Genomic DNA, 72089 nt, shown 5'->3' with positions numbered 1-72089 from the left:
AATGGTTGATCACACGAGTGTGGTTTTGATTTCCAGGAATACTGTTCGAGATATACTTGCATAAACGTATATCCTCCGTTTACAAACATTTAAATGTTTCTAGTGTAATTGACCTAACGTTTTATTTCATGTTGAAATCTATGCATTCAAACATTCTCAATTAAATATGTAGTCTCCTTAAATACAATGTGATATGTTTTTTCGTTTTTTTTTCTACTTTATGTAACACTTCTGTATATGATGATACATCAGTTTGTGTTTCATATATTGCGTTTTTATATTGTATAAAATTTGTTCACCATGAGAAATGTATATACGTGTATTATTCATGGTACATTACAAGATTGAGTCATCTCATTATTTAACCACAAAAATGATGTAAATAACTGTATTTCACATTGATATAGACGGGTTTTCTGTATAGAATGTTAAGAACTTTCACTGATTAGAATAATTCCATACATTTGTTTTCGTTTGTGAATATAAAAACTGCTTTATGTTAAACAGTACATTGGAATTGTAATGATCAATAACGGGAAGATTTCTGAAACCTGTAGTCGGATTATGTTCTTGTTGTTTTACCAAAGTTATTTCCACGATTCGCTATATAGATACATTAGTTTGATAGGATTTTTCAAAGTGATAACACACGTATATATACATATATGTTCTCTTAATCCTGTCGGGAGGTTAGCCTTCCTCTAGAACAGCTGGTCCTAATTTGACCTTGACTACGGAAGCTTTAGTATATTTGCCTTTCTGTTTGATATTTTATGATCAGTTTAATACGAAAACCCTCTAATAACTATCGATAAGGTGTTTATGTACTAATATACATCAAAATAACAATGTCATCATACATTATTGAACGTATAAACGATCTATTTAGAAATGAACTCATGTATTGTGCATGCATTGGGGCTCTGATAAAGATTACTAAAAGTATGCTTAGATGAATAAAATATTACCTTGCTATGAAAATCAATTTGATAAACTTAAAGGTAACACAAATTATAAGCATGTTGATGGTCCAATAAGTACAAAGTATCAATATTTAGAAATACATTTCAGAATCAAGTGAGCTGACTTAGATACTATTATCATCATACTGAAAATTGTAACAAAATTTGTGTAAACATATTTCCTTCTTTTTGACAAATTGTTACTGTCCAGTAAAACACGGAAACGCTTATGTTTTTCTCCTTCTACCTTTGTAATAGTGTTATCTACCAAAACTTATAAATGGAAAAATAGAATTTCTTAAGATCAATGTACAAATGTTCAGCGTGTTCGATTTGTTGATACTGTGACAAGTTTTTTTCTCGTCGATATTTTAAGACCTGAACTCGAACAAACAAGTAATCCCTCCTAGCACGTGTCTGTCTACATAAAAACAAAGTATATATATATTAAAAAGAAAGACCAAATATATGTATGATGCAATTAAATAATTTCAGCTCTATTGTACATAACTCACAATTTATTGAAAGATGCTTATATCTTGTATGACCTTTGTACAATTCTTTCTCCTAATAAGGAATTCTATTTTTATACTGGAACACTGTAGAAAGAAGTATCTCAACCATTTCTGTTGTCATTCTGTAATATTGCTCAGCTGACTTTGATCATTACAAAATGTTAATACATTATTTGATATGTAAAATATTTACAATATTAATGCAACAGGAACCTTTCTTATAAGATCTCTCTACAGACCTAATTTATAGATGACACATACATCACTGCTGTCCTTTGAAGTTTCTCGGAGATGGATTTTATGAATTTGATTGGCGAATTCTAACCGGGATATTTCTTTAAAATATGTAAAATAAGAAAATCTAGTTAAATACGATACAATTTAATAATTCACAATATCCATTACCCTTATGGCTAGTGGAATATTTATGTATAATTATAAATACATATATTATGCGCTTTTGATAATGTATGCAATAGTTTGATGAAAAATAACACCATATAGATATCAAACATATGGAATACATGTAGTTTAAACCAAGGATATTGCAAGTCACTCTTCAATCCTTTTAAATATGGTTTCGATTATGAGCACATAACACCACAAAGCCAATTATTCGGTTTGGATTAAAGTAAAGTATAGTACACGGCCTGTCATAAATCAGATAGAACCAGCCACATTTTCATATAATTTCCATCACCTTAATATTTATGATCAACTTATTTTTGTTCATTATTGTGAGAGCATTTCTTCTTAGCGTTTAATGTGTGTCACACTTTTGTAGTATTAGTATTGAAGCAGCTAGGTATATATTTAATTCGTTTTAGATGTTATGATCCCCCAAAATAGATATTTTTATGCTGCTCTTGTCGTTTATATCAATATTTTACGCAATAAGACACCCAAAGTGCTTTCACACGATGCAATGTCTGCTCCCCACCACATGTTTATGTTGTTCGTGATGTACGTTCTATCTTTCTGTGTCTCGTGTCGTCACATTTCCATTCAAATGAATATAATAAATCTTTAAATATCATAGTCGTTCATATTATTTTTATACATGTCTTTTTCATCTAAATTTTTAATACCATAATTTGCTTAAGTGACTGCTTTATGCATGTTAATTGGTTAGTTTAAAACATCAAAGACACACATACAGCGACTTATCAGATTCCACAGATTCTCCGTATTGTCGCTGATTTTCTTTATTAGATAGCCCGATTTGCTTGTTGAGAAGAAAGAAAGATGGATGTATTTTCATCAATTTTTCGTGATGAACAAAGCCTTATGACAGTTTTACGATTTGTGAAAACAATTCTGTTATATTCGCTTGAGATTAAATCAAGAATAATTTACATACATACAAAGTACTACAAGAATGTGATTATGATATCATTAATAAAAAAGAATGATAGTTCTGAACTGAGGAATTTGTTGTGAATATATGCATGGATTTTATATCTCTAAACGATCAAATCCGAAAAGTCGCTTTCTAACGAGTTTATAGGTTTAATAAACAATAGGAAATTAAATTTATTCTGCTTCAAACGCAGACAAGAGCGCGTGTGATAGCGCATTTGATAAATCTTTATGAATGTCTGCCTCCGGATACAAATTCAATTTCTGTTTAAAAGACCTAAAGCTTCAATATGTGAATAGGACAATATTCAATTTCCAATGCTCTTAAAATCGTTTTATTAGCATTCAAATATTTTCTTTATTGAAATAAATTGTTGATATGTTTCATAAAATGTTATATCATCCGGATGAATTCAAACTCATCAGGTTTGCTAATTGAAATAAAAAGACTTTTGAAATATTTGGATGTGAAAAGACAGCTACACGCGGTCTGGTATCATGTGGTTACTAGCGATAGATGTCGTTTGAATAATTTCCCATGGAATCTATTTTAATTTTTTTTTTGAATATCGATAACACTAAGATACCTTTTTGATACGTAAGAATGCAGCGTGCACAACTTAAATAAATCAATCATCAGCGATGTTACAAATATTCAATTAGCTACATCGTAAAATTCCTCATTTACATAACAAAACCTACAACAGAGAAGCACTTAAAGAAGTGTGTGAGTCAATAAAAACACGTTTTTCAATGAATATGAACACCCGATTTCCTGTCTTTATTTTCCAAAAATCACAACATAAATTACTGTCCTTACTCATCCCAACTTAACTTCTCAAAAACCATTTCTGAAGCTTCTCCGTCACTGTTCAATAAATCTATTCCTTATACGGTTATACTGGGATGGCTCATCCCAATTATCTTCCTCTTTACAAATTATGAAGCTTCGCTATCGTTGTTCCTTCTTCTCTTCTACCTAACAATAATGGTGTTTTCCAGTCTCTAGCTTTTCCTTTCGACTCTTTTTCTTCATCTCACCCAGACTCTTATTTTCCCTTCCATCAGTACATTTCGTTGTCACAACTTACCTCATTCTTCTTTGTGATATAATATATCCACGTGAAATATATATGTCCAGTTTCAGGGAAACGATTCTTAATATGAACAAAATGAATTTAAAAAGTACCTTACAATGTTTTTCATTATCCTAAATAAGGGGAATACTGACGGTTGTATTCCACATTATTGTACCGATAATATTTACCTTCCTCGTTTCACATCATACACAAATCGCATTTATCGCGTAATATTCAAAATGAAAGACATTACAATTTCATAGTTATAACAATTAAAATGGCTGAAGTTTTTATGTTAAAAATGGTAAATCCTATGATTACAGGTTTAATTATATTTGATATAAAACATACCAATAAAACAGAAACAACAATAATAACGTATCAGAATACACTATTGAGTTATAATTTATTATCAGAATACACTATTGAGTTATAATTTATTCAGAGGAAACGTAGTCGGTTACACCTTAACGATTTGATTTGTCTGATGGAATGTTTTGAGTCAATTAATCGAGGTAGGTGGTTTTTGGTCATCATAATTAATTGACACCTTGTAAACGAGTTTCATATCGTTGATCTTATATCATTAAAAAATAAAATTTATTCCTCCAAACTTATGTAATCTAATTTTCCTATTATTGAATTTGGCCACGGAGGTGTGTTTGTTTCATAATAAATGAATGAAACAGTCAAACAATAAATGAAACATATCAATCCACGATACCATTAAGAAATCGTTTGATCAGTCAGTTGAAAAATAGGACATCAATGAATGAATTAAGCATGTTAATGTCTTTAATGATATTACACTTCTAGAATGGTATCATGCATAATATAAAATCAAAAATGAGAAAAAACGAGAATAAACAAATGCAGTGAAACAAAAGAATACCTAAGTGTACATAAAACTGTTATGTTAATTCAAAATAAATGAAACTACGTTTAACTATATGAACAAAGGAAACATTTCACCAACGACCTTGTACAATGAAAAAAAAAAAAACAACAAAAAAACAGCTGGTGTTCTGGAAATGTGTCCGCAGTATACATCAAGGCCCATGTCGAGTAATGTCATGCTCCCAAACAAAAATTTGGGATACTAATAACACCACATAACATAACAATATTTTTATTGAGATTGCTAGGATTCCCCATTCACAATAAAATGTGAAATTTCCCCGTTGAAGTGATGATAGCGATATCAAGCGTTTCGTTAGTCTTAATTAACCTGTTTCTAGTGACGCCCTTTATTTTAGGTTTGTCGGTCAGCTTTCCACGTCTATTACGTTAACGGTGATACTCAATGTATAGTTTGTGGATGGGCGAGGTTAGCATAAAAAATGCAACCAGAATTGAATGCAAACATCCATCAGGCTCGCCGGACATGTTAGAGACAAGACGATCATTTTGTCATGTTGCAAGAAATTATCGAGGTAAGCTGCCTATGTACAAATGTACAAGAGCAAAGCAAAATAATCAAGAGAGTGTTCAGTTTGATAAAAGATATACACTGCACTATCCAAGTACTTTTAAAGCGTCATCATATTTAAATATATTGAAGTAGAATTAAAGGATCTACTAAGGTTTTGTTACCTATTCCAATAATCTCTTCAATATATTCAGTTTCGTAGAAACAAAAAATAAAGATATGTCATTGACATTGACTTTATATGGCCTTAGCTTTTGTGAGGTCGCTAACACCAAACCCACGTCCCTACCGAAAGGATATTTTCAACGTTACATTCATAGCACTTCTCGCTTTTCATGAAAAATAAAGATCCGTAAAGAGAAAGAATCTTTTGCTTTCATTGTAACCATGGCCACATTACAATATGTTTTCGTCGATGGTTTTTCATACCATGTAGCTAACAATGCTTTTGGACATTTTGAAAGTTTGAACTATTTTCAAGACCAGTTTTTTTCTACTAGTACATGGTGTCCTTTTTGGTACCTACCACTTTCCACCTAAGATCCCGTAACTATCAAATCCGGGCACTTGTCTCTGATTACTTCACTGGCGTCTATAGGCATGTTTGAATCTATAGAGGTGCAACGTTACAAAGTGTTCATCAAGCACCGCAACTAGTCATGTCCAGCGCTTGTATGTTCCATCTCATGTTGTCATAGTCCAATTCCCTTTTGTTTTTCATTTCTTAAACAAAAATAATCATTGAACTTGAACTTCGAACCATTTTTATTTTAACTGATAAAAGTTTCATTTATTAAAAAGAATATACCAAATAACTATAATGCATACTATGTTTAGCCTGATATCCCCACTATACGCTAAACGTTATAAACAGCTGTATGGTGCAGTGAAACCTCTCAATGTATATGTTTGTCTTGTACAATCCTTTAGGATTTTTGTATAGCTTTAATTTTCAAGATTTTTCAATAGCTTCAAAATTAAATCAATAGAATAATCAGAATATGAGGATCAGTTTCGAAATATCCTTCAAAATACATCCTTTTATTCATTGTTTGCTTGGTATTTTAGCAAAAACCGTGAGATTTGAACAACCAAAACACGATTTTGTAGTTCCCTGCCAACAGGTATTAATAAGTAATCTCAGCTTTAAGATGTTTAAGGATATTACGTTTTTGTCTTATGTCTGGTTCTATCTCGAATGGCGACATGTATCGAGCACTACCTACGTGTCAATATTCACTGGTTGATATAAACACGTAGGGTATCACGTGATCCAGGTATATATCAGCGTTACGTAGATTCATGGAGAAGTCGGTAGTCTAGAGTGTAATTCTACTTGTGCATATATTGTATCACTAAATGGAGAGTCTTATTGTGCAAAGCATCATAAGTGTAAGCAGACATTAGTAAAATTGTCAAAGTCTGAACTTCCAGGAACGGTGTTTTTTTTTTGTAAATTCCATTGTATTTTTCTTAATGTATGTTATCAGAACACGTGAGTTTCATCAATACCATCTAGGTATTGACTATGGCTTTCTGTTTAGCATCCATATATGGTAACTGTTGTTAACTTCATGTACTGACAGTGGTATGTATTGGAATGGGCTCTGGTATACAGAACTATTAAGGTGATTAAACGAGAACAAACAATTACAAATCATTATTGTTTCCTCTATTTCTGTTCCTCCATTGTCATTTCCTATTTCATTTATCAAAAGTATAAACACCTCTCAAGTTTTCACTGCTAACTACTTTAAACGTGTTTGCTTAATAAGTTGTCAATTAAAAAGTTACAATGTTTTGTCAGCACATTATTGTATTTAATTAGAAGGACACGTTCGTATCTATATCTTTTGAATGCATGGTCCCTTTACCGGTATAACATACAGTTAAAAAGAACATGTCATTTTCCCCAAATACAACTATGTCATTTTTATAATCATATAATAATTTTCCCGCTTACAACAATTTTATTTGAAGTCAAGAATTCAATAACCGCACCCTGTGTGTAAATTAAGTGTCAAATGAATCGCACATTATCAAAAATTAATTAAGATATTTAAAAGAACTTATCTAATGATCAGTGACTGCAGAAACACACCAGATCAGTCTTTCATTGATATTTTCTTTAAAGAACGAGCTCGGGAACATGTGTATATCGTAAGAAAAAAAAACCCCGAATGTTTAAGCCGAAAGCCTAGAGAATAATCCAGTATACAATGGTTGAATGACTTTAAATATTAACACTTAAATCTAAATATCTGTTATAATCCTTATTGGGAAAGCATCTTAAACGGATAATTAATTTCCTAGTGGCCACAAATATTTTCTTCTGAATGAGTCCTAGTAGAATTAGCCTACTTTACTTTGAAGATTTTTCATTTTATCTCATATGATAGCCTTCCGGATATCACTAAAACTAGTTAACCATGAATGGGAATGTTTTGGGTAATAAATTTGGTATGAAACAAAAAGACAAAGCTGTTTTAATCGTCATTCAGCGGAATTTAGCGACAAACTTTCCCCCACAGCTTCTAAATAACCCAACGGATTTCCCTTATAATAACAATTGGAAATTTTCCTTGAAATGTTGAAGACAATTTCTTTTTTCTACCGTTTGCGCTCTATCTGGCATTACAATTTCACTGCACACCAGAAATGAGGCTATTGAAATATTAAAAGTACACGTACTATAGCTTAACTATTCTTTACACTATGCAGCCATAGCTTAAACACCGCGGTTCAGTGAAATAAACAAACCAAGATGCTTTATAAGTTTTAAACTTTGTATTTTGAAATTATAACGCAGCTTTACAAATCAACCAAAAGAAACGAAATGACAATGACGGATTTTTGAATAAGGAAAAGTATGAGAATAATATATTTATAATCTAGAAAAAAAAACAACTTCGGACATGATGAATTCAAAATGCGTGTATTGTGTTGCTTTTGTAGAAACATTTCGAACTAGATAAGTTCATATTAAAGTGGCAGTTTCTCCAAATTATCTTAATATTTAACATTACATAGTAATTGGACTTAAATATGCTGTTTTTGACTCTAATCATGTATATAACGTAGTGTAATAAGAAATATGATTTTAATTAGAATGATGTAACACTATTGTGTACAGAACACAGTACAATACTGTATTAAATAGGAAGCCTTCTCCATGATATTGTAATGAAAACCCATTGGAAATAAACACTTGTACAATGGAAGCTGGCAGATTCTCGTCAAATACAATTGTTTGTTACATCATACTGTAACCTTTACATCCCTTAAACAAAGACATTGTCTATAATGATATTAACAAGGAAAGCCCATGGCCAATAGAAACATGTTTAATTTGACTGCAAAGCCTAATGTGAGATAACATCTCTCGCGACACTAGATCACTATCGCTGATATTAACAATAATGTAATAAGCCATTCATGAACTCCGCTGAACTTTACAGAATAAACATTTTATTAATGTCATTTCAATGCTTTCTCGGGAAATTAGTCACAGAACGTAATGGGAATCTGGTGCATGGTTACAGAAATACGTATAACTCAGGTTCATTGCTGTGCGAAATGACATACACTTTGCTGATGTTGATCTTTTACACACTATAGCTATTATATATAAGGGTGCTTTCTAAAATTTGATTAAAATTTGGTAATCCTAAAGTGGCAATTAAGCAGTATCAAAAAGCCGAAATTATAAAAAAAAAAAACAATTCACACTGGTACACTTCAAAATTGGACAGCATAAGATCATGAGATCCGAAAGCAGCCACCTTGGAAGTTACCCGATATAAATATTTCGTCAACTCAGAATTTAGTTCACCATCAGTGTAAACTACAATGTATGATCAACAAAACCTCAGATATTGTTAGAAATAAATCCTTTAATTGGAAATTGGAATACACGTACATTGTAATATCGTAAAACTCACCAACCCTCCTCCAACACGATATAGCATATTTAATAGATTTCCATGGTAATTCATACCGGAACTAAGAATTCATATATACAATTTATATACCTTAACTTGCATTGGTGTTATTAAAATGTTTTATAGCAACAAAAGTAGGCTATTTGAGAATTATAGCCAGAGAGTTCATAACAAGTTAAACAGTGTAATATGTGTTTCTCAGTAATAACAGAAATGAATGTTAATACCAGTTATACAGTAGTGATGACACCGGCTTCATCATGGCTGATGTAATGTCAGATTATTGAAATCAGTTTGCCAGAGATAGGTAAGAATTTCTCAAATTCGGTAAAAACCCTAAGCTGTTGCCTAAATTTTGTTGAAATAAATCTACTCCGTTTTATATTTTGTACGTAAATTTTAACTATTATCCTCTCCTAGGAGGGAGAAGAAGAGTGTTGAAAATTCAGTCAATATGACCATAATGGGGCCTGGTTTGGATCGGTTCATCTTCTATAATTCAATCCAAGTTTGAAATCCATGTTTCAAATTGGCATTTTCCCTTTATAATCTATGGTACACTTAATCTCTGTCGAAGACTTCCATGAAAATGATATTCACAACTTCCATTCAGCATCTTAAGATCTTTCTATATCTGATGAATGCTTGATTCGGACATACATAAATCTGTAAAAGTAACTTGTTGAATGTTCAGCTAATGTGTTCCGTCGGCCTCTGAGGATGGATCGGAGTTAATATATCATACCGTTAGACTGTCATCCCTAATCTATATTAGATATGGTTGATTTCCTCAATTCTTATTGGCTAAAACATGGTCACATGGAAGTAAATATTTTGATATATATCAACCAGATGTTTCTGAGACACTGTTCAGTGGCATACCTATTGCAAGGTAACAAATAGGCAGCCCCGTCGGCCTTATTAACTGTATCAACAACACTGCGTGGTATATAACCATACAACCTTTTGCTAAAACATCCACTGTATTGATGATAATGTCTTGGTTTCCTTGTGCAATATGAAGTTAGACGTACCTGATAATATATATCGCTCTGTTGTCATCTCCTCACCTCCAACTTTTGAGAAGGAGACATTAACTTTTTACCTGGGTCGTACCTGTGAGTAGATTTGTTACTACTCCTGAGCATGTATTTTTTTGTACTTTCAAACCTCTCAATCTATATTTTGCTCTTATTTGCACTCTTTTTTTTGTGATTTTATATTAGATTTACAGTTTTGCTTACCTGTACAGAAAGTATAATCTTGTCGTTCTCGACACGATAATGTGGTAGCAGTTTGAACATTATATATATATATATATCTATAACACGTTTGTAAATCGTTCAATGATGTTAAGGATAGCTTGAATATTTTCTTTGTGTACAGAATTAACCTGCCACAAATAATTATTTCTCTAAAAATATGATATTTTTAGTATTTTACAGACAGGATTATATTTGAGAATATTTTTTTGTAAGATAATCTATTGAACCAATTACCTTTTTTTCAATTTTGACACTTAATGGCTTAGATGATCACTGAATTTCGATGGTAGATGTGAGCAACCACCATAAGATACGGTGTTAGATGTCTTGATTAACCACTCTATGATTCCGACTTGGTATTTATGCGATACATTAAGTTGTCAGACCTTAAACTATCACTTCAGTTTATCATATTTAAAACTTGGCACCTCGATCTTACATAAAAATTAGTGTTATCTTGATCAATGATACAGTAGTTTGTTTCTGTTTTCCATTATTTGCAATCTACTTCAATAATTTAAATCAAAAGATTATGTGCAATTAGGCAGTCTAAACTAAAACGCTGAAATTCCTCAAAAAAGGAAACCGTATATCAAACTAACAACTCTGAAAAACTGAGATGGTATTAATAACAACTCGGACATACTGGGATGGTATCAATAACAACTCTGACATACTGGAATGGTATCAATAACAACTCGGACATACTGGGATGGTATCAATAACAACTCGGACATATTGGGATGGTATCAATAACAACTCGGACATACTGGGATGGTATCAATAACAACTCGGACATACTGGGATGGTATCAATAACAACTCGGGTATACTGGGATGGTATCAATAACAACTCGGACATATTGGGATGGTATCAATAACAACTCTGACTTACTGGGATGGTATCAATAACAACTCGGACATACTGGGATGGTATCAATAACAACTCTGACATACTGGGATGGTATCAATAACAACTCTGACATACTGGGATGGTATCAATAATAACTCTGACATACTGGGATGGTATCAATAACAACTCTGACATACTGTGATGGTATCAATAACAACTCGGACATACTGGGATGGTATGAATAACAACTCTGACATACTGGAATGGTATTAATAACAACTCTGACATACTGGAATGGTATCAATAACAACTCTGACATACTGGGATGGTATCAATAACAACTCGGACATATTGGGATGGTATCAATAACAACTCGGACATACTGGGATGGTATCAATAATAACTCGGACATACTGAGATGGTATCAATAACAACTCGGACATACTGGGATGGTATCAATAACAACTCGGACATACTGGAATGGTATCAATAACAACTCTGACATACCGGAATGGTATTAATAACAACTCGGACATACTGGGATGGTATCAATAACAACTCTGACATACTTGGATGGTATCAATAACAACTCTGACATACTGGGATGGTATCAATAACAACTCGGACATACTGGGATGGTATCAATAACAACTCTGACATACTGGAATGGTATTAATAACAACTCGGACATACTGGGATGGTATCAATAACAACTCGGACATACTGGGATGGTATCAATAACAACTTGGGCATACTGGATGGTATCAATAACAACTCGGACATACTGGGATGGTATCAATAACAACTCTGACATACTGGGATGGTATCAATAACAACTCTGACATACTGGGATGGTATCAATAACAACTCGGACATATTGGGATGGTATCAATAACAAATCTGACATACTGGGATGGTATGAATAACAACTCTGACATACTGGGATGGTATCAATAACAACTCTGACATACTGGGATGGTATCAATAACATCTCTGACATACTGGGAAGGTATGAATAACAACTCTGACATACTGGGATGTTATCAATAACAACTCTGACATACTGGGATGGTATCAATAACAACTCTGACATACTGGGATGGTATCAATAACAACTCTGACATACTGGGATGTTATCAATAACAACTCTGACATACTGGGATGGTATCAATAACAACTCGGGTATACTGGGATGGTATCAATAACAACTCTGACATACTGGGATGGTATCAATGACAACTCTGACATACTGGGACGGTATCAATAACAACTCGGGTACACTGTGATGGTATCAATGTCAACAAGGACATACTGCGATGGTATCAATAACAACTCGGGTACACTGTGATGGTATCAATAACAACTCGGACATACTGTGATAGTATCAATAACAACTCGGGTATACTGGGATGGTATCAATAACAACTCGGGTACACTGTGATGGTATCAATAACAACTCTGACATACTGGGATGGTATTAATAACAACTCGGACATACTGGGATGGTATCAATAACAACTCTGACATACTTGGATGGTATCAATAACAACTCTGACATACTGGGATGGTATCAATAACAACCTGATCATGCTGGGATGGTATCAATAACAACTCGGACATACTGGGATGGAATCAATAATAACTCTGACATACTGGGATGGTATCAATAACAACTCTGACATACTGGAATGGTATCAATAACAACTCTGACATACTGGGATGGTATCAATAACAACTCTGACATACTGGGATGGTATCAATAACAACTCTGACATACTGGGATGATATCAATAACAACTCGGACATACTAGGATGGTATCAATAATAACTCGGACATACTGGGATGGTATAAATAACAACTTGATCATGCTGGGATGGTATCAATAACAACTCGGACATACTGGGATGGTATCAATAACAACTCGGACATACTAGGATGGTATCAATAACAACTCTGACATACTGGGATGGTATCAATAACAACTCTGATCATACTGGGATGGTATCAATAACAACTCGGACATACTGGGATGGTATCAATAACAACTCTGACATACTGGGATGGTATCAATAACAACTCTGAAATACTAGGATGGTATCAATAACAACTCGGGCATACTGGGATGGTATTAATAACAATTCTGAAATACTAGGATGGTATCAATAACAACTCTGACATACTGGGATGGTATCAATAATATCTCGGACATACTGGAATGGTATCAATAACAACTTCGGATATACTGGGATGGTATTAATAACAACTCGGACATACTGGGATGGTATCAATAACAACTCTGACATACTGGGATGGTATCAATAACAACTCGGACATACTGGGATGGTATTAATAACAACTCCGACATACTGGGATGGTATCAATAACAACTCGGACATACTGGGATGGTATCAATAACAACTCGAGCATACTGGGATGGTATCAATAACAACTCTGACATACTGGGATGGTATCAATAACACCTCTGACATACTGGGATGGTATCAATAACAACTCTGACATACTGGGATGGTATCAATAACAACTCGGACATACTGGGATGATATCAATAACAACTCGGACATACTGGGATGGTATCAATAACAACTCTGACATACTGGGATGGTATCAATAACAACTCTGACATACTGGGATGGTATCAATAACAACTCTGACATACTGGGATGGTATCAATAACAACTCGGACATACTGGGATGGTATCAATAACAACTCGGGCATACTGGGATGGTATCAATAACAACTCTGACATACTGGGATGGTATCAATAACACCTCTGACATACTGGGATGGTATCAATAACAACTATGACATACTGGGATGGTATCAATAACAACTCGGACATACTGGGATGATATCAATAACAACTCGGACATACTGGGATGGTATCAATAACAACTCTGACATACTGGGATGGTATCAATAACAACTCTGACATACTGGGATGGTATCAATAACAACTCTGACATACTGGGATGATATCAATAACAACTCGGACATACTGGGATGGTATCAATAATATCTCTGACATACTGGGATGGTATCAATAACAACTCTGACATACTGGGATGGTATCAATAACAACTCGGACATACTGGGATGGTATCAATAACAACTCGGGCATACTGGGATGGTATCAATAACAACTCTGACATACTGGGATGGTATCAATAACAACTCTGACATACTGGGATGGTATCAATAACAACTCTGACATACTGGGATGGTATCAATAACAACTCTGACATACTGGGATGGTATCAATAACAACTCTGACATACTAGGATGGTATCAATAACAACTCTGACATACTGGGATGGTATTAATAATAACTCGGACATACTGGGATGGTATCAATAACAACTCGGCATACTGGGACGGTATCATTAACAACTCTGACATACTGGGATGGTATCAATACAACTCTGACATACTGGGATGGTATCAATAACAACTCGGACATACTGGGATGGTATCAATAACAACTCTGACATACTGGGATGGTATCAATAACAACCCGGACATACTGGGATGGTATCAATAACAACCCGGACACACTGGGATGGTATCAATAACAACTCTGACATACTGGGATGGTATCAATAACAACTCGGACATACTGGGATGGTATCAATAACAACTCTGACATACTGGGATGGTATCAATAACAACTCGGACATACTGGGATGGTATCAATAACAACTCGGACATACTGGGATGGTATCAATAACAACTCGGACATACTGGGATGGTATCAATAACAACTCTGACATACTGGGATGGTATCAATAACAACTCGGACATACTGGGATGGTATCAATAACAACTCTGACATACTGGGATGGTATCAATAACAACTCTGACATACTGGGATGGTATCAATAACAACTCTGACATACTGGGATGGTATCAATAACAACTCTGACATACTGGGATGGTATCAATAACAACTCGGACATACTGGGATGGTATCAATAACAACTCTGACATACTGGATGGTATCAATAACAACTCTGACATACTGGGATGGTATCAATAACAACTCGGACATACTGGGATGGTATCAATAACAACTCTGACATACTGGGATGGTATCAATAACAACTCTGACATACTGGGATGGTATCAATACAAACTCTGACATACTGGGATGGTATCAATAACAACTCGGACATACTGGGATGGTATCAATAACAACTCTGACATACTGGGATGGAATCAATAACAACCCGGGCATCCTGGGATGGTATCAATAACAACCCGGGCATCCTGGGATGGTATCAATAACAACTCTGACATACTGGGATGGTATCAATAACAACTCGGACATACTGGGATGGTATCAATAACAACTCTGACATATAATTGGATGGTATCAATAACATCTCTGACATACTGGGATGGTATCTATAACAACTCTGACTGACTGGGAGTGGAGCAATAACAACTCTGACATAATGGGATGGTATCAATAACAACTCGGACATACTGGGATGGTATCAATAACAACTCTGACATACTGGGATGGTATCAATAACAACTCTGACATACTGGGATGGTATCAATAACAACTCTGACATACTGGGATGGTATCAATAACAACTTTAACATACTGGGATGGTATCAATAACAACTCGGACATACTGGGATGGTATCAATAACAACTCTGACATACTGGGATGGTATCAATAACAACTCGGACATACTGGGATGGTATCAATAACAACTCGGACATACTGGGATGGTATCAATAACAACTCTGACATACTGGGATGGTATCAATAACAACTCGGACATACTGGGATGGTATCAATAACAACTCGGACATACTGGGATGGTATCAATAACAACTCTGACATACTGGGATGGTATCAATAACAACTCTGACATACTGGGATGGTATCAATAACAACTCTGACATACTGGGATGGTATCAATAACAACTCGGACATACTGGGATGGTATCAATAACAACTCTGACATACTGGGATGGTATCAATAACAACTCGGACATACTGGGATGGTATCAATAACAACTCGGACATACTGGGATGGTATCAATAACAACTCTGACATACTGGGATGGTATCAATAACAACTCGGACATACTGGGATGGTATCAATAACAACTCGGACATACTAGGATGGTATCAATAACAACTCTGACATACTGGGATGTTATCAATAACAACTCTGACATACTGGGATGTTATCAATAACAACTCGGACATACTGGGATGGTATCAATAACAACTCGGACATACTGGGATGGTATCAATAACAACTCTGACATACTGGGATGGTATCAATAATAACTCGGACATACTGTGATGGTATCAATAACAACTCTGACATACTAGGATGGTATCAAAAACAACTCTGACATACTGGGATGGTATTAATAACAACTCTGAAATACTGGAATGTTATCAATAACAACTCTGACATACTGGGATGGTATCAATAACAACTCGGACATATTGGGATGGTATCAATAACAACTCTGACATACCGGGATGGTATCAATAACAACTCTGAAATACTGGGATGGTATCAATAACAACTCTGACATACTTTGATGGTATCAATAACAACTCCGACATACTGGAATGGTATTAATAACAACTCGGACATACTGGAATGGTATTAATAACAACTCGGATATACTGGGATGGTATCAGTAACAACTCGGACATACTGGGATGGTATCAATAACAACTCTGACATACTGGGATGGTATCAATAACAACTCGGACATATTGGGATGGTATCAATAACAAATCTGACATACTGGGATGGTATGAATAACAACTCTGACATACTGGGATGGTATCAATAACAACTCTGACATACTGGGATGGTATCAATAACATCTCTGACATACTGGGATGGTATGAATAACAACTCTGACATACTGGGATGGTATCAATAACAACTCTGACATACTGGGATGTTATCAATAACAACTCTGACATACTGGGATGGTATCAATAACAACTCTGACATACTGGGATGGTATCAATAACAACCCGGACATACTAGGACGGTATCAATAACAACTCGGGTACACTGTGATAGTATCAATGTCAACAAGGACATACTGCGATGGTATCAATAACAACTCGGGTACATACTGGGATGGTATCAATAACAACTCGGACATACTGGGATGGTATCAATAACAACTCGGACATACTGGGATGGTATCAATAACAACTCGGACATACTGGGATGGTATCAATAACAACTCTGACATACTGGGATGGTATCAATAACAACCCGGACATACTAGGATGGTATCAATAACAACTCGGGTACACTGTGATGGTATCAATAACAACTCGGGTATACTGGGATGGTATCAATAACAACTCGGGTACATACTGGGATGGTATCAATAACAACTCGGACATACTGGGATGGTATCAATAACAACTCGGACATACTGGGATGGTATCAATAATAACTCGGACATATTGGGATGGTATCAATAACAACTCTGACATACTGGGATGGTATCAATAACAACTCGGACATACTGCGATGGTATCAATAACAACTCTGACATACTGGGATGGTATCAATAACAACTCTGACATACTTGGATGGTATCAATAACAACTGTGACATACTGGGATGGTATCAATAACAACTCTGACATACTGGGATGGTATCAATAACAACTCGGGCATACTGGGATGGTATCAATAACAACTCTGACATACTAGGATGGTATCAATAACAACTCGGGCATACTGGGATGGTATCAATAACAACTCTGACATACTTGGATGGTATCAATAATAACTCGGACATACTGGGATGGTATCAATAACAACTCGGACATACTGCGATGGTATCAATAACAACTCTGACATACTGGGATGGTATCAATAATAACTCTGACATACTTGGATGGTATCAATAACAACTGTGACATACTGGGATGGTATCAATAACAACTCTGACATACTGGGATGGTATCAATAACAACTCGGGCATACTGGGATGGTATCAATAACAACTCTGACATACTAGGATGGTATCAATAACAACTCGGGCATACTGGGATGGTATCAATAACAACTCTGACATACTTGGATGGTATCAATAATAACTCGGACATACTGGGATGGTATCAATAACAACTCGGGTATACTGGGATGGTATCAATAACAACTCGGACATACTGGGATGGTATCAATAATAACCCGGATATACTGGGATGGTATAAATAACAACTCAGACATATTGGGATGGTATCAATAACAACTCTGACATACTGGGATGATATCAATAACAACTCTGACATACTGGGATGGTATCAATAATAACTCTGACATACTGGGATGATATCAATAACAACTCGGACATATTGTGATGGTATCAATAACAACTCTGACATACTGGGATGGTATCAATAACAACTCTGACATACTGGGATGGTATCAATAACAACTCTGACATACTGGGATGATATCAATAACAACTCTGACATATTGGGATGGTATCAATAACAACTCTGACATACTGGGATGGTATCAATAACAACTCGGACATACTGGGATGGTATCAATAACAACTCGGACATACTGGGATGGTATCAATAACAACTCTGACATTCTGGGATGGTATCAATAACAACTCTGACATACTGGGATAGTATCAATGGCAAGTCGGACATACTGGAATGGTATCAATAACAACTCTGACATACTGGGCTGGTATCAATAATAACTCTGACATACTGGGATAGTATCAATAACAACTCGGACATACTAGGATGGTATCAATAACAACTCGGACATACTGGGATGGTATCAATAACAACTCGGACATATTGGGATAGTATCAATAACAACTCGGACATATTGGGATGGTATCAATAACAACTCTGACATACTGGGATGGTATCAATAACAACTCTGACGTACTGGGATGGTATCAATAACATCTCGGGCATACTGGGATGGTATCAATAACAACTCGGACATACTGGGATGGTATCAATAACAACACGGACATACTGGGATGGTATCAATAACAACTCTGATATACTGGGATGGTATCAATAACAACTCGGACATATTGGGATGGTATCAATTACAAATCGGACATACTGGGATGGTATCAATAACAACTCTGACATACTGGGATGGTATCAATAACAACTCGGGCATACTGGGATGGTATCAATAGCAACTCTGACATACTGGGATTGTATTAATAACAACTCGGGTATACTGGAATGGTATCAATAACAACTATGATATACTGGGATGGTATTAATAACAACTCGGACATTCCTCGGATGGTATCAATAACAACTCGGACATACTGGGATGGTATCAATAACAACTCGGACATACTGGGATGGTATCAATAACAACTCTGACATACTGGGATGGTATCAATAACAACTCTGACATACTGGGATGGTATCAATAACAACTCGGACATACTGGGATAGTATCAATGGCAAGTCGGACATACTGGAATGGTATCAATAACAACTCTGACATACTGGGCTGGTATCAATAATAACTCTGACATACTGGGATAGTATCAATAACAACTCGGACATACTAGGATGGTATCAATAACAACTCGGACATACTGGGATGGTATCAATAACAACTCGGACATATTGGGATAGTATCAATAACAACTCGGACATATTGGGATGGTATCAATAACAACTCTGACATACTGGGATGGTATCAATAACAACTCTGACCTACTGGGATGGTATCAATAATATCTCGGGCATACTGGGATGGTATCAATAACAACTCGGACATACTGGGATGGTATCAATAACAACACGGACATACTGGGATGGTATCAATAACAACTCTGATATACTGGGATGGTATCAATAACAACTCGGACATATTGGGATGGTATCAATTACAAATCGGACATACTGGGATGGTATCAATAACAACTCTGACATACTGGGATGGTATCAATAACAACTCGGGCATACTGGGATGGTATCAATAGCAACTCTGACATACTGGGATTGTATTAATAACAACTCGGGTATACTGGAATGGTATCAATAACAACTATGATATACTGGGATGGTATTAATAACAACTCGGACATTCCTCGGATGGTATCAATAACAACTCGGACATACTGGGATGGTATCAATAACAACTCGGACATACTGGGATGGTATCAATAACAACTTTGATATACTGGGATGGTATTAATAACAACTCTGACATACTGGGATGGTATCAATAACAACTTTGATATACTGGGATGGTATCAATAACAACTCGGACATACTGGGATGGTATCAATAACAACTTTGATATACTGGGATGGTATTAATAACAACTCGGACATACTGGGATGGTATCAATAACAACTCTGACATACTGGGATGGTATCAATAACAACTCTGACATACTGGGATGGTATCAATAACAACTCTGACATACTCGAATGGTATCAATACCAATTCAGTCATACTTGGATAATACATATTTCACCCAGGTATCAATTCGTCCAGTCAAGTGTTGACATTCTGTTTTGTCTATTTCTTTTATAACCTAGATAAACCGAAATAATGATAACAGCATTGTTATTTGAAACCCCGACACACTTCATCTTAAAAACATCCAGTATCCAAAATAGGACGAAACAACTGCAGTTGTCTATATTTCGGTATTTTCTGCATCTTCTACAAGTCTCATATTTCATTATGTGATGTATATGTTCATCGGTCTGTACTAATCTTGTTCAGTTTCTAGACTTCCTATATTTATATTACATGATCCTGTATTATATATACAGTTTGTATATAACTGGCGTCGTTTGTCCATTCCTTTACCACAGTTGAGTACTATCAATCAACATCATCTTTGACAATAAAACGTAACGACAGGTATTGATTTATAGTTTTTCATATTTTATTAGACCACTTTACTAGGTTCTGACATACAGAAGTACCTTTATACACAACACGTAGACATGCACTAGTTCACAAATTCTCCTTAAAACCTCATAGCCAACAGTGCCGTGTGCAGCGAACGCCACATATATTACAATCCTTCACTGTTTAAATAGAATTTCGTAAAGTTATAAAAAGTATATTGTAAGAAAGGGGAATTGCTACTAGGCTTGTCATAATTAACATAATAGAGTATTTGGATAATTAAAAAGAAACATTAAATACAAAGCCCCATGGCTCATTTTTAAAAGCATCAGCCACCATTCGTCATTTTGATCACACACACACATACACGCACTTTCATTCTCCTTTTAAACACTATTTGAGTATTACTAGACGCCATCCAATGACTCTGAGATTCATTGCCAACACCCAACCAATCAAATTTGAGTTAACAAAGTGATGTGGTTTTAAGATATGTTTGGACACAAAACACACAACGCACGCGCTTTCATACATTGCACAGCCTCACTGGGATTCACCAATAAAAAGATTGATTTGCTAATGCTCAAAAATTGACAAAAGACAACACTTAATGTCGATGCTATCATCTTTGTCCTTGTAATGCTTAAATTTGGGCCACTGACCAGATAACACGTCTTGGTTACATGTATGTTTGTATCACAGATAAACTGCACCATCAGGATTCACAGCAAAACATTCAAGCTCACGTGTTTGAGCTCGCAGAGGCGTTTGATATCCTTGGTTACCAATTATATACCGCAGTACACGCAAAGCACTACGATGTTAAGAACATTTTAAGTTAAATGAAAATCTGTATCGATATGACCATCTCATGACGTTGGTGAATGACTAGAAGATGGCATTGGACTTGATGAAAGGCGAGCACCGGTTGTGTTTGTGTCTTCGTCTTCTGACTCAATGATTTCATTTTCAATGTCTATTTTAGGTGAGTCTGTACTTCGGTGAGAGAAACAATCACTGTCTGAGTCAGTACTCTTGTTGATTTGTGAACCACATGACGCGCCAGTCTCGTTTTCACTCTTGTCTGATTTAGGATCCAGCTCGCCTTTTTGTGCTGCCTCAGAGAGTCTTCTTGCGGCTTCTTCCTCTCGCTTAACCTTCCTCCATTTTGCACGCCTGTTCTTGAACCAAACCTAAAAAATATGAAAATAAGGAAATTTTGAAAACCAAATTCATCATCTGTATCAACGAATAATATTACCTTAACTAATTCGTTTGGGATTTCGGCTTATCTTAACAGGAATTGATGTATTTCTATAAAACTTGCTGGGGTCTCTATTTAAGATAATTCTACTAAACGTCACGTTGTATCTAGTGGACAGAGACAGACTTGCATGATTAGGATATGATAAAAATGAATGTTGTTGTTATTTAACGGATAAACAGTCTCATCAGATAGCTACCCGTCTTAAATTAGTTAAATACAAGACCTTACACGATATTACAACTCTTTGCGATATGCTATCGTGTAATCACCGAGTTTTATGTCTCCAATCATTGCACACCGTCTGGGCAGAAAACAGATTATTTTCGGGATGGCGTGCGAGCCTCTATGCCCTGAAGGATTGGCCGCCATTTTGTTATAATAGCGCCATTGTTAGCGTGTCTGATCTCAATTAATTCCAAACATTTTATAGATAGTTGTGGCTTGTTTAGACTCAATAATCTAAATCTACTATATTATGCAGATTTGTTCATGTAGCTCCACCATCCCAAATCATATTTGAGTCGTGTCAATGCACCAACGACCGTCAACAGTAGCACGCGACATGCGCGAGTGCTTGTATACGTTCTTTTCCTGATTCATATCTGGTCGCTTATGGACGAAATTAAAGCTAACACATTGTCCGGGTGATGTTTGCATCGCCGTTTGACTTTTGGATTCCTAGATAATTTCTTTGTGATTTCAACTATTTCTAAATAAATAAATTTCCAGTTTGCATATTGTAAGCATACCATCGTTTAGAATTTTTGCCTCGAACGGGCTGTTCTTAAAACACAATTTTGATAAAGCTGACAATTACTTTTCCTTAAATGTCCTAGAGTGTGGTACCGCTGTGTCAGTTTCTTTAATTTTTATGTTAATTTCAATGGATGTCACCTTATTAAACCAGTATCGGGCACTAGCCGTCACTACCGTGTAACGTCACACGGCCCCCCTAATCACATCATGGCGTCACCCACTCCAACAGGCCTTGCATCGATCTCCTACTCCAATGTGTTTTATGATATCGACGTCATGCCATCTAGAAGACATTATCTCGTGATGTTCGACATTACTCGTTTTATTGTCAGCCTGTAAAGTCCTAATGCTAAGACTGTGATTGCGATAGCTATTAGAACTGTTTCCAACAAATAACAGATAAATCGTTAGAAGTCAATTTTATGACTAACTATTCTTTACTTGAGGAAAATCTGGATTTCCTGCAATAAAACCCATAAGTCTTTAGTGTTTATTTGCAAATCTTTATATGCTTTCAATTGGCTGTTTGATGTTGAAGATTGAGATGCCACCATCATCGGGGAGTGTTGGTCGAGATCTGAGACTAGACTAACCAGGGGAGATGCCTCAGTTAAATAAATATCAGTGTAACGTCTCTCCATACTCCGCCTTGACACACGTTTGAAATTCCCTGCTTATGACCCTGTACGGTTGTTTATCGCAATTTTGATATTATTCATAGCGCAAAAATTATTATTTGCCGGCAGTAAAGCGAGTACACGACAAAGGCTGGTTTTGGATTTCAAACGTTGGATACATGTCTCATAAATGTTGTTGTAGGGTGGAAGGCTTCAGAAAACCAGTAAATCAGAAAATATATTAACGCTAGCAAGACCTTGATAATTCTAATTTCTCCGTAATAAAACGGGAAAGTTCTTTTGAAGATAATACATAGATTATAGCCCCTCAATGGGGTCCTAAATTGCTGATAACTCGATGACAGAAATAACATCATGATAACACTGGATATCGCAGGCAGCTATTCACTTCTTGATTTACTCCTATTATCTGATGTGGTAGTGGTTGCCTCGTTCTTTTGATCTCGCTGCATTTGGCCTGTGATGTGGCTACTGTATGCGCCATTTTGGATATACATATTGTTGTCATTATGGTGATTTTGGTTAAATTGAAAAGTGTCTAGCTTGTCGATAGGACAAGATTGATTGAACCAAAGCACGACTTGGAACATTGACTTTGAATAAATCCGTCGTGCTTGAATGGGTATGAACAAAGTTATCGGTATTTGGATGATGTCCGAGGTTATATGAATGTCCCGGACAGGGAGAAAGATTCCGTGAGGCGGGCACCATTGCCAGACCCCGTATGTACCAAGAGCCTATTAGTCACTATCAAAAGGACCCGCTAATTCAAATGAATCACGGCAACACGTTGACATGTCAGCGCCGCAATAAAAAATCAGTGAAAGTGTTAGATGTAATCATATATTAAGTAATGTATGCAAATGATATTCTGTGGATTTAGTTACCAGGTGGTTAGTGATACTATTGCAGAGCGCAGAACCGGAAGTAGTGTGGTAGTTATTTAACAATATTTACCTCAACTCTTTCCTCCTTTAAGTCTATTTTCATTGCCAATTCTTCCCTCAGTAGGACATCGGGATAGTGTGTTTTATTAAAGGTGGCTTCCAAATCTTCTAACTGTTCCTCTGTGAAAATTGTCCTATGACGTCGTTTCCGCTTTTGGCCTGCACGTGCGAGATCAGCTGGGTTCATCAGACCGGGAAAAGGGTTGTATGCAGCAGCTGCGAACACGTACAAAACAATCATTCAATAAAACTTAAATATCGTGATTTTAATGCAGATTAAGAAATGCATGGTTCAAACACCAAACAGATTGTACAGGTATTCAACAGAGTCGATTCTATTTTACAATATCCTCATCGTTTATAGGCCCTGCATTAACCGTATGGTGTTATAAAGAGTGCTTCAGGCGGACAGTTAAAACGTTCTAACGTAACTGTCGTGTAAAATGATTAGCGTATATTCGGAATCTAAAACGATGAGAGGGGCTGTCAAGTATTTTCTTGAATGCTAAAGGAAGTATTCCATGTCAAAGGGGTGAGTTATCGGTTTAAATTAACCTATCCTTACTCGTGGTAAACGCATTCCTTATTTCAATTTTGTCGATGGAGAAAATGGCATTAATTATATATTTAATAGGTATTAAGGTGTTTTACCGAATGCACGCCCTGTCAAACCGTTTTAAAACTTCATATAGAGCAATTGAAATTTGCGCATCATTGGTCTATTAATAAATTATTTAGCTTGTTTAACATTTTATTTTATGTTTGAAGCAAAATTGCATTTCACGACGTGAGAGAATTTATTTCATATCATGCTTATACTATTTCAAAACAAACTCGTAGACATTTAATAGAAATTATGTATAGTTTTCCATAGGATACACGTAGTAGTAGATGGTATCGGCTAAGGAGCAGCTGTGGTTTGTCGTCAGGCATCTGCGGCTACGCACCTCGCTTTTACTAAACACTTCACCGATTCTAACACAAAATAGTTTAAGCAATGTTAAAGTGTTTACACCTGTATACATATTCTGTTAGGTATTACTCAACACGAGCTAGGTCTGTAACGCCCAATCGTACCTGTTACTGTCACGCTAGGGATAATGTCAGTTTTCATGGCAATTAACACGTTTAATAAACTGTATCTCCTCGTGTGAATGTTATTTATGAATTGAATCCCTGTTATTATATTTTACGACCCCGAGAATGTAGTTGAAACTGGGTAGTATGACTACACATACCGCAACCGTGTAAAGTTTTACAGATAACTACTGTAACACTGTATAGTGTTATCTCGCCGAAATATCGCCACGTGTCTCAAAGCCAATGGTCTTAACGATCGATTGTATAAGTTATGGAATGAATTTCTCAGAATCTGGGATGATTTGATCATAAACAATTATAATGTCGATAACAACAGTCCCTCCATCTAAGCCTGAATGACCACCCTCATGGATGGAGGGAGACAATCTAGGCCTGAATGACCACCCTCGTGGATGGAGGGAGACAATCTAGGCCTGAATGACCACCCTCGTAGCTGGATGGAGGAAGACAATGCTTTAGTTTAGTGGTTTCACTGTATATATACATCCCGGTTAACTTTCTATATCCGTGTACAGAAAAAAAAGTGTAGGTATATATACATATTTGATGTTTATCATCAACGTTGAACGACTTTGCGAAGTGTTCTTTATAATCTATAGCAGCTACTATTACTCTTTCATGAGTTAAAATATGGTTATATACTTTACTCTATCCAAGTAATTTGTGCCAGCCAATTTCATGGTTTACATTCATTTCGTATTCATTTTAATGTACAGTAACTCCCAGCCTTTGATCTATAGATGTAGGTAGTACCATATACCGTGCCGAGTATCACACACGCCTCGCAGTATCTCAGCTGATTGGGATAAGTTTATGAAATATAAAAATTCGAGATACAACGACAAATATTTGCCTGGGGGAGTATTTTTTTGCTATGGGAGGGGAAGCAACTCTATGTATAATTGGAACAATGAGACCTTATCTGAGAATTTGTTATGTTGTTGAATTTGAAGCAGTTTTATATAGCTAATTATGACAACAAGCATATGATGTAAAAGCAATGAAACCCCGCATAAGTTATTGAATTATTTAGAGAACATCTAATATAGGTTTACGTAAGGCTACGAGACTTCAGTACAGCGGGTGTGCTCCAGTGATGCAAGTCAAATTCGCCCACGCTTAAATAATAACACACAAAATCAAAATAATCCAAATTCATATTTTTTTTTTATCTTTTGAAGTAATGCATACACCTGAAATCTTTGATCTCTTCCGTGTTAGAGAAATGGGATAATTAATGATACAACGAGGTAGATTTACAATAACAATTTTTTTGTACATAATTTCATCTTAAAACTTGCATTCATTTCTACACCTATTTGTCCCGTTAAACGTCTGTAAAATGATATTCCGGCGGTGTGTTGGCCATTGTTGCGGTAACTGTGCTCTCCTGATAAACTCACGCTTACAAATCAGGACATAATATGCTCGTGTTCCGCCATTGTTGAAAGTTATGTGGAAACTCTATCGCGTTGAAACAGGAGATCTCGTTAACTGTTCGACACCGACACGGTGATTGTCGCCGTGTAGAGATACTGTAAAATAGAGGTCATGTTTCAGACGCACGCAAGCGGTCCTCTATATCCAACCAGATCCAGATTGTCTTCTCATGGATGTCAGCACCCGGTCGGATTTCATTAAATATAAAACGTTAGACATTTCCCTTCGATATATATTAATTTGGGTCTTTTATTTAAAACTTTATTTATTAAGATATGATTAAAAACGTTGAAAATATAATAGTGTTTGACATTTCCGTGAGAGTAGCCCTAACGATACCCAAACAAAGTCCGTGTTAGGTCGGTGTACCTGTAGGCCTTACGTTTCCAATTATAGCACCTTCTCAAAGCATTCTCATATAAGGATTCATTTATTTTTAACGCCTAACAGCACTAAGTACACGCAAAACGTTCGTTCTGATTCGTAAGAAAATCAGAATTGAACCGAATATTTCCAGACGATTTGAGCCATACGAATATCTACTTAATCGCTTAAAAAGTCAGAAAAATATTTCCTTTATTTAATATTTCTGCTACTTTAAAGTTATTCAATTTTAAATGGTTTAGGTTTTGTTCGTCAGATTAATCGTTCCAAGGCTGAATAAACTATCCGGAATTCACCGTGGTTGTTTTTCTAATTATTACCTAATCAGGCTATAATCTAAGGGATTACACGGTAAGCGTTGACTGATTCCGGATTAACCTAATGCGATACCGTTTACGTAGTTTTAGCTGTAACAACAAACCATCGCTCGGCTAGGAGCCACATGACTGTTACGTCAAAACCGAATAAAACGTCTTTGAAAAACATATGAATGAAAATCTTGACTGAATGGATCTCTGATTCTTTAATATATCTTTCAATCTGTCTTCATAGCATTTATTATTGTTGCAATTGAATTAATATTTCTACATGAAAAGTTCTGAACTAAACTGGTATAGAGTTTATTATGCGCACTATATTCTTCAAATTTCTAAAATACAATTTTTATTAATTAAATTGTAACGAGATAATTAAAATGTTACGAAAAAAATTATCGTTTTAATGAATAAAAGCATGCTTTGATTTAAAATTGCTGTCTTTGTAAATTATTAGTACACATTTATAAAGCACATTTGTATTCATACTTATTTTAAATCCTCACGTTTGAGTCCAATTGGACCTCTTAGGGAGTTATGTATCACTATAGTAAACATCACGTTCATTAACTTCCTGCTTTATATTCAAGAAATTCATCTTATTCACGTCACGGTAAATCCTTGTATCAAAGTGAATAGTAATAAGTATAATTGTTTTATATATTTATTATAATTAATATGCAAGTGACAAGTGGGCAAAAAATCGGGACTTTTTAAATCCTATCAATAGAGTTTTACTTTTAAACCATTTGTCAAAATATTTATAATGTTTATTTCAAACGTTCATTAAATGTGTATAATAGCTGAAAGCAAAAACATGTTAATGTTTACTTGAATATTTGGATGGAAATCCGGATTGTTCATTACATTCCTATTTCATTATTGTACAAAATCGCATAATTATTATCTTCTTAATTTCATTCACTGTGTAAAGTGTTTATGTTAAAATTACACCAAATCGGGAAACATCTTCAGATCTTAACCTCTTAATCTTCCAAGAGAGTCTAGATATATAATTAATATCATCACAAATGTATAGATCTATTATACTTAATGTATATCATCTATAAAACGGTCCCCGAAATATAGTCAAATTAAGATAGCCATTATGTAAAGGCGTGACGCTATAGCATACAGTTTTATTAATCCGCTAGAGGGCGTGCTAATCTGGTTACCGGATTAAAACGGTGTAAAGATTAACTCGCTTCTAATGTATACAGATATAATTTCCAGGAAAGTAGAGTATAGAACGCCGCTTGATGAAAGACACCGCCAAATCAATATTAATGGGAACCTCCGTAGATCTATGTTTGTTTATGGCGGTGCATTGACCAGGTATTTTGATATAATGTATTTAATAGGTAAGTATATTATTAGGATTACATATCCATACACATAGGCGAGTGTTTGTTATAACATTGAACGACAGATTTTAACTTATTGAATACAATTTTTTTTTGCAGAAGTGTCTGAGTCTTTTTATCTTTAAATTTTAGAATGAATGCTAATGAGAAAGAGGGTCACATCACATTTCTTTTATTATTTACTTTAAAAAGTAATTTGTAGGTAAGTTTATGTTGTTACTATTCTGTAGGAATACAGTTTTGAAGACTAATGTTTTTCGGTGTGTTTCAGCATTTCCAAATTGTTCGAGTTATGATACAGAAAAATTTTCTCCCCAAAGTAAATACCACATTTACTAATCTCAATACTTTATGGAATAGTAAAGAAGTAAGTGGTCGGACCCACGTCGTGGAGTGTATAAATTTTAAAAAAGTGAATAATTATAAATATATTGTTTTTCTTATAAACATATAAATAACGGAAAGAGGGGCGTTTCTTGGAGAAGTAGCACAGATCATTTTTAATATGTTAGAAATATACCAGATTGTTTTATCTATCTGTTAAAGATACTAATGACTTGATGTGCATACATGGCTGATATACAAAGTACGTTATATAACATTCGAACTTAATTAAATAGTATCTAGTTTAATGAGAAATAAACAGTATTTCCTTTCAGGAATATTGTAAATAAATTAGTTATCTATTCAAGGTATGTTTAACATTATTTATTATCTCATTTATCTATATTTGTTAATTTTTTTGGGTGTATTTTATAATGAGATTTTGAAATACCAAGAAAATGTTTGAGAACTATTTTACACTTTGGATTTCTGTCATATTATAACCATTCATGTCGCTTCTCAAATTTTGTAATTTTTGTAATGGGAAATATATTGTACCATTTTATTTTAAAATCAATTGGTCTTCAGAATTTCCCTGAACCAAACATGTACAATATATGTTACTCAATGACATTATTCTATCAATCTTTAATACCAAATATATCAGTATGGCAGTGCTACCTTAAATTATATAGTAATATTTAGAAAAGATCCTAAATTTGAAATAAAATCATTCTCACATCCATTCTTAGCTTAAGTTAATTTTTTGTCAAATAATTAATCTGCAAATTATCACAAATTGTGCCCAACCTCTAGCTTGATTTTAAGAAGCAGTAAGATATTTTTAAACCAACTAAATAAAATAGATATTTTACCACCTTTTCTCCTCTAGTCAACTCATCCAGCTTTATTAAATGCTTCGTGATTTTATTTAGATCTTGTTAATTTTTCCCCATTAAAACATAAACCCATATTATCAAATATCATAGAAAGGAGAGGTTGAAAGAAGGGCTAGATTTTGTTAATTCAATGTGAAGAAACACTCCGCTAGATAAAAGTTACTCTATATTATCATATATTTAAAGTTGCCTACGTTTTCCTTGTCTAATTTCACAGTATTCGCCAAAGAAAACATTCACAAAATATCGGTATTATAGAAGAGGACGGCGGGTAGAGATGGGGAGATAGTGCTTTAGTGATAAGGGGGAGTCACGTCACAATACGTCGTGTGGCTACCTGTATAGCTCACCTGTCACTTCAATTCATCGAGTCATCTGTCTACCCGTCGCAAGATTCACTCCAACACAATAGTGCCTTCCTAAGGTCATCTGGTCATTGTTCGCCATGTTAATCTAATTTGTAAATTAGATACTTAAGGCTACAAGATCTGTATCATGTTAACAATAACCGGGGTGTGAGGCAATGATAGTACGCCTCCCACTACATTCACTCTCACACCTATATCTCAGTCCAGTCCATGTCATCTTACAGTGGAAAGTTTGTCCTTTGTTGCGCGTTTTGTTTGTGTATAAAACTATATCAATTTCTTAAAAAAGGGGAAAAAAGGAAATATTTGAGCTTCCAAACAAAATCACCTCATAATTACAAGATTTTTTAAGAAGAATGCAATCATAAAAATCTCGCAACATCGAATATTTCATATGACAGAATCTAAATGCTACAACGAAGCACACATCTCCGTCATTTCAAAGGAATCTCAAATTAAAGGTAATAAGAAAAACTGAACGCTAGGAAGCTCGACTTGAACGGACCGAAAAGGCTAAGGAATCCATAGAAAAAACAAGTGGAATTGGAGGAAATATTGGCTCGCAAAACCCATTAATTTCTCGATATATGATTCCGCGTTATTCCTCTAACCCCGATCATACCATCTTAAGACAGAAACTTAATACGGCTAAAACGAATTTATATGTATTCTGGTAAAACAATACGTAAAATTGCTGAAGACGTCATTAGTCCGCCAAGATGAATTTCCCATAGACATGCATGTAATTACTGTTAGGAGAAAAAAACACCCTGTGAATTCTAAAAACTTTTACAAACCTATGTAGATCAAATGTAATTTGATATTTTTGTTGTAAAGAAACTCACCTGTAAATATGTTCTATTTTTTAAGATATCATTTTTCAAGGTTTATTGAATTTTTGTCAAATGAAATAAAGCCTAATAATACGTTATTCATGTTAAATATTGAGTGTTGACAATAATACATTAAAATTTGTTGTTGATAAAAAGTATATCAATTTGTTTTCTACAATTTTTATTAACGGCCTTTCCATTTTTAATTCAGAAACATGTGGCAAGCTAGTAGCGATTTTACGAGGAATCTTATCATGTTCAAAACACATGAAATAAAAACATATTTAGAACTTTTATTTGAATTTTCATCAAATATTTATATCATTATGTATTAAACCCCGGCGTAAACCTTAAACATTTATTAGAGTGATCACACGCCTGAAAATTTATAGCAGAATTATAATTGGAATAATTAAAATATGTATCTTTCAAGTTTATTAATTTCAAACAAAATTTATATGGAAAACATTTTAAAATGGAATATTTAGGTTATCGCGTTTAAAAAATTAACAAAATTGAAAAACAAATGGAATGTAAAAGAGAAGCAAAATAATGCTTTTAGTTGGCCGTTCACGAAAAGCAATTTTGACAAAACTACTTACCAAAGATGTCCTGTGCCGAGTGGTGTAGGCTAGGGTATGGGAAGTAAGGAGATGGCCTATGGGCAAGAAGGGGTCGAGGAGCCAGAATACTCTCTATGGTGAAAAGAGACTGGTTCCCGGAAGCAGCAGCCGCCGCTAACATACTGTTCTGGTAGGATTTAATCTGTTCAGATGTGTAATAATACGGCAGGTGATGCATGGTGTTAATAGTCCAAACACTGACAAACTATTTCAGAAAGGAAGAAATCCAGAATAAATTGATGTCTCCAACGTGAAAAGTTTTGAACTCTGACTAGGTAAGAATAACACAAACTGCTCGCTGGTTGTATAAGGTGATGTATCTCCCAGTGTTGTCTGTCGGGTACTAATTGAAGTCTGTGTACACCCGTTATAGTACGTCTGAGAATCAACACCTTGGCCCGTGTAAAGACAAGTATGGCGTGTCGAAGGTAACGAACCGTCTTTTCAACCAATGCCGAGAAACAGCGATACCACTGCTTTTATTGTCATTTAATAATATCATCACGGCCCTATCCATTAGTTAAAAAAATACCCCAACATCCAAATAAAGGATTATCCCAAGGCTTGTCAAAATTCTCCTTTCGCTTTTGTCCGCCATGTTAGATTGATGTGTAGTTTTGACCAATAGGAAAACAGCACGGTAAACATCAATAGTAACGCGGACACGCCCCTAAGATTATAAGCAAATATGAAGGTGTAGATTTTCGCTTTCATTGCCAGCGGCGGTGACAAATTTCCTAACACTTTCTCTACATAGAGATGCCGTAAATTTTATGAAGCATGACAAGATTTCCCGTCGGGAAAATTTGCATATCTATAATATCATACCAACAAACAAGATGGCGGTCGCTCTATACTAAACATCAAATACTGCCAGAGAAAATGGAGGCCACGAGGTATGGTACAAGAGAGCACACGCTCTTATCAGGTTTGAGAAATCACATTTAGAAATTCTAAAAGATTTTTGTGAAAAGACGGACAGAAGGCAAGGTTGACGTAGAGACAATCTAGTCCTAAAGACAACGTTAGTTTTGCAATGTGCTTGAATAATCTCTTACAAGAACGATGGCCTTTGGTTTGAGCCAATGTCAAGTAATTTACGGATACAATGCATAATTGTTTCCTACTGTTGAACTTAAAAACGTTTCCGAATAGAACTAATGTTATTACAGATGGTATATCAGGTAAAATTGAATCTTTATTACTTCCACACCATGCCGAAGATGAATGGCAGTGACATTTTGGTTGTGTGCTTTAGAGGCGGCCTAAAGACAGTCGCAATGACAAAACCAGGATTGAAAATAAAAATGTTATCAAAAAAATCTGTTTTGTTTCTTCTTATTCATGAAAAGTTTGATTATATCTGTCTTTTTCTTCGTCATCTTTAAAACATTATGTCGTCTGTAATTACTAAAATGATTTTCTTTCAAAGGAACCGATTTTTTTTATTATTCCTTTGGAGGGGCTTTTATCAGAGATTAAATAATATTTGTGTTCATCCAAACGAGTACAGAATCATAAAAGTAAAGTGATGCTGTGTTCAGAGTTAAACGTTTGAATAAATAGCATCATTGCCTTAATTGTTTTACTAAAGAAATGACAATTCTTTGCACGCTTTGAGTTAGATTTATCTCTTAGTAGGTGAACATGGTATTGATAATCAATATTTTATTGTGTTTTCTATTGTTTGTGTTTCATAAAATCTGATACCATCTTGTATTATAGCAGATTAAAAACATTATATTTAAACAATTTGCCTTATATGGTATACAAACTTCAGTTAACGGAGTTTACTTCTGTATTATAATGTATAACTCTGACAACATTCGCTATACAACTCTCTTGTATAGTAAATTTGTTGCGCAAAGTTTATCAATTTAAACATTTAGACGACTTTCTGTTGTACAGATTTTATAAACTTAAACATTTAGATAATTTTCTGTTGTACAGTTTTCACGAACTTAAACATTTAGATATCTTTCTGTTGTACAATGTTTTACAATCTTAAACATTTAAACAACTTTCTGTAGTACAGTTTTTATATAAAACACTGTTGGACTAAGTCTACAAACATATTATAAACTCCCTTTTGAAAAAATGTTTACAAACTTCTACATTAATTAGAAAGTGTCTGTTTGGAAATGTATCCAAACTATAACATTTAGTTTCAAACTTCGTATGTAAAATATCTACCATGTAAACCAATTTATATCACTTTCTGTTGTACTTGCTGTTTTCCAATTTCTGCAGCATAAAATGATGATAAATCATTCCTACTGCAACACTATTTTGTTGTAAATTATACATAAAACATAGCTGATCATATAAATTGTTTTATTATATGCACACTCATATGTATATACACAATATTAAGGTAAATGGTTTCCTCGGCTTTTACATGTTCTCGATTCCTCCTGCATACAAATTATTCTGAAATGAATACTTAAGCAATTAAGACGTGAATGGTGTGAGAAAATGCATATGGGAGAAAGCAACAAACGCTTATATTTTCATATCTATCGGAGCCATCATTTGTTCATCTTGACAGACACAGTTATAATTTGAATGGGCTCGTTTAAACACCATGTACAGAAATATTTGATATGGGCAGTGTATCAAGTTGAATATTTTTTCTTGTCTGCTGCACATTGCCTTATTACTGTTTTACTCCATTTTTATGCTTTTTGTTTGTTTGTTGTGGACTATGACGGTTGTTACTCCATGTGATCGTAGCAAGGTTTGGGGATATCATACCTGCTGAATACTCGGTTTATGATCGTATTAGGCGACTAATGTTAGGCCTCCTATAAAACAAGGGGTTCCCCTCTGTCTTGCCGGGACATTGGAGAGATCAAACTGATTAGCTGATCTCATTGCAGCCATAGAGACACATTCTATCTTCGTGTCTTTTATGTGTATTAGTTTTCGGCTGCGACGCCCGAGGCCATTAATAAGCTGGTTACTCCATGGGCAGAAAACAAATGACCAGTTAAGGGGTCATGACGTTGTATAGGAGTTATGACATTTCAGTGGGACAGTACTTTAAATGTGTTCCTGAAAGGCTTTTTGTCTGTAGACATCAAGAACACAAAATAAGAATATGGTATGTGAGCGTATGCTTGTGATTCTTTATGCCCTACAGACGCTCTGTCAATTAACCATGGTATTATTCATATGTTGGACGTATTTCACTGCATTAAACCCCTCTACTCGTCCTGATATGTATTAGAATGATTACTGTATTAGATTATTTTACAATATTTTTTCTTTTACTTGCAACCTCCTTTCTGTGTAAATTTATTCTCTACCCGTGATATAAAATCTAACACCGAAATGGGGTCACCTGCCCGACCACGTGGGTTTCCTCCGGGTACTCCGATTTCCTTTCACAGTAAGACCCCTCGCGCGCTTCCATCCGGGCCAACAAGCGTGATTAATATAAGTTAATATAACTTTTTTTCGCAATTGTTGTAAAATAAATCAAGTTTACATTTTAACACCGAAATGTTTTTGTTTTTGTTTTGCTTTTCTTTGGAAACAGTTCAAGTAATTTGGACATGTTATATATAATCTGTCAACAAACTGCAGACTGAGAAAGTTAACAGAAAGAAACTTTTATAAAGTGTCTGTTGGTATCTAACACCATACATAGATACTTACACTGTGTATTAAATTACTGTCCCACATACCCGAATATACAAATTAGTGTTGAGGATTTCGAGTATGACAACAATGATTGATGGATGGTGATTATAACGATTTTTCTTGTCTGGATGGTGGTAGAAGGTGGGTTGGGTATGGTGATTGTGACGATTGTTCTTGTTATGGGCAGTAGTAGATGGTGGGTTGGATAGGATGGTTGTGACGATTGTTCTTGTCTTGGGTGGTGGTAGTGGATGGGTAGGATAGGACGATTGCTTCTGTTTAGAAGGATTGGAAATATATGATAATTGCTAATATTTTTTTGGGATTGATATGGATATTCTTTAGAATGGGATGAATGTGGATCTTCTTTATGTCTTGGCGAAATGAATTTCATTTCAAACTACATTAACTAACTGCTATCTTTTCGCGCTTTTTAAATGTTATGTTTGGCTAACATGAAAACGGTTATGTTTAACAGTGGATGGTGAGATCATTTTAAATGAGTATTTATTAGTATGATAGTGTCGATTGGTTTTATCGGTACTGAATTATTGATATTTCAGGAAGTTAACATGTACTGTTAAACAGCAATTCATTCATTTTGCATGCATTAAGAGATTATCATTCCACCCGATGGTAATAGCCGTTTCAAACATTTATGTATTATATATATATATATTTGTTCTATCTTAATCGCAATCAAATCCTGATTATCTGTACACAAATTATTTGAAAACAGCATGAATATTCATCTATCATACATGTATAAACACTTTTTTCAGTGCAATGTCCACAACGTATAATTTTCTATAGAATATTTTGTATTTCTACAGAACGGAATATATTTCTGTGTGATTGTATATTCTAATACAGAACGGATTAAATTTATATAAAGCGGTGTGTATTTGGTATATATTTCTATACAGCGAATGTCTTTATAAAAGTATGTATTGATGTTAACGATGTTTATTACTATATAACGGTATTTAATTCTATAGCAGTATGTATTTCTTTATAAAAGGATGAATTTCTGTATAACGATATATATTTCTGTATAACGGTATATATTTCTATATAACGGTATATATTTAAATATCAATATAAAATGGCATTCATTTCTATGTCATGATTGTTGTCATTATAATAACTGATAACAATCAGGCGCATGGATCATGACACCAATATGTTTTTATATTTGTTAGATACATTTGTCCTAGATAAGATATTATGCTTACGGCAATGACGTGCTCCAATTGTACAATATCTTGGAATTAATGTGAAAGAGGTCTGTTTCCTTCCATCTCGGCTTTACTTGTCAATATACCTAAAAACCATACAATATAAAACAAGGCATCCTTTCATCTCTGATTTAAGTGATATCTGCGTGCATAACGACGTTTGTTAAACACACTGGTAGTGTTATAGCATCTCATCACGATTATCAGGCAGGTAAAAGGTATGTACATACAAATCCAGGTATATCGATTCAGTTACACAAATACATTACCTTAACCGTTATTGCCAGAAGCAGGTACAGCTTGATACAACATACGTTTTAAACCAATTACATATTAAACCTAACGGCAATTTACATATCATATGTAAACAATTTGTTCATAAACACAACAAGGTCGTGTCACTGCACTGTTGGGTGATAAATACAGAGACTAAAAATCATAGTATTGCGCACCCCCCCCCCCCCCCCCCCAAAAAAAAAACATTATTGAAAAATGCTTTCCATTAAAATTTAAAACAACCGAATATTTTTTTAATTGATTCATAAATGTAGGAACGTCTTCAAGTACAATTGTTCCATAAGCGATGAACCCACAATATATTTAATGAAGACAATGTAAATCATGAACCACAGTCTATCTAATCAGGATAACGACATCATGAACCACAATCATTCTAATATAGACAGTGTTAATCATGAACTACAATCTATCTAATGTAGACAATGTTAATCATGAACCACAAACTATCTTATGTAGACAATGTAAATCATGAACCACAATCTATCTAATGTAGACAATGTAAATCATGAACCACAATCTATCTTATGTAGACAGTGTTAATCATGAACCACAATCTATCTAATGTAGACAGTGTTAATCATGAACCACAATCTATCTAATGTAGACAATGTAAATCATGAACCACAATCTATCTTATGTAGACAGTGTTAATCATGAACCACAATCTATCTAATGTAGACAGTGTTAATCATGATCCACAATCTATCTAATGTAGACAGTGTAAATCATGAACCACAAACTATCTTATGTAGACAATGTAAATCATGAACCACAATCTATCTAATGTAGACAGTGTTAATCATGAACCGCAAACTATCTTATGTAGACAGTGTTAATCATAAACCATAATCTATCTAATGTAGACAATGTAAATCATGAACCACAGTCTATCTAATGTAGACAGTGTTAATCATGAACCACAAATTATCTTATGTAGACAGTGTTAATCATAAACCATAATCTATCTAATGTAGACAATGTAAATCATGAACCGCAAACTATCTTATGTAGACAGTGTTAATCATAAACCATAATCTATCTAATGTAGACAATGTAAATCATGAACCACAAACTATCTAATGTAGACAGTGTAAATCATGAACCACAATCTATCTAATGTAGACAATGTAAATCATGAACCACAATCTATCTAATGTAGACAATGTAAATCATGAACCACAATCTATCTAATGTAGACAGTGTTAATCATGAACCACAATCTATCTAATGTAGACAGTGTTAATCATGAACCACAGTCTATCTAATGTAGACAGTGTTAATCATGAACCACAAACTATCTAATGTAGACAATGTAAATCATGAACCACAAACTATCTAATGTAGACAGTGTAAATCATGAACCACAATCTATCTAATGTAGACAGTGTAAATCATGAACCACAAACTATCTAATGTAGACAATGTAAATCATGAACCACAGTCTATCTAATGTAGGCAGTGTTAATCATGAACCACAAACTATCTAATGTAGACAATGTAAATCATGAACCACAATCTATCTAATGTAGACAGTGTTAATCATGAACCACAAACTATCTAATGTAGACAATGTAAATCATGAACCACAATCTATCTAATGTAGACAGTGTTAATCATGAACCACAATCTATCTTATGTAGACAGTGTTAATCATGAACCACAATCTATCTAATGTAGACAGTGTTAATCATGAACCACAAACTATCTAATGTAGACAGTGTTAATCATGAACCACAAACTATCTAATGTAGACAGTGTTAATCATGAACCACAATCTATCTAATGTAGACAGTGTTAATCATGAACCACAAACTATCTAATGTAGACAGTGTTAATCATGAACCACAAACTATCTTATGTAGACAATGTAAATCATGAACCACAATCTATCTAATGTAGACAGTGTTAATCATGAACCACAAACTATCTAATGTAGACAGTGTTAATCATGAACCACAAACTATCTAATGTAGACAGTGTTAATCATGAACCACAATCTATCTAATGTAGACAGTGTTAATCATGAACCACAAACTATCTAATGTAGACAGTGTTAATCATGAACCACAGTCTATCTAATGTAGACAGTGTTAATCATGAACCACAATCTATCTAATGTAGACAGTGTTAATCATGAACCACAATCTATCTAATGTAGACAGTGTTAATCATGAACCACAATCTATCTAATGTAGACAGTGTAAATCAGTGTAAATCACAATCAATGTACACTCTTTTAGTCAAGTGACAACATTCCGAATAACTATTAAAAGCTAGTAATGTTTTCGGAATTTTTCATCAAATATGACAGTCTTTTATTCCTTGAAATTACATGTACTAAACTTTGATCAATACAGCATCATAATATATCCCTGTTCACGCTGTGATTATCACCCCCAACAATGTGCCATACTCCTGTCCTTTTTGTATTTCTAAATTCATTTTAACTGCTTCATTGGAGTTTTTGGCTTATGCCGATAATTATGATAAATGAATAAATTTGCATATTCCAATGTAATAACGAGGGGTGCTGACACCTGCTGGTGTCACTAGGTCAACCAAAGTACATTCTAAATGACAAAGCGGACACGGAGATATTTCCGATATACAGGCATGTTACGTTATGAGTGAGATTGGACCGATTATTAACCGCAATAAAATTCCTTTCAAATATGATTTTTACCTGTGTTAGCATGGCACGCTTCAAAGAACAAACGTGAATTGAAGAATGTGGAGTGTTACTTTTTTGACGAAACATCTGAGCTTTTTCTGAGACAATGATTCTAATTTCCATGGAAACAGTATTCATTTGTTAAATGTATTGCCTACTGTTTTATTGATTTATTGATAGATATTATTACAAACATATTAACGTAGTTGTATAATATTGAGCCAGAATTAAGAAGTAACCCTGTCAACTTAGCTACCAAAACGTAACAATGTAATTTTACCTCTACTGAACGCTGTTTTGCTACCACCATATAATAATGAATTAAGTAAAATCACCATGGTGGATAAGTTACCAATTCCTCATTCGTTTACTTATCAGATATGAAAGTAACCATTTAGATAGCAGGGCTTGTTGGAACAAGATGAGGCAACAAGATATTGGCGAAACAATGTTTAGTTTATTGTGGCGTTATTCATAATATCATTTTTCTTTCAAGCACAAGAAAAACCTAAAACAAAACTAAAACATGAAAGTATTGGACGTTAACTGGACGACCGGAAACTTGTTTGGAAAATTTAGACCGCCTCTAAATCTACATGTCACTTTATTGTTCGAAACATTTAGAGCGTGAAGCTTTCGATATGCTCTGCAGTTATGACGAGAAATGACAATGTAATGAAAAAGCACACGGGGATATGTAAGATCTGAGCAGTGAGACATAAAAAACAAAAAGTCCATCTCTTGTTTAAGTACACAAGTGTGCTTATTATGTAATGAGGCTCCTGTGTGGTACTCCGATCTGTAAACGAGAGCAGTGTTTTAAATCGGAGTGAGCTTGTAAACTAAGTGGTAAGAAATCCAAACCTGAAGAGACCTTGTCATGGTGGTGATGTCAAAAGGCAGAGATGACGAACGTGACGTAATATACATCAGATATTTATGAAGTACCCCACGAAATATTTCATGACGTTTATTTACGATAGGGATCACACGTACCGTAGCGTGAAGTCGACAAACACACTCGAGACTCTCCATTTGATACAGACCTGTCAAGGTGAAGCAGCATAAAATGACCAAGTTATTACAATGTAGCGGGTACAACTCTCGCGGCCACTATTGCTATGACTACGACAGGAGTATCAACATCACACACCATACCATCCATAGGATGTGTGATACACACAAAATAACAAGTAGAAATTCCTTGATGCGGGAACTTTATTTCTCAGAATTATTTCCATGTAGCTTATAGCGAATTTTCGAATAAAGCCTCTTGTCACTTTTAGGTTCAATAGATATATCATTGAAAACTGTGTGAAGACGACGTCAAGTTTTGAGTGACCATGCGTATTTTCCCGATTATTTTCAGTACACGATCTAACCGTATTATTCTGCTGATAACAATATATGTGTTGTAATCCATTGTTATGACACACCTAATACATTTGATTAGAGAGGAAGTAAATTGGCAGAATCGATCTCAGTAATGTCAGGGTATTGGGTTTGGTTTGGTTTGCTTTGTTTAACGTCCTATTAACAGCCAGGGTCATTTAAGGACGTGATATTGGGATATAGTTCAAAAAATTACATAGAAGTAGACTATACTACACGGACACATCACCCAATTAATGGCCACACTGATGTAACGTGTAAACTAAAACCTAAATTAGGAATATCAACACGAGATTTATTAACTTCAACTTTTCATTTGGCAAAATTTACACACACATCCCGAATAAGAAACGTAACCGTAATCTTATCTTAAAATCCATAAAACGATTGCAAAAACGCATAATGATAGGTTTGTGTTAGACCATTGAAAAAATATAAGAATACGACCAAATGTTCAAGAAGTTAATCACCAACATCCGCCATACAAATCTACGTCAAATAGACGATATCCGCCATACAAATCTACGTCAAATAGACGATATCCGCCATACAAATCTACGTCAAATAGACGATATCCGCCATACAAATCTACGTCAAATAGACGATATCCGCCATACAAATCTACGTCAAATAGACGATATCCGCCATACAAATCTAGGTCAAATCGACGTCACCCGCCATACAAATATAGGTCAAATAGACGACACCCGCCATACAAATCTAGGTCAAATATACGACACCCACCATACAAATCTAGGTCAAATCGACGTCACCCGCCATACAAATATACGTCAAATAGACGACACCCGCCATACAAATCTAGGTCAAATCGAAGACACCTGCCATACAAATCTAGGTCAAATATACGACACCCATCATACAAATCTAGGTCAAATCGACAATATCCGCCATACAAATATACGTCAAATATACGACAACCGCCATACAAATCTAGGTCAAATAGACGACACCCGCCATACAAATCTAGGTCAAATCAACGTCACCCGCCATACAAATATACGTCAAATATACGACACCCACCATACAAATCTAGGTCAAATCGACGTCACCCGCCATACAAATCTAGGTCAAATATACGACACCCACCATACAAATCAAGGTCAAATCGACGTCACCCGCCATACAAATATACGTCAAATATACGACACCCACCATACAAATCTAGGTCAAATCGACGACATCTGTCATACAAATCTAGGTCAAATCCGGGTAAGTCACATACTCAAAATGAGTGATGACAGTGGAACCAATTGGCATGGAAATGATAATAATGTCCTTTACTATCGAATCAACTTGGATATGTTAACACCGTAAGTAGTGGAAGCAGTGATATTGGAATCTAAAAAAAGAAATTAACAATTTGAAAATTTAACTCATCACGTTTATCATACATTTTTGTAGTAAGCTGGTTAACAGTTATTGGACAAAGTTTAGATGGTGACAGGTTAAATTGTGGGGTACAGAAAATTAATGGTATTCACACTGTCAGTGAACCTTGGGGGTTAATTGGTTTGTAAATGGCTAGCTGACAGTAAACGAGGTCAGACTGATTTAGTGGTAAAGGAGTTGAACATCGGCCTATGAATTTAAGCAGGAATTAAAAAGTTGATTTTTTTTATGTAATTATGCTTGATTCAATTTACAAATAATCGAATATGTTATTGAAGTTTTTCCATGTTCAGCTAAATAACGGGACACTTAATATGAAGAGGTAAGAAAAAGATGCTCAATAAATCACTCAATTTTCTCAATTTAGGGATAGCCCTTAAAATGATGTCTGGAAAACGGCCCGGTTAAGTAACAATTAAGTCTGGTCATTTAAAATATGTACTGTATCAGTAAATGACCGCTTCGCTGATTCCCTTTAATACTACAAATTAAATAATTTATATCCATTTGAAAGAACTGAGAAAACTAATATTGCGAGTAATGTATTTTGAACATAGCGGAAATTACATTTAATGCATGAGCTACCGAATTCAGTAAATTGTTTCATGGGGAATCAAATATTCCTAGCTTTGTATTGTTATGGATAAACAGCCCGTCAGATCTATCTCGTACACGGTATCACAGTTGTATAACAAAACTTTGGCAACTAGTAGTCCACAAAGCATATTTAAACAACACCTCGTATAGTACAGCAATCATTTCAATTGAAATGGTCAACGTTTGCAAACAAAAATATTGACCAATTGATTTGAGTTACAAATCTGAAAATCAAACCCGGCTTACCTATCCTAAAATCCCCATAGAATAGCCGATTTTGTGCCGTTTCAAAGGTAAACCTTTACATATCTAGCAGTCTTAATATTCCATTTAAAACATCTCAGAGTAAACAGCTTCATTGAGTAAAATTGATTTAAGTAAAGTAGCTCCTGTGTTTGTATTGCTCTCCATTAGGCCCAGTCCGCTACAACAAAGGAATCCAACAGACCATCGCCACCTTGAGCAATACTTGTAGACGTAATCGAGTTGTCGATACAGATCACGTCACAATGGCGGACTAATCTCTCGCACTACAGTGGCAAGTGTGCAGGATTAAGCAAGACGCCATTGTCAGAGGAACCGGAAGTAACGTCATGATCCTATGTATGTCAACATTGTACTTGTAGAGAGCACAGTGGCCGTGGCATATTTACCTAACTATTGTTGACTGGCTGTCATTAACTCTAGCGTTTAGAGACTGGAGTGTTATTTTTGTGACCATTATACTCAGTTAATGACGATAATATCTACAGTTTCACGCCTCGACTAAATCAAACAGTTTATATCCCTCCGCTGTATAGACACCGTTGTGTACTACTATAGTAGACAATCAGAAATGAACCCTTTCTTGATGACATGTAAAGCTGTGTTATAAACGAAGTAAATCCATGTACGAAGCCTCAGACCTTACTAATTATATAACAGTGTAGAATGAGATCAATCCCCGACCAACTCTCTACCCCCGGTCAGACATGAAAGGGTATTGAGCTACCTGTCCGATCACGTGGGGTTTCCACGTGTGCTCCAGTTTCCTCCCACAGTAACATCCCTCACGCTCTCCCATTCTGGCCAACAAGGGTTATTAGTACAAGTTTATATCACTAGTTTCGCAATTATTACAAAATATTTTTTTTATCTCCTGTTGTTTTACATGAATGTATATAGTCCTAACCATTACCCCATACTGCTCGTGTGCATGGTCTGTAACAATCCGAACATTGTTTTGACGAAAATAGAGATTTTTCGAACCTTTTTCAAAATTAAAATTGATGATTTCAATATAAATGTATTTCAGAAAAGTCTTACACCTAAGGAAAGAGAACAGATACATATTCAAATTGTTCTCAAAAGAGAATAAAACAAATTAAATCAGGTAAAATAAAAAATAAAATGAAACAAAGGAAAGGAAAAAATAATTGAAATAAATAAATAAACAGATATATAAATAAAGTTTACTTTTGATATACATAACAACGTCAGAATTTTAACGCACCTTGTGACATGCATCGGACGTTTGTCAGATAACGGGCCTTCCGTGGAAGAATATATCAAAGTATGACGTTCTATCAGTTTGATTACACATTCTTTTGCCGCAGATATTTATTATTGATACAGTTGTTTCGTCCCCCATCAGTAATACTAGAGACCAGGGACTGAGGAGTCAGCGAGATCTAAATTGGCCTTAGCGAACATGGACCAAAGTCACGTGCCAAGCGAAATGATTTATAGATCTTAACTTGAAATTCCACTGAATACAATGTCTGTGTTGATACAATAATAACGACAAAAAGTCGGACAAATATGCTAATTCTGGTTATTTTTAACAAATTCATTGTTTTTGTAAAATTAAAATTAAATTCTAAGTAATATTTTGTAAATAAATGTGATTACATGTAAATATTGTTTACTGTTGTTTATGATTCAATGGAACCCAACAAAATGAAATCATACTACAACATACAGCCCAGATTAAATGGTTCCATATAGATACACATGTTGTTGGGTTCGTTTCGAGATATTTTCTCAAACCGCTACAGATAAAATCATAAATCGAGGTAAAAATTTAATCTACAGAAAATGCCTAAAAGGCTTTTTTTGGTTTCTCATTTATAATGATAAGTCTAAAGTACGTAAGAAGACGCTTTGTCTGGTTTCTGGGATACGAAATCTATTTAACTTAAACCCATAAAACGTCTATGAATTATTCAATTGTATACAATATAGAAACAGGTAATTCGATTAATCTTTAAATGACTTATCTGGTACTTTCAGGAGTTATATTGTGTCTTGAATATTTATTCTAGAGTAATAAAGTATTAATACTTTTTCCGACGATGCATAACGACTTAAATTTGGTCTTAAATAACAGATATCTAGTTTTTCCGGTATTATTTATAGCAAGTGTTTTCAGATGGATTTAGAAATTACCATATGTATAATTTACCGTAGAGGAGGCTCAACAGTAGTGATTAAAACTGTTATATTTATACCTCTTCAGACCATCACTTCAGATGTTACGTTACGTTACTAATAATACTATAACTATTCTCTAGATCCCATATATTGACTGGAAATATCCCTTACCCATCGCCTTTGTAGAACTTGGACGTTAGCTTGATAGAATTATAGTATTAAATCTTACCTGTTGTCTGACATAGTTGGACTTTTAGCCCTTAACTAAACATAACTTCAATTCTAGTCCTAGTATTTGGAAATATAACACTTGTTTGTATATTGTATATATACTTTGACCTCTAGTTTTGTGGATGTTTTCTCGTCAAACTTTAACACTTTCAAAAACCTTATCGGTTGCCTCTACGCTTAATGATAATCCTATACGATTTCATGATTTTAATGAGAGACATTGATTTATAAAAAATAACCAGCATTACGACATGGGTAATAAGACAATAGTTATCAGCACAGGGGCACGCAAAATGGACAATAAGACAATAGCTATCAGCACAGGGGCACGCAAAATGGACAATAAGACAATAGTTATCAGCACAGGGACACGCAAAATGGACAATAAGGCAATAATTATCAGCACAGGGGCACGCAAAATGGACAGTAAGACAATAGTTATCAGCACAGGGACACGCAAAATGGACAATAAGACAATAGTTATCAGCACAGGGGCACGCAAAATGGACAATTAGACAATAGTTATCAGCACAGAGGCACGCAAAATGAACAATAAGACAATAGTTATCAGCACAGGGGCACGCAAAATGGACAATAAGGCAATAGTTATCAGCACAGGGACACGCAAAATGGACAATAAGACAATAGTTAACAGCACAGGGACACGCAAAATGGACAATAAGGCAATAGTTATCAGCACAGAGGCACGCAAAATGGACAATAAGACAATAGTTATCAGCACAAGGACACGCAAAATAGACAATAAGGCAATAGTTATCAGCACAGGGGCACGCAAAATGGACAATAAGACAATAGTTATCAGCACAGGGGCACGCAAAATGGACAATAAGACAATAGTTATCAGCACAGGGGCACGCAAAATGGACAATAAGAAGTAGTTATCAGCACAGGGGCACGCAAAATGGACAGTAAGACAATAGTAATAAGCACAGGGCACGCAAAATGGACAGTAAGACAATAGTTATCAGCACAGGGGCACGCAAAATGGACAGTAAGACAATAGCTATCAGCACAGGGGCACGCAAAATGGGCAGAACGACAATAGTTATCAGCACCAGGGCACGCAGAGAACGAAAGATAAAATCAGCACGGGGTCAAACAAAATGAGTTTCAAAGAATTATCTTATGTTTTTACATGTATTTGAATGTTAATTTTATCGGAAGAAGTATTACAAAAGGGCAACCTGAGAATAACAATTGAGGTATTAATTGTTATAAATCAACCAGAAAATACCAAAGTGGAAACAAAACCGTAATTATAAGATAAAAAATATACTAGTAAGTAAAGATTTACACGGAAGAGGCCTTTAGAAAAGGTACCAAAGAAGACCATACATTGACATGTAAATCTAGATCAAGGTCTTACCTTAAAATGAGAAATCGAAAGAAGACAATGGAACCATCAGGGATATTATTTAATACCGAATACGTCTAACTGATGTCAAATCGTAATACAACGCCATCCATAGAAAGATGAGTATAATTTATCATAAACAATTAGTTACATTTCAAACTCTATCTATCAGCCCCCTTTATATAAGATAAAAATCTACATATTTAAAAGTTTGTTCAAACAGGTTGGTTATTATAAGACTAGACTAATATTTCATGTTGAGAATGACAGGGGAAAAAAAAACAGCCGTACGGTAACGCACAATAAACCAGCTAAAAGAAAAAATTGTCACATCTGCTTTACGAAATTTTAATTCAATAAGCGCCAAAAATGATTCTAACCATACTGTGACAATCAACACCTGTTTCGAAGGGACATGATGCATCAAGGGAAATATATCTTTTTACAAGACATTAATTAATTCGCTATCTTCCGTGTTTTTGTTTTCACATTGAAAGGATAATGTATAGTTAATAACAGACATGATGCCGTCAATCTAATATTCAGTCCGCACCCGTCCGGATATTGCTGCAGCATACAACTACCCACTAGAGGGTAGCCGATATCTATCAAAAATGATACATAACAAAAGCTTTGACGGTAATACTTAAATACATATTCAGTTTAAACTAATAACTTTTACTAATAGTAACAATTCACAGGTTTTGAAAAGCATTGATATTCATAACCGATCGTGTTAGATGATATGTATGTCAAATCGGCGAACCATATATCCATATTACTTATTGAAAACCCGAGTATATAGATTAATAACCGATTTGTCCAAAGCTCTGGTCACGGGCTATATGTGGTCTGTATATCAGACAAAACATATGTCATTTGCTCCCTTAACATGTATAATTATCATATATACCTAGTCACTCGGTGTCACTGATTTAACAATTGGAAAATTCAAACGAGCCGGTAAGGGATTGTCGGCTGTTGTTCTGTGCTAAACATTAGATGTATGGTTATTAATTTAATTAGAATTGATATCATGTCTGATTAGAAAACTCGCCTTAATTATAAATAGATTATACTATAGTATAATAATCTATTTCTAATTTCAAGTTTTCCTTCCCACTTATATGAATAATTTCCATGTCATTATGCATAGAAATCAATAAAAACATTATTTACGAAGCTAGCCAAGTGTATCGTCTATAATATATACACAATCATGTTTCATTTACAGAACCACCATAGAAGTATTAGGACGAGTGCGTTGTTTTTACTTTTTACTTTTGTCCGACATCTGTACTGTTGTATGCCAGTTGTTACTGGACAGATAGAATAGAGGTCATAGTGTATAAGTTTACTAACTCTGGTAGTATAGGCCTCATTACCCATCTCTCTAGGGTATATACTGTATATAGTTACGTATATCTCTATATAACAAAACAATAACTACATTTAATAACCTGATGTTTTGTATAATGGAATACAAGCCAGTTTTGGAGTACAGTAAAATAGTAAAGACCAGTTTTGTAGTACAGTAAAATAATACAGACTAGCCTTGTAGTACAGTAATAGAGTACGGACCAGTTTTGTAGTACAGTAATATAGTACAGATCTGTTTTGTAGTACAGTAATAGAGTACAGACCAGTTTTGTAGTATAGTAATTCAGTACAGACCAGTTTTGTAGTACAGTATTAGAGTACAGACCAGCTTTGTAGTACAGTAATAGAGTACAGTGTATAGACCAACTTTGTAGTACAGTAATTGAGTACAGACCAGCTTTGTAGTACAGTAATAGAGTACAGATCAGTTTTGTAGTATAGTATCATTAGAGTACAGACCAACTTTGTAGTACAGTAATTGAGTACAGACCAGCTTTGTAGTACAGTAATAGAGTACAGATCAGTTTTGTAGTATAGTATTATTAGAGTACAGACCAACTTTGTAGTACAGTAATTGAGTACAGACCAGCTTTGTAGTACAGTAATAGAGTACAGATCAGTTTTGTAGTATAGTATTATTAGAGTACAGACCAGCTTTGTAGTACAGTAATTGAGTACAGACCAGCTTTGTAGTACAGTAATAGAGTACAGATCTGTTTTGTAGTACAGTAATTGAGTACAGACCAACTTTGTAGTACAGTAATTGAGTACAGACCAGCTTTGTAGTACAGTAATAGAGTACAGACCAGCTTTGTAGTACATTAATAGAGTACAGATCTGTTTTGTAGTACAGTAAAATAGTAAAGACCAGTTTTGTAGTACAGTAAAATAGTACAGACTAGCCTTGTAGTACAGTAATAGAGTACAGATCTGTTTTGTAGTACAGTAATATAGTACAGAACAGCTTTGTAGTATAGTAATATAGTACAGACCAGTTTTGTAGTATAGTAATTCAGTACAGACCAGTTTTGTAGTACAGTATTAGAGTACAGACCAGCTTTGTAGTACAGTAATAGCGTACAGACCAACTTTGTAGTACAGTAATAGAGTACAGTGTATAGACCAACTTTGTAGTACAGTAATTGAGTACAGACCAGCTTTGTAGTACAGTAATAGAGTACAGATCAGTTTTGTAGTATAGTATTATTAGAGTACAGACCAACTTTGTAGTACAGTAATTGAGTACAGACCAGCTTTGTAGTACAGTAATAGAGTACAGATCAGTTTTGTAGTATAGTATTATTAGAGTACAGACCAACTTTGTAGTACAGTAATTGAGTACAGACCAGCTTTGTAGTACAGTAATAGAGTACAGATCAGTTTTGTAGTATAGTGTTATTAGAGTACAGACCAGCTTTGTAGTACAGTAATTGAGTACAGACCAGCTTTGTAGTACATTAATAGAGTACAGATCTGTTTTGTAGTACAGTAATTGAGTACAGACCAACTTTGTAGTACAGTAATTGAGTACAGACCAGCGTTGTAGTACAGTAATTGAGTACAGGCCAGCTTTGAAGTACATTAATAGAGTACAGATCTGTTTTGTAGTACAGTAATAGAGTACAGACCAACTTTGTAGTACAATAATAGAGTACAGACCAGTTTTGTAGTACAGTAATAGAGTACAGACCAGTTTTGTATTAGAGTAATAGAGTACAGTCCAACTTTGTAGTACAGTAATAGAGTACAGTCCAACTTTGTAATATAGTAATTGAGTACAGACCAGTTTTGTAGTACAGTAATAGAGTACAGTCCAACTTTGTAGTACAGTAATAGAGTACAGACCAGTTTTGTAGTACAGTAATTGAGTACAGACCAGTTTTGTAGTACAGTAATAGAGTACAGACCAGTTTTGTAGTACAGTATTAGAGTACAGACCAGCTTTGTAGTACAGTAATAGAGTACAGACCAGTTTTGTAGTACAGTAATTGAGTACAGATCTGTTTTGTAGTACAGTAATAGAGTACAGACCAACTTTATAGTACAGTAATAGAGTACAGACCAGTTTTGTAGTACAGTATTAGAGTACAGACCAGTTTTGTAGTACAGTAATAAAGTACAGACCAGTTTTGTAGTACAGTATTAGAGTACAGACCAGTTTTGTAGTACAGTAATTGAGTACAGACCAGCTTTGTAGTATAGTAATAGAGTACAGATCTGTTTTGTAGTACAGTAATTTAGTACAGACCAACTTTGTAGTACAGTAATAGAGTACAGACCAGTTTTGTAGTACAGTAATAGAGTACAGATATGTTTTGTAGTACAGTAATAGAGTACAGACCAACTTTGTAGTACATTAATATAGTACAGACCAGTTTTGTTGTACAGTAATAGAGTACAGACTAGTTTTGTAGTACAGTAATAGCGTACAGACCAACTTTATAGTACAGTAATATAGTACAGACCAGTTTTGTTGTACAGTAATAGAGTACAGACCAGTTTTGTAGTACAGTAATAGAGTACAGATATGTTTTGTAGTACAGTAATAGAGTACACACCAACTTTATAGTACAGTAATTGAGTACAGACCAGTTTTGTAGTACAGTAATAGAGTACAGACCAGTTTTGTAGTACAGTAATTGAGTACAGACCAGCTTTGTAATACAGTAATAGAGTACAGATCTGTTTTGTACTACATGTTGTTCTGTGTCGTAGAATAGAAATCAGCTTCATAGTACGTATGAGACAGGGAAGAAGTAAAATGTACCGAGCCGGTTGCGTCGTACCTGGTATTGTAAGTGATGCCTCTGGCGACTTAACGATTTTACCTCATTTTATTGCTTCTGTAAGTGGTTTTGTGTTGAAGACTGATTTCTGACACAACACGGTTTTGGCTCGAGACTTAATGAATTAATTAACAGCATTTCATGAATAATTAGAATTTGAACGATGTTATTTGCTTCCTAGCATTAATTAAGGCATTTGCGTGCGCTTATAAAAATACGAATTTACCTTGATCTATATATATGTCAAGATTTTGGTTATCAGCAATTTATGTAATACCTATTATGTGACACTATTTAAATCATTTACTTGACCAACTATCAATAATCTAACAATGTATTTGAAGTTTTCAAAAACATTTGATAGCAATATTGTTAATGATATCTGCGTTCTATTGACTTATTTTAGAATGTAATACCTGATTTACGTGTACTTGTGTTTCTGTTTGGATTGTGCAATCAGATTATCAGACGGTCTCCGTGAAAAAAAACAACTGTTTTATGTTGATTCCACAAATACGACATTGATTATGTGTATATATTTGTTATACATGCTGTACGAGTAGGAAAGATAACCTCTGACGTAAGGTGAATTATACATCAAAGACAGCATACCGGGCATAAAGGGAAGTAACTGGCATTTCATTCGAGACGAAGAGATAACAATGGAACTCTTTTGTATCAACAGGCTTTATTACCAAATTACGAAGTACACGCTACAAATGATTAAAACCTAAGGCAGATACCCCCTTATTTAGTCTTTGATTAGAAAATGTTTTAATTTTTCAAACTTGGGAGGCCAAGAAAACGGCCCGTGATTCTAATCGGAGATGGTCTAATAAACCATAATATCGCTCTCCACGCTATCAGTATGATGCACTTTGCAGCTTGCAGACGAATCCTCTTTCTTTGGAATATAAAACGATGTTACAAAAAGTAGTCTAAAAAGATTGTTGCATTAATCGGATATAACTGTATGTTGAGGAGATAAGCCAACTTTTGTCCTATAATAAAAACAGCGTCAATTCCCAAACGATTTCAAGGTAATAATACTTACCCCACACCTTGTAGGAAGGCATATCAGATCAGTTATGATATCAAAATAAAATGATAATGTAAAGGAAGACATTTCTGCTGCTGTAGATCAAACTGATAGATGTAAATAACGCACTTAGAATGGCTTAAGTACTGATGAAATTCTAAACAGATAGATACCGGATAAATCAGAGAGTGACAATGTATCACCTTGCGCTGAAATGCATTCAATGCTATCTGGATAGTGTTAGTTTGTCTCATTATAACCATCTAAGATTTGAATATTATAAATGTACTTTACATTTTTAGTTGACAAAGATCAAATTTATGTCTATGATTTCGTATGTTTAATTACCATTACTGGAATCCAGAAACTTAGAAGACATTTTGAGAGTTTGGTCGTTTGAGAATGATGCCATGGTAGACACAGACGATGAAATCGATAGCGAATGTTTCTGATCATAATGATACGTTATAAAATAACGAGAATGTATGAGTATATGCGTAAAACAATGTATAACAAACAATAGCTGTTAATGTCATCCAACAAAAACGTGTCGACGACTTGTCCTTCTAATGTAAAATTTAACGAAAGCAGAAACCAAAATATTGTTGATATCACTAAATATTTGCATCTCATCAAACATTACACGTACTACATAATGAAATTTTACTAGATTAGTAAATAAACAACACGTACTACATAATTAAGTTTTACTAGATTAGTAAATAAACAACACGTACTACATAATTAAGTTTTACTAGATTAGTAAATAAACAACACGTACTACATAACAATGTTTTACTAGATTAGACGATAAACAACAGATACTACATAATTAAGTGTTACTAGATTAGTAAACTAACAACAGGTACTGCATAACTAAGTTTTACTAGATTAGTAAATAAACAACACGTACTACATAACTAAGTTTCATTAGATTAGTAAATAAACAACAGGTACTACATAACTAAGTTTTACTAGATTAGTAAATAAACAACACGTACTACAGAACTAAGTTTTACTAGATTAGTAAATAAACAACAGGTACTACATAACTAAGTTTTACTAGATAAGTAAATAAACAACAGGTACTACATAACTAAGTTTCATTAGATTAGTAAATAAACAACACGTACTACATAACTAAGTTTTACTAGATAAGTAAATAAACAACAGGTACTGCATAATTAAGTTTTACTAGATTAGTAAACTAACAACAGGTACTACATAATTAAGTTTTACCAAATAACAACAGGTACTGCATAATTAAGTTTTACTAGATTAGACGATAAACAACAGGTACTACATAATTAAGTTTTACCAAATAACAACATGTGCTGCATAATTAAGTTTTACCACATAACAACATGTGCTGCATAATTAAGTTTTACCAAACAACAACATGTGCTGCATAATTAAGTTTTACCAAATAACAACATGTGCTGCATAATTAAGTTTTACCAAACAACAACATGTGCTGCATAATTAAGTTTTACCAAATAGCAACATGTGCTGCATAATTAAGTTTTACTAGATTATTAAATAAACAACATGTGCTGCATAATTAAGTTTTACCAACTAACAACATATGCTGCATAATTAAGTTTTACCAAACAACATGTGCTGCATAATTAAGTTTTACCAAATAACAACATGTGCTGCATAATTAAGTTTTACCAAACAACAACATGTGCTGCATAATTAAGTTTTACCAAATAGCAACATGTGCTGCATAATTAAGTTTTACTAGATTAGACGATAAACTACAGGTACTACATAATTAAGTTTTACTAGATTAGACGATAAACAACAGGTAATACATAATTAAGTTAACTGGATTAGTAAATAAACTACAGGTTTTGCATAACTGAGTTATAAATTAGTACATACATAACAGGTTACATACATTTTTCTTAATGAGTAAATAAAAGCAGATACTACATAATTGATTTTTACTTAATAAGAAAATAAATAAGGGGTACTATATTAGTTTTACTTAATGAGTAAATAAGCAACATGTACTACATAATTAAGTTTTGCTAGATATGTAAGTAAACAACAGGCACTTTAAAAAAGTTTTACTTAACGAGTAAATAAACAATAGTTACTACAAAATTAAGTTTTACTATTTCGTAAACAAAGCAACAGTTACTACATTAAATTGCTTTCGGTATTATATATGGCCTTATTAGCAAGCTTTGGAACCCAAGCGGATTGCTTCATATATCGTTGATTTGGTGCAACTTGCTGCTCAACCGTCATGTAAAACAATGTAAATAAACTACGTATGGTTTGAAGAATTATGAATAAAAAATTAAATATTGAAGCTTGATTTTGTTGATTTTGCTAAGCATAAAATACTTTCACTGGAACGTAAATATAGACGACGTTTAGATACCAGTATATCAGTATCATTATATTATAAAAAAAAAAAGAGAGCCGATGTGTTCTTATGTCGCTATAAAAACTTTTACATCCAAACACTATTTTATCGTAATACATGGCCAATGGTCTAGGTAGAAAGTAGGTTGGGTCTCGACAAAGGGTAACAAAAACATTAGTCGACATTGAGAGTTAAGACAACCTGAATCACAAGTGTTGGTTATCCTCGATCTCCACAAATCACATTCCTAAGAGTAATAAAAACAGCGGAGGTGTAAACAATATTATGTTTTTTTCTTATTTTAATATTACTGATAAGTAACATTATCGCCACACATTAAGCTCACTTAGATAATTCTAACAACCGCTACTGTATATAATGTCTAATCGCACAATGTCCTTGGTACTCCGCTAGTCGTCACGCGCACAATCTGCGGGATGACCTCTTTGTCATTTGTGGTGCCGGGTTTTCAAAAAATGTTGCGCAATCGGTTCCATCTTAAAAGGATAGACAGGACTTTATCCCCAAAAAGGATTCCTATCTTTCACAGGATGGGGATGTCTATCAGAATATTGACGGGCACACAAATGGTCCCTTGTCAGTTGGGGAGACGAAGGTGTCATGATGCCCCAATGACGACCCGGATCAGCATATGTCTCCAGATTTAGGACGCATATTCTACAGATAAGATGAAATTAACGTGTAGATTTTGTTAAGATTTTCCAATGCTCAATAACCATAAAAGTAATGTGCAGGGTGTGAATTATTCTGAATAAAGATTCTCGAACGAGGTAGTGTTTAGGTCTAAGTGTATTCAAATCAAAATTAGGGGAAGGGGGATCCGATAGCTTCTTTGAACAGATTGGCAGAAAGAATAGAAGAATTCGATACCGCTAGCATACATAAGTGTTTGTATAGCCATGTGTATACAAAGACATGGACAAGATAGTGTTAAAATATAGCGGAGAGAAGGTGAAAATAGTGAGGAGGAGGAGGAGGAGGAGGAAGAGTTTGTTAGTATTAGATGAAAAATAAAGCAGCAATGAAGAATGTAGGAGATAAAAACAGGATACCAGAATGAGAAAGTAAAAGAGAGGAGTATGACAAAATGTAGAAGAGGGAATAAGGAGAAGATTTAGGTACCATGCCAGATGTTAGCCAAGCGGTATAATAACTGACACTTACAGTTACAGATGTCATCAGATTGGGCAATATACCCAACTTTACCAAGCAAGCAAAGAAACCCACACAAAAGTTCCATTGTTAGGTTTCATAAGTGCACTTACAGACTTACATTTAAAACGTTAATGTCACCTAACCGAGATATAACTATACGATATTTATCAGATATATATTTTATTGGCTGATATTATCAGATAAAGGCAATTCATCACATGCTGTTTATAATATATATTTTAGAATCATCATTTGGATACAAAAGCTTTTTTTACACTTGTAAAAATATTTTCCCGCGTCGTCTACCGTAAGGTATTTGGAGAGAGGCTAGATACATCTATACCATTATCGTTATCACCCAATTATATGCGGATTACTACAAAGGCGTGTAAAGGGTGGCTATACCTAGTGTATGTTTAGGTTGGAGATAAAATCCGTATTCGACACATTCAGCATACAAATTATATGTACTGTGACTTATCCGGGCCGCACTAACTGCTCGACTGATGAAGTGGAGAGATATTTGAAATAACCGAAAAAAAGAAAACCCATTTGAAATGTTCATGTCTGTGAAAGGCTTTTAAGATTAACAGATAAATTAAAAGCTTAACCATTAGACGGTTTGATCAAAGTAAGTGAGCGAATCGGGTTACGGATGGTGAGTGTCAGGGTCTGGATATTATTGTATCCCCGTAAAACACACATAAGTCTAGATTCTAATCTCGATCTACCTGGTTCCACTTGTACAGATTTGATATTTACAAACACGTAATTTGTAATTTATATATATAACTGATCTTTAAAATCCGACGTGTACATTTAAATAAAAGTGTCAAATTTGAGCATTAGGAGATTGCTATACTGACAGACATTGAGGTAGAATTTTGGTTTTTATAATTTATGTCTGCTCTATACTAATTTATGAGAACGTATTATATATATTTTTTCCATAAAACTGAGAGAGAAGGGAATAAACTGTATCTAAATAATATCTTTCTTGTCAATGCTTCTACCACTAAGTACTGGGAAATAAGGATCAGATTTTACCTGTACATAGACAGTCACCTGGTGTTGATCTTAGTCGTATAGAACTTTTTACAAATGCTAATCAGAATTTTGGGGAGGAGAATGAAATCTTCCCGATCTTGGAAAAAGTAATTATATGGGTAACTCCAAATCAAAAGTGGATCTAGAGAACACTTTTACGAGACGACGCGCCTGTATGACCATCTTCCATCAGATTATTAATAATTCGGAATGATCCATTACCGCTTAGACTGTGACATATGTATTAAAGTATCGTCCAATCTCACCAGGGTTTTGTTTGTGAACTGTGATATAATCTTACACTTTATTCGATACCACGTCTGTAGTATGAGAAATAATGATGACCTCAATGTAACAAACGAAAATCAACAATTGGAGTGTTGTTGTTGTTGTTGTTGTTGTTGTTGTTGTTGTTTATTTATCTGTTCTAAAGGCATCACACTAAAACCCATTAAATAACATTCATACACATCAGGGACATATATATGATAAAACAAGCATGATTTCATGTTGTTTATAGTTACAACTCCTAGGATGCTTCGTAGGAATAAGGAACCAGTAAAAAAATGATTCATCTTATTAAATTCATCTACGCAGAATTTTGGAACAATTAATAAATTATAAATAATTAAGGAATGGTTTGTTGCATTTATATATGTTTGTAATGTGTGTATAAATGTCAATGTGCGAATGAAAGAATTAGTACTGTTATTATCTTGTTAACTCAAGCATTTAAGTTGTTTTTCTTAAATTCATTTATGCGGATTCATTAACTGTTTGAATGACAGAGTCATCCTAGATTTTCTTCAATATATCCCGACCATCTCTCAGGACACCTCTACTAGCATTACTGAACGTTTCATAACTCATTCTGTTTTGAACGCACCCTTTTTTTCCTTGGCTGTATTTTATTGTATTATAATATCATAATGCAGTATTATACTACATTGTATTTGTTAAATGCAGACAAATTTGCTTCTTAGGGCCCTGACCCATCAGGTACAAATGGACATCTAAAGCAAGATATATTCGGAAGGTATCAAACCGATTGAAATGGAATACGATAATTTGTTCAATTAGTCTGAAGAAATGATTTGAATACATGTTACATAAGTAGTTTGTAAGGTGGCTGACGAATTTATTTTGTTTCAAAGTCATCCCCTTTGTTGTCTATTACTAAGAACATTCTTTAGCTTCTGAAAAATAATTATCTTTGTCTGAGAATGTCTTTGATTGGCAAGAAGGAGCAAATTACTGAGCCAGGAAATATGTTTAAAAAAAACACCCAAAAAACATAATTGAAATTTTGCCGATCCTTGTCTATAGTGTGAACAGCTGAAATGACCCAAGGTTCAGGGACACTTTATAGCCATCGATATTTTAACGTTGTTTTGTTTTTACCTGATAGTATGTTTAGTATTTATTTCAAATATTAAGATTGCATTTTGTATTTCAAAATCATAATTGAACACTTCCCAGCCCTTACAAGAAGAAACATGATCACCCATACATTTCCCATCCATCAAATATGCTACCCACTCAGAATTTCCAGATTTGAGTTGTTAAAACACATTCCTATACGTTAATCTAAGTCAGTTTAAACTGATGTTGACAAAACCTAGAAGGAGCAGGAGTAGCAAGAGGTTACAACAACTTTCAGTGGTCATTCGGTGGTCACTCGGTGGTCAGTCTCAATTTCACAGCTCGTGGCTTAAGGCATTAGTTACACATATTAACAATACAATGTAAAGAATTTCACTATATTTTGGGTGGGTTAGTAATACCTTCAGCTGAAATAGATAAGTCTTATTTACAAACGCGACCGCTGTAAAAACAGCCGAGGGGATAACGAAGAGCGTCCCATCTCATCAAGACTTCCATTACAGATGTGGAACTTCAGATAAATTAAGTGTCTCTTATCCCTGTGGGCGATTGTTACATAGGATATTACACGGGGTTTATTTAACAGTTAAGAAAGAAATTTATGTTTCGTGAGATCAATCAAATGAAAATGAAAAAGAATGGAGAATTCTATCTATCACTTAACAAAGCATTAACAAATTATTCTCAGACTTCGTATCAATCTAAAAGGATCCCAATTGAGACCATACAAACTTACAGTCAGTCATCACTCTGCTAAGAACTACTTATGATACGTTATCTATGACTTTTTTTACAAACCTTTGAGATTACTGGGTGGTAAGAAATGCTTGTGTACTTTAAGTTCTGAAGTCGGCCGGCATCCTGTATGCCAGTTCATATATATTGTAGCACCTGTTAAAAATATAAACGTGTATGTGATATTAAAAGAAAACAACAAAAACCTCTCTGATATCGAACAATTATAAAATTGATTAAATAATGAGTTAATATCATCGTTCTTTATAAACATTGGGTAATACACATTCTAGTTTTCACTTTTTAATCCCAAACATTACTGAGATGTTTTAGAAGGACGGCGGTAGGACGTCCCAGGATTCACTGACGAGTACTACTTCACATTTAAGGGTCATCTAAACAGAATACTGTTTAAAAACAAAAACACGAATGAATATCCACAGATTTGCAAACAAAACTTGTCATGTAATATACCAAAATGTTTGTCTGGACATGGAGTTTATAACAGTCATGTAATATACCAAAATGTTTGACTGGACATGGAGTTTATTATAGTCATGTAATATACCAAAATGTTTGTCTGGACATGGAGGTTATTATATCAATGTAATATACCAAACTGTTTGTCTGGACATGTAGTTTATTATGTCATGTAATATACCAAACTGTTTGTCTGGACGTGTAGTTTATTATAGTAATGTAACATACCAAACTGTTTGTCTGGACATGGTGTTTATTATAGTAATGTAATATACCAAAATGTTTGTCTGGACGTGTAGTTTATTATAGTAATGTAATATACCAAAATGTTTGTCTGGACGTGTAGTTTATTATAGTAATGTAATATACCAAACTGTTTGTCTGGACATGGAGTTTATAACAGTCATGTAATATACCAAAATGTGTGTCTGGACATGGAGTTTATTATAGTAATGTAATATACCAAAATGTTTGTCTGGACGTGTAGTTTATTATAGTAATGTAATATACCAAAATGTTTGTCTGGACATGGAGTTTATTATAGTAATGTAATATACCAAACTGTTTGTCTGGACATGGAGTTTATTACAGTAATGTAATATACCAAAATGTTTGTCTGGACATGGAGTTTATTATAGTAATGTAATATACCAAAATGTTTGTCTGGACATGGAGTTTATTATAGTCATGTAATATACCAAAATGTTTGTCTGGACATGGAGGTTATTATAGTAATGTAATATACCAAAATGTTTGTCTGGACATGGAGGTTATTATAGTAATGTAATATACCAAAATGTTTGTCTGGGCATGGAGTTTATTATAGTAATGTAATATACCAAACTGTTTGTCTGGACATGGAGTTTATTATAGTAATGTAATATACCAAACTGTTTGTCTGGACGTGTAGTTTATAACAGTAATGTAATATACCAAAATGTTTGTCTGGACGTGTAGTTTATAACAGTGATGTAATATACCAAAATGTTTGTCTGGACGTGTAGTTTATAACAGTAATGTAATATACCAAAATGTTTGTCTGGACGTGTAGTTTATAACAGTGATGTAATATACCAAAATGTTTGTCTGGACATGGAGTTTATTATAGTCATGTAATATACCAAAATGTTTGTCTGGACGTGTAGTTTATTATAGTAATGTAATATACCAAAATGTTTGTCTGGACATGGAGTTTATTATAGTAATGTAATATACCAAAATGTTTGTCTGGACATGGAGTTTATTATAGTAATGTAATATACCAAAATGTTTGTCTGGACATGTAGTTTATTATAGTAATGTAATATACCAAAATGTTTGTCTGGACGTGTAGTTTATTATAGTAATGTAATATACCAAACTGTTTGTCTGGACATGGAGTTTATTATAGTAATGTAATATACCAAAATGTTTGTCTGGACATGCAGTTTATTATAGTAATGTAATATACCAAAATGTTTGTTTGGACATGTAGTTTATTATAGTCATGTAATATACCAAAATGTTTGTCTGGACATGTAGTACTAAAAGTATATCATAGTCATGTAATATACCAAAATGTTTGTCTGGACATGGAGTTTATTATAGTAATGTAATATACCAAAATGTTTGTCTGGACATGGAGTTTATTATAGTCATGTAATATACCAAAATGTTTGTCTTGACATTTAGTTTATTATAGTAATGTAATATACCAAAATGTTTGTCTGGACGTGTAGTTTATTATAGTCATGTAATATACCAAAATGTTTGTCTGGACATGTAGATTATTATAGTAATGTAATATACCAAAATGTTTGTCTGGACGTGGAGTTTATTATAGTCATGTAATATACAAAAATATTTGTCTTGACATGTAGTTAATTATAGTAATGTAACACACCAAAATGTTTGTCTTGACACGTATTTTCTCGAACTCATCACTAGTTGTTTTGTAGATACTGACAGTTTCTTCTGCAGCGTTATTTTGTGGTCAGTTGTAGCAGCAAACAATTACATGTATAAGTCACAAAAATAATAAAATCTGAAAGATAATCATGTATCTATGCCTAATACAAATACACCTATTGTGTGATATAGACGTTTGTGAACATAACGGCATGGTTATTTTGTGCGATATGCATGTGATGGAAATGAGCTAATTGTGTTTCCCTAAAACATGCATTTTTCGCATTTTTGGTGAAATTTACAAACAGCTTACCAAAATACATGTCAATAGCGAAGTCCATGGCTAGTCATGAACCATACTAACATGCACATAGTTGCGATTTATAGACTTGTAAAATATCACTGGATAAATCGATTTTTTTTTAAACAAATCTATGGTCATCGAAACACTGGTAACACCGTAGTTATGTGTACCACTAAGCTTCTATATCATATACTGGTTTAAATATGTCTATATTTATGATACCTTTAGAAATATCATATTTCCTTATTTGATATAAAGTCAGACGTATTTGATGCTTGTTGATATGTCTAGCGATTCCATTGTCACAATCCTGGAAATCTAGTTCTCATTTTGAGAATGTGACGTTACCAAGATTAAACCTAGATTTGTATGGAGGGTGTTGTCATGACCTAGATTTATATGGTGGGTTTCGTCGTGACCTAGATTTGTGTTGTGGGTTTCGTCGTGACCTAGATTTGTATGGTTGGTTTCGTCGTGACCTAGATTTGCATAGTGGGTTTCGTCGTGACCTAGATTTGTGTGGAGGGTTTCGTCGTGACCTAGATTTGTGTGGAGGGTGTCGTCGTGACCTAGATTTGTGTGGTGGGTTTCGTAGTTGAAACAGAAGACGTTTATCTTGCGGAGCACCTGGTCTGTACTTTTTCAATGGTTTCCATACGAATGTATATTTTTGTTTATAATTTGCTCTCTATTTGTCGATTTTGAGTTGAAAATATAGTTTCAGGATGACGGTATTCTTTGTTGTTATTATGCCTTTCAAATATCTTCAACAAAAGTTTCTGTTTCGTACCACACATGGATATATTTCGAAATCAAATGAGCAGTTGGAAATATTTCTGTGACGCATCGTTTGATTCATCTAATAATAACGTAAATCACTACTACAAAAATCAATCAAAACTACAAAAGAAAAACACATGGAAAAGTGAACATTACTTGGAAATTATGCCTGAACTAATTGTAAATTTTCTACGATTTCACTCATCAAAAATTTAACATAATAGAGAACCACTATGATCAATGAACGTGCGTCCACAGGTAGCGGCTAGTCCCTGAAGACCACTCATTAGTATCGCCTCAAAGGTGGCAGACACGTTAAGCGCCCATATAACCCTCACAAGGCCATTTTAAAGCCTTTTGTTTTTATTTAAGGCGCTATGATAACTAGTGTATTTGCTACACCCTGGACAAAAGACTTGTCATATTCGAGCATTTATTATTGATATACAAGGCCTCCTCACGCAGTATCGAGCGCCCCCTACTACCCTGGGTACTATAACCCATCGGTAAAGGATTGTCAGCTTAGTGAGAGAACACTCCAAAAGCAAACTGTTCATCAAACATGACTTTTATTTTCAAAATTATTTTTTTTATTAAACATTATCTACCAGTACGTAAAAAATTGTTTGACCCGTGCATCATTGTAACAGATAAAAAACTGACAAGTTATTTTCTATTCCCAATGTAAGCTTTCTAACAACCGGACAGTTTAAACAGTACCAGATTACTAACTTATTGTTGCAATGAAAAGCGACGAAAGGATATAACTCGAGCAATCCCGAGGTTTATTAGTACTCTGACAGGATAATTATGTTTTAGCACGTGCCAAAGCATTATATATGAGAGGATGACAGAGAGGTAAGTTACTTTACGAACACTACTAAAACTAATATCTTTTCTCGGTCTCAGACTTGTTGTCCTTGATTAGTACTTGTTTTCGTTTCATTCCTATTCCCTTTAATCATGACTTTGTGAAATAAAGTCATTGACATAATCGCTGATGGTGTCCTTTGAGAAAGCACATCAAGTACAAAATTTGACGATATTTACACTGTAGTTCACGGTATTTTCAACATTAAAAAGTCGTAAATCTATTCCCATCGATATCTCATTTTATAATTACTCTTAAGCGTGTGCTAACTTCACTTTCTAGTAGCAAGGTATTCATAGAAAATGTTTATGACTTTATCAAATTGAAATTACCTTTAACTTCAAACGCACAAAACATTTTTAAAGATTAATTACAATATGGCGGCCGTATGCTTCGATATGTGACTTAATGCAATCTGATTTTTGAGATTTCTAAATTTTAAATACTGTAGATGATATTGTACCAGTGATATACACGTATAAGCATGGCTATACGTATGTAGAAGTGTCACGATTATCTACAAAACATTTATGTTGCAATTGAAATCAAACCCTGTTCTATTCCACTACAAGCTGTCTTCTTGCTCTCTACAATGTTATTGGTTTTCTTTTCAATACAGGTATTTTTCCGTTGCTATTAAATCATCATATCACATCAATAGGTTGAATGAAATCCGTGTAGAAATGTACTGTTGAGATTGCCTGAAGCATTGCACTTTTACAATCTTCAAATAGAAACTGATAATATGACGACTGAAGATATTGAACTGCATACATTATAAAGATTAATAGGGATGTCATTGTTCGTCAGTTTACCCGACGTTATCAATCCGACTTTGTTATTCCGTCAGATTTAAATCATCTAGGCATTCTCGTTATTCGTCATTCATATGTACATATGCAAATATCATACATAATAAACATGTTTTATGCTCTGACTTTGTGCCCTTTGTAACAAACATTATTATATTTATAGATTTTGTACATGTTGTAACTAATATCGTTTGAGCATGCATTGATCATGGACTCCGTGACATTCTTCATATTTTGAACATTTACTTGACCTACCGATGTTTTTTGTTTGTTTTGTTTTTTGTTTGTTTCTCTTTCAATGCTATCAGGCAAGTTTCATTTGTAATATTTATGTTCTATGTTTGTATTGGTTTAGACTTTCATTCTAGGTAAGAATGGATTTTGCAATGTTTGTTCCTATCCTTAAAGACACATGTACAAACTAACTTGACATTCCATTGAGCTATTACTAATAAACTGAAATTGAGGGAACTCTTTAGATATGATAAGGACCGCAATAGCTCAGTCACTAACAGCGTCGACCGCGTAACCATGGTCGAGAGGGCCGCAATAGCTCAGTCACTAACAGCGTCGACCGCGTAACCTCGGTCGAGAGGGCCGCAATAGCTCAGTCGCTTAGAGTACCGGTCACGTAACCTCGGTCGAGAGGGCCACAATAGCTCAGTCGGTTAGAGTACCGGCCACGTAACCTCGGTCGAGAGGGCCGCAATAGCTTAGTCGGTTAGAGTACCGGCCACGTAACCTCCGTCGAGAGGGCCGCAATATCTCAGTCTATTAGAGTACCGGCCACGTAACCTCGGTCGAGAGGGCCGCAATAGCTCAGTCTATTAGAGTACCGGTCACGTAACCTCGGTCGAGAGGGCCGCGATAGCTCAGTCTATTAGAGTACCGGTCACGTAACCTCGGTCGAGAGGGCCGCGATAGCTCAGTCTATTAGAGTACCGGTCATGTAACCTCGGTCGAGAGGGCCGCAATAGCTCAGTCTATTAGAGTACCGGTCATGTAACCTCGGTCGAGAGGGCCGCGATAGCTCAGTCTATTAGAGTACCGGCCTCGTAACCTCGGTCGAGAGGGCCGCAATAGCTCAGTCTATTAGAGTACCGGTGGCATGTGACGGGCATCCCGTATGTTGTCCAGTGAGATAGTGACAAACTACATGGATACCCCACCTCAGAATGTCGATGGCTGTTCACGGGGCGATAACCGAACAAACCGAATCAAGTTATATATATGGATATACATCTTGACTCTGAGCCAATATAATTTTGCCTGGCAATCATGAGACCAAGTGGCACAGAAGTGTGCAGAGTGAGGGGTCAGTACTCCAACAATGTTAGAGGTTTTACACGGCGAGATACTTTTGACAGGCGCCGTGTAACCTCTAACTGCCCATAGCTGATTTTCCCGATGCTGACGATGAAATTTTCAACGTTCGTATAGTGAAAAAATATAGCGTGTCAACTTACATTTAAATGATCAACGGGGTGCAATATATATTTCTTTCCATAATCCAATGATTAAATGAGAATAATTTCGTAACAAACACAAATTATAAAGTTTTCTTCTTCCGAAGCGGAGCAGAGCTCAAGCAGACAATACTGCCGGTAGTGATAGTAGAAATACCACGTGAGTTGCCGGTTAATACAAAAATGGATTACAACCTATGTCCTACAAGCGGAATACAACAAAGTCCGTATCATTTCGTTCCGTTTGAAATAAACAAAACTATTTTGTATCAACCTTTAGGCAGCCATTTTTAAAAACGACTAGAAAAGTGCTACAACGACATGGGCATGTATTTTGTGTGTTCTACACCGTATTATACTATATATTTGTGTCTGTGACATACATATGGGACATATATTGCATACATGATACGTAGACATCGTTGTAATGACCTGTCAACCTCTTAAGTGTTTTTTTCAAGCATATTTCGTTGCGCCCGGATTTCGGGCGGAAACTGCATCAAAGAATTAGTGCTTCGGAAATAAGAGGTCGCAGTCGGCAAAATAATATCCGATAGAAAAAGAGCCGACCAGCGGCCTCTTATGTTATAGGAGTAGAGGGGTCAGGTGACATAGAAGTGTGACAGTGTGAGGGTCCAGGTGACATAGAAGTGTGACAGAGTGAGGGGTAATGTGACATAGAAGTGTGACAGAGTGAGGGACCAGGTGACATAGAAGTGTGACAGAGTGAGGGACCAGGTGACATAGAAGTGTGACAGAGTGAGGGACCAGGTGACATAGAAGTGTGACAGAGTGAGGGGTAATGTGACATAGAAGTGTGACAGAGTGAGGGACCAGGTGACATAGAAGTGTGACAGAGTGAGGGACCAGGTGACATAGAAGTGTGACAGAGTGAGGGTACAGGTGACATAGAAGTGTGACAGAGTGAGGGGTAATGTGACATAGAAGTGTGACAGAGTGAGGGACCAGGTGACATAGAAGTGTGACAGAGTGAGGGACCAGGTGACATAGAAGTGTGACAGAGTGAGGGACCAGGTGACATAGAAGTGTGACAGAGTGAGGGTCCAGGTGACATAGAAGTGTGATAGAGTGAGGGATCAGGTGACATAGAAGTGTGACAGAGTGAGGGGTCAGGTAACATAGAAGTGTGACAGAGTGAGGGTTCAGGTGACATAGAAGTGTGACAGAGTGAGGGACCAGGTGACATAGAAGTGTGACAGAGTGAGGGGTCAGGTGACATAGAAGTGTGACAGAGTGAGGGACCAGGTGACATAGAAGTGTGACAGAATGAGGGACTAAGTGACATATAAGTGTGACAGAGTGAGGGACCAGGTGACATATAAGTGTGACAGAGTGAGGGGTAATGTGACATATAAGTGTGACAGAGTGAGGGACCAGGTGACATAGAAGTGTGACAGAGTGAGGGACCAGGTGACATAGAAGTGTGACAGAGTGAGGGACTAAGTGACATATAAGTGTGACAGAGTGAGGGACCAGGTGACATAGAAGTGTGCCAGAGTGAGGGGTCAGGTAACATAGAAGTGTGACAGAGTGAGGAACCAGGTGACATAGAAGTGTGACAGAGTGAGGGGTCAGGTAACATAGAAGTGTGACAGAGTGAGGGGTCAGGTAACATAGAAGTGTGACAGAGTGAGGAACCAGGTGACATAGAAGTGTGACAGAGTGAGGGGTCAGGTAACATAGAAGTGTGACAGAGTGAGGGGTCAGATGACATAGAAGTGTGACAGAGTGAGGGGTCAGGTGACATAGAAGTGTGACAAAGTGAGGGACCAGGTGACATAGAAGTGTGACAGAGTGAGGGACCAGGTGACATAGAAGTATGACAGAGTGAGGGGTCATGTGAGATATAAGTGTGACAGAGTGAGGGACCAGGTGACATAGAAGTGTGACAGAGTGAGGGACCAGGTGACATAGAAGTGTGACAGAGTGAGGGACCAGGTGACACAGAAGTGTGACAGAGTGAGGGGTCAGGTGACAAAGAAGTGTGACAGAGTGAGGGACCAGGTGACATAGAAGTGTGACAGAGTGAGGGACCAGGTGACATAGAAGTGTGACAGAGTGAGGGACCAGGTGACATAGAAGTGTGACAGAGTGAGGGGTCAGGTAACATAGAAGTGTGACAGAGTGAGGGACCAGGTGACATAGAAGTGTGACAGAGTGAGGGACCAGGTGACATAGAAGTGTTACAGAGTGAGGACTAAGTGACATATAAGTGGGACAGAATGAGGGGTCATGTGACATAGAAGTGTGACAGAGTGAGGGGTCAGATGACATAGAAGTGTGACAGAGTGAGGACTAAGTGACATATAAGTGGGACAGAGTGAGGGGTCATGTGACATAGAAGTGTGACAGAGTGAGGGACCAGGTGACATAGAAGTGTGACAGAGTGAGGGGTAATGTGACATAGAAGTGTGACAGAGTGAGGGACCAGGTGACATAGAAGTGTGACAGATTGAGGGACCAGGTGACATAGAAGTGTGACAGAGTGAGGGGTCAGTTGACATAGATGTGCAGCGGACGGACATGTAGCCATCAGCCCTCGCAGCATGCTGGTTTTGTCAAACGGTGTTCTTCCATATGTGATATACTATAGTGACGTTACTTATGAATAAAGAAAACGGTGTATTTTACTTATTATCTACATGTATTGTAGTGATGTTTATTCATGAATAAAGAAAAGAGTGTTTTTTATTTATTATATATTATAGTGACGTTACTTATGAAAAAAGAAAACGCCAATTTAACATATAAGGATTTCAGTTATGTTTTCTCAGTAACTAGGTCAAAATTGTATGTTTTGTAAGTAAGATGTCCCATTATCATTGCTAAGTAAGTCGATAGAAATGAGAAAAGCGTACCTGTCCGGAGTGTGACCACATACCTTGTCAATTTCCGCGGACAATAGACTATATCTATACCTGAAGTAAAAGTAAATATTGATATAGAGAACGCATTAGCTAGCATTAGCAGGATGAGTGAGGTTGACTCCGAATTTAATTCGTTTATACGTTACAATTTAGTGACCATCTTAGACACATCACTGGTCAAGCGTCGGTGCCAGTCTCCGGCCACAGGCTCCCCGGGCTTGTTTGGACAAGACGAAGCTATCATTTTCAAATCTATGGGTGTTCCAAGCCAGAAAAACGAAGAATAGAATTTCAGAAAAAGATACTTAACGTCCGATAATGCGGCTGTGTATTTAGATAGGTGGTATTCGACAAAATAGTGTTTAGATTCAGAAGTGTCAAATCAATAACAGTATTGTCATCTTACGCTGGAACTCAGGAGATTCTTTATAACTTATTGTTTTGTCAAACAACGTACTAACATGTAACTCCTATACTATAAAATCATTTAGTTCGCATCATTGATTAAATTAATTCATAATTTAGGCATTGAAGTATTTCAATCAGTATTTTCCTTCTTAGATGTAGCTAACACATCTTCATAGACGATCGAAGTTGTAACGATAAGGGGCTAGCTTATCCGATTTTGTCACGGGAAGCGGTCAGTTACTCACGAATTGTTGACGAGGTTTTGACATGATCTGATAATTCCGGAGATTTGTACTACGTTCCACGAGCGAATGTGTGGACATATCTGTACACCAAGCTGACTCTGACACTCAGAGCAACAAAGACAGCCAGTTTAAGGCGCCTTATGATGTGGAAACGCGAAGCCACAGCGCTGATTAAATTTTATAAAGATTAATATCTAAGACAGTGTCCAGTGTCCGAAATGTGTGAGAGTGACACTGACCACCCCGATATATGACCCAAAGATTGAAAGGAGAGAACAATGTATAAAAATAGTAATAAAGTCTTCGTTATATCCTTGAAATAAGAGTGAAGAAGGTGATACCTGATTTTACTTCAAGACGTTTGGAAATTGCAGCAGTCGTAATTCTGTGCTTTTGGACAAATATTCAAATACCAAATCTAGTTTAAACTTTATTTCATTCAATAGTACATGGCAATATAATATATACAATATAATTTCAAAAAGGATTCAGAAACAAGTACTAAGTACTTATGTAAATCTGTATCCTTGTAGACATAAAGTAGCTATGGAACAGTACTGACCATAATATCATAGAGCATTTAATTACATTTTAACATGTGCATGGAATATAAAGAGAAAGGGTGCAGGGGATTGAAAGGGGCTGGGGATAATGCTTACGGTGAAGGTAGGACAAGCGCAGATTTATTCATCGAATTCCGTATATGAAGAGGGGGCATTGGGTCTGTGCATATTGTATGAAGTAACTAAGTATTAGTACATTAACTTATAATAAGTACATAAAAAAATGATGTAATTTTGAATTTTAGAAGCGTCTAGACTGACAGATGAAACTTTGTACACAATCAAAAATAATTTCGTTCATGTTATCTGGTATTTCTTGATTGTCATAGAGTAAGATGTTAACATTATAGTTGGAGGGTAGATGACTAAAGCATTGGATTCTAAGCTGTTGATGGTTAGGGCAATGGAGGAGAAAATGTTCAGTAGTTTCAGAAGACAATTTACATGAACAAAGAGGACTATCAACTAAATTTCGTCTAAAACAGGTGATTGTTTAAAGAGCTGCAGTTCATTCGAAGCCTTGCATGATGAATTTGACCGTGTCTGCTATTGCAGTAGTAATAGTGTTTAGGGACAGAGTGAGTGTCGGTATTTAAGAATGCTTTAAGCTTGGTTAATACCAAATCTACCAAAGGAAATGAATATTTGTATAAAGCGACAGTAACAAAGGAATAAAAGAAATCAATACACATTGCCGTTTATATTTAACTTATCTTACTCATTGCGGGGTATTTCTAGCCTCCTTGTTATTTTGGAAATGTAGTTCTGTAGTTACAGAGCAACGCGTTTTAAACACGGATGGTCAAACTATTAAACAGTTTACTGTAACACATGCTCGTCATTACTGACCCATCAGCAGCATGATAATACAGAAAAATTAATATCCGTGTCGAACGATTCACGAAGGAAAATTTAGCAGAGGGGAAAGTGATGCATGATCTGTTAAAATGAATCAACCACACAACAAAACTATATTCTGTATTTACCAATGTTATTATATAAAACAAGTGATTTATAATATAGTATTCTAGTTTATCAATGTTATTATATATAGCAAGTTATTTATAATGTAGTCTTCTAGTTGATCCATATTATTATATATAACAAATGATTTATAATGTAGTCTTCTAGTTTATCGATTTTATTATATATAATAAGTGATTTATAATATAGTCTTCTAGTTTATCGATTTTATTATATATAACAAGTGATTTATAATGTAGTCTTCTAGTTTATCGATTTTATTATATATAACAAGTGATTTATAATATAGTCTTCTAGTTTATCGATATTATGCGTTCTGTAGGTAAATCCCCACGGATTACCGTAATCATATTTCATGATTGTCTTATCTGGAGCGACAAAACTCTTAATGAAATAATAAACTTCATGTATTTATGTATTAGAAATTTTAGAATGAATATCAACTGTAACCATATGTATATAGTATAGTATTAGCGGCGTCAATCGGTGAATTAACCCGTGGTCAATTAAATCATATTCAAAGACAATTAAGAGTCTGTAAAAATTGTAATATTATTGAAAAAGAAATCCACTTTCTCTATAAATGTCTTCATATGATCACGTTAGCAAAATGTATCACGATAAAATGAAATTGA

The 72089-nt window shown here is 34.9% G+C and overlaps 1 protein-coding gene across 1 annotated transcript; it reads right to left on the bottom strand.

The window, feature by feature from the left end:
* Positions 1 to 21323: 21323 nt before the first annotated feature.
* Positions 21324 to 33090, bottom strand: LOC117324370 (homeobox protein goosecoid-like). The gene is made up of 3 exons (XM_033880179.1): positions 32549 to 33090; positions 24930 to 25135; positions 21324 to 22504 (listed from the first exon to the last, which is right to left on the bottom strand). Exons 1-3 carry the CDS (start codon positions 32745 to 32747, stop codon positions 22181 to 22183), a joined length of 729 nt encoding a protein of 242 aa, XP_033736070.1. The 5' UTR covers positions 32748 to 33090; the 3' UTR covers positions 21324 to 22180.
* Between the last annotated feature and the right edge of the window lie 38999 nt (positions 33091 to 72089).

The sequence above is a fragment of the Pecten maximus genome, chromosome 3 (assembly GCF_902652985.1).
Source record: "Pecten maximus chromosome 3, xPecMax1.1, whole genome shotgun sequence".
NCBI lineage: Eukaryota > Metazoa > Mollusca > Bivalvia > Pectinida > Pectinidae > Pecten > Pecten maximus.
The sequence above is the reverse complement of the archived record's forward strand: the minus strand, read 5'-3'. Positions and strand labels throughout refer to the sequence as shown.

What these genes read in the sequence shown, in the direction of transcription:
- LOC117324370 (XM_033880179.1), bottom strand. Translation starts at nt 32,747, where the DNA reads ATGCATCACCTGCCGTATTATTACACATCTGAACAGATTAAATCCTAC. An exon ending in CTCGGCACAGGACATCTTTG is followed by an intron (nt 25,136 to 32,548) that starts GTAAGTAGTTTT and finishes ACGTGTTCGCAG; the next exon opens with CTGCTGCATACAACCCTTTT. An exon ending in TAAAGGAGGAAAGAGTTGAG is followed by an intron (nt 22,505 to 24,929) that starts GTAAATATTGTT and finishes CATATTTTTTAG; the next exon opens with GTTTGGTTCAAGAACAGGCG.